The sequence below is a fragment of the Panthera tigris genome, chromosome D1, assembly GCF_018350195.1.
Source record: "Panthera tigris isolate Pti1 chromosome D1, P.tigris_Pti1_mat1.1, whole genome shotgun sequence".
NCBI classification, from domain to species: Eukaryota; Metazoa; Chordata; class Mammalia; order Carnivora; family Felidae; genus Panthera; species Panthera tigris.
Window position 1 is genome coordinate 100,842,886 of NC_056669.1, and position 72,089 is coordinate 100,914,974.

At 38.1% G+C, this 72,089-nt stretch overlaps 6 protein-coding genes across 7 annotated transcripts; 2 read left to right on the forward strand and 4 right to left on the reverse strand.

Annotated features, from left to right (window-relative positions):
* Positions 1–7,273: 7,273 nt before the first annotated feature.
* On the reverse strand, positions 7,274–8,242 carry LOC102961969 (olfactory receptor 5M10). Its single transcript, XM_007088832.2, has one exon. The coding sequence runs from the start codon at positions 8,240–8,242 to the stop codon at positions 7,274–7,276; it is 969 nt and encodes a 322-aa protein (XP_007088894.2).
* A 10,531-nt stretch (positions 8,243–18,773) lies between these two features.
* Positions 18,774–19,601, reverse strand: LOC102962259 (olfactory receptor 1020-like). The gene has a single exon (XM_015540527.2). The coding sequence runs from the start codon at positions 19,599–19,601 to the stop codon at positions 18,774–18,776; it is 828 nt and encodes a 275-aa protein (XP_015396013.2).
* A 5,053-nt stretch (positions 19,602–24,654) lies between these two features.
* Positions 24,655–25,608, reverse strand: LOC102969288 (olfactory receptor 5AP2). Its single transcript, XM_007088785.1, has one exon. The coding sequence runs from the start codon at positions 25,606–25,608 to the stop codon at positions 24,655–24,657; it is 954 nt and encodes a 317-aa protein (XP_007088847.1).
* Positions 25,609–32,134: 6,526 nt separating this feature from the next.
* LOC102969588 (olfactory receptor 1019) lies at positions 32,135–40,539 on the forward strand. Of its 2 annotated transcripts, XM_042959056.1 has the most exons (2): positions 32,135–32,162; positions 39,617–40,539. In XM_042959056.1, the coding sequence occupies exons 1-2, from the start codon at positions 32,135–32,137 to the stop codon at positions 40,537–40,539; spliced, it is 951 nt and encodes a 316-aa protein (XP_042814990.1). The 2 variants fall into 2 exon arrangements, with proteins under 2 accessions (XP_042814990.1, XP_007088848.2); XM_007088786.2 differs by lacking the exon at positions 32,135–32,162 and having other exon boundaries at positions 39,607–40,539.
* Positions 40,540–45,194: 4,655 nt separating this feature from the next.
* Positions 45,195–46,160, reverse strand: LOC102962554 (olfactory receptor 2G3-like). Its single transcript, XM_007088833.2, has one exon. It carries the CDS (start codon positions 46,158–46,160, stop codon positions 45,195–45,197), a length of 966 nt encoding a protein of 321 aa, XP_007088895.1.
* A 22,322-nt stretch (positions 46,161–68,482) lies between these two features.
* Positions 68,483–69,400, forward strand: LOC102962843 (olfactory receptor 9G1). The gene has a single exon (XM_015540521.2). The coding sequence runs from the start codon at positions 68,483–68,485 to the stop codon at positions 69,398–69,400; it is 918 nt and encodes a 305-aa protein (XP_015396007.2).
* Positions 69,401–72,089: the final 2,689 nt, after the last annotated feature.

Consider the following 72,089-nt stretch of genomic DNA (forward strand, 5'->3'; position numbering starts at 1 on the left):
CTGATTTAGAATTTTTATTGCTTACATAAGACACTTTTATCATTTTGTCCCTTCATTATTGACAGCAATTTGTTCTATAATTCTACATATTACCTTTCGGCTCTTGTCTACCCACAAACTACTGTAAAATAACAGCTACCCTAATAAGCATGGTTTTAGTATTTTACAACTAAATTGTAGCATAGGATTATTCCAGATTATTTGATACTCTTTGAAATTGGTCTTTACTGAAGTGCATAATGTAGCTTGATATTAGTGTGACACATTTAATATCTCTTCCTTTTAATATTTTGGCAATTTGTATTCTTCCTCTTACAGAAAGTTATTAGGGTAGAGTTTCAGTTTTATTCCGACTTTTTTTTCCTTTTCTTTTAGATGTCTCGATGTGTACAGTAACTCTCATCCCCAATAGCATTGGGAGTGTTCATTTCATTGTCTATGTGTATAAATATAGTAGGTATAAAAACATCAGAAAACACTGATTCATCAGTTACAATTTATTGGAAGAGAAATGTGTTTCACTTAATCTCAATGTCACAGTATGTTATGATGATAACGTTACAGCTCAAGAAGAAAAAAAAATCCTTTATTTCAAGAAATTGTCTTTTAAGAAGTAAACTTCAGAATTAAATACAAATTTTGTTTTGTTTCCACATTAAAACTCTGTAGACAGAGATTGATATTGACTTGCTTGCACCCCACTCCTAACAAATCAGCCTGGTTCTATTTACCCCTGAAGAATCTCAATATATTCAAAAGCACAATATTTTTAAGGAGAAAAATAATAAAATTTGAATTAAAAAGAACCTAGATGAACTTCCAATTCAATAAGTGATAGAACAGTCCGACTCGTACTTTTCCTACTTTTATTTCTAAATTCTGACATTAATAAATACAGGTCTTTTAATTTTATAAACTGAGATCTGAATCTTACTGGAAATACGTAGTTTTTTTTGTTTGCTTGTTTTCTTATAAAAAAGATAGTTGTTTATCAAGGAAAACTGGTACATAGATACAAGGAACAAGATTTACTTTTCCTTAATTCTATGATAACAAAGTCATCATAATGTATATATTAATGCACCCTTCTTTTCTCATAAAAAGCTATAAAAAATCATTTTCCCTGTCCTTAACTGGTAATTTCTTTATTTTGATGTCTGTAGAACATTATAATTTAAAATCAGTCACATGATATTCAAATTCTCCTTTATGATATAGCCAACACTCACTTATGGAGGCCCTGGTTACTTACAGCCAGTTTTCTCTCTGGCAACTGCTTATGCCTAACTGTTACAAAATGCAGGGCAGCTGTGACAACTGAGATTTTTTGACAACTGTGCAAAGCAGGTGGCATTTGAATTCAGCACAAGTTTTAGTTAACACAGTGCCACACAAAGTGAGGGCTGCCTGTATTTAATAGGCCATTCATTTCTTTTTCCTCAATTATAAAACAAACATTACAATCAAATTCTCCACCCAAGTGTTTTAGTTTGCTTTTTGCACATTCCTAAAATTGGAATAGCTGAGTAAATTTATACATTTTTAAGACTCCTGAAAACATAATGTTAAATTGATTTTCAGAAAAACTGTATTATCGTTTTCTTGACACCCATAATGTAGAACGTGCCAGTCTTTTTTGAAATCAAATATAAATCCACAAAAGTATCTTATTTCAATTATTTTGTTTGAAATTATCATCTTTTCTTTATTGATGATTGATTAGTGCCTTAGGTTTATCTATAGACACAGTTAGGACCATGATCCCTTAAACTACAAACTACATAAGATTAATCTGACAAATACTGAAAGCATAACCATTGGTATAATGATAAGGTGGGGGGTGGGGAGTCCTGATCGGTAGCATTAGCCAATTTTTTCATTGTTGTAAATACTCCCACTCCCCTGCCAATTTCAAGAGGATCCATTTAACAACTGGCTTTCAAATCTGAATATTTAAGAATTGGCTCTCTGGGGTCAGCTCCAACTCATCTGTAAAGAAAACCCGTCTAAACTAAACTGGTAAGTTCTCCAGTTCTGACATGTGATTTGAATGGGGGTGTGGGAGTTCCCACCAACGAAGGTGAACCCCGGTTCCAATATCTTAACATATTATTGTATTTTGGGTTTGAAGTTGGCAAATTGGCACTGGAGCATTTGTTTCATATTTTTAGTTACTAGTATTTTTACTCATTAATTTTTTAGCACTTTTGTATTTTTATCTATTTTCTGCATATAGCCTTCAACATTTATTTATATGATGGTGTTTTAGTACTTTGAATCGTGTGTTAATACCTTCACCACTTTATCTTATTTGGGGCAAATACTTCCCAAAATATAATATGCCTCTTGATTTTAGATAGTTCTACGGTCTTCCACTGTGAATTTCTCCACTGCAATTTACCTCAGAAATGTTTTCTTCTGATTATTTAAAAGCTTAATGTTTATTTTTTTAAGGTTATTTATTTTAAGAGAAGAGCAGGCGGGGGAGGGGCAGAGAGAAAGGGAGAGAGGATTCTAAGCAGGCTCCATGCTGTCAGCACAGAGCTCAAGGCAGAGCTTGAACTCACAAACTGTGAGATCATGACCTGACCTGAAGCCTGATGCTTCACTGACTGAGCCACCCAGGCTTCCCTAATACTTTAATTAAAATCAACGTAGGCTTTTTTTCTCCGCCGTGTTTGAAATGATGCACTGTTGAGAAGTATGTGTGGGCACATCAGTCTTTCAGGGGACAGTTACTGACAAAGGACAACCTAATTGTGAATAAGATTCTGTGTTTAGATATCTTTAGTGAAAAATAATGTTGTATTATGAACACTGGTATGGTACAAAAATAAACGTTTGTGTAAAAATGTTAACAAATACACAATATTAATATGTCAAAGTTAAATGTTTTGCTTTTCATTTATACTCTCTTTGCTTTTCTGGCAAAAACAAAACAAAACAAAACGAAACAACAATCTTAACCCACCAGTAACCTTTCATCCCAAAGTAGACCTCTCTACTGCTGAGATTCCATACATTTCCCCATCAGATGTGGGGACCAAACTATAACAATACTATGAAGGCTAAAATATTTTTCCATGTTTTCCAATAATTTACAAGGAATATGTGTTGCATATATCACTATATTTGAAATCATGTGTATGGGTGCACCTGCTATCCAGATTGAGCCATCATATGCATAATTTCTTGGTTACAAAATGTTAGATAGGTAGAAGCATTTGATTTGCACTATCCTACCATGAATTTGAAAGACATGCATATAATGAAGATGAAATTTGTCTACCAGAAATTAACACTTACTTAAATCTACATTAATTATATGAATTTAGTTCAAAATGTATGTACAAATTGATCAAAGGAATAGAATAGGCCAGAAATAGATTCACTTAGTGTGCAATAAAAGTGATGTCACAAATCAATGGAAAAACAAAGGCTGCTTAATAGCTAGTAGGAGGAAATGGTTTTAAAATGTGATGAAAAGAGGTACATATGATATTACAACATACAACAGAATTGTATCAAGAATAATTCAATATAGTCCTATAAAATATGGCAACGAAAAATATAATAGAGATATAACCTTATTTAAATTTAGGGTGGAGAACAGTACAAAGCAAATATATATATATATATATTTTCCAAATAATAATGTAAATATTCTTCACATGAGGAATCATCAGAAGTAAAAGGGGATCATCAAACTGATGTAGTCTCTTTATTTGTTAAATATATACTTTACATTGAAGAGGGTACTTGCTGGACTGAGCACTGGGTGTTATAGATAAGTGATGAATCACTGAATTCTACTCCTGAAACGAACACTGCACTATATATTAACTAACATGAATTTAAATTTAAAAAAAAAGAAAGGGAAAGAAAAAATAATAATAATAAATGCATGCATTTATGTACTAAATTTATACTTATAGGACATAATTTGATAAAATTTTAATCATTTGGATTTTTTCCAAAGTCCTAAAATGACATTATAGCAAGTTATAAGATTACCTGCCTATAAACATGCTGTGTGTAGATAACAACTCCAGAACTCAACCAATGCTATCATTTTGATGTATTTCTATATGGAGCTAGGTTTTATCGACTTAGCCCATCTCAGAAATCTGCATTTATTCCATCACTCAGAAAGATTATTCATGGATGTAATAATAGTTGTGTCTATAGTATTTATGTTTTAGAGAAATGAAGGTAAAAGTAAAGTAGTCAGAATGTTTGGAAATATATATATATATATATATATATATATATATATATATAATATTCTGTTAAAATAAAACAGACTTCCTTCCCAAGAATTGCTATGGAGACAACAAAGAAGTAAATACCCTCAGAGGATATTCCCTAATATTAATAACAACATAGTGAAATATTTACTCTCAAACATGACTACTCATAAGTATAAATGGTTGATGCTTTCTGGAGGGAAATCTACACATCAAAAAATTTAGCAAGAGCTTGAAAACTGTTCAAAACATGTAATTCAACAATCATACATCTAAGACCGATCCTAAAGAAACAATCAGAGACATATGTACATAGAGATATGAGTCAGTCTTAAAAACAATAGGATGCATAGATATGAAATAATGGTTTGGAAGATAATCCAAATGGAAGAAAACACACCAGAATGTTGAAAGCAGCTGTCTTAGGTAAGAGATCATAGGTAAATTTTGCTTTTATTCCTTAGATATTTCCATATTTTTCAATTTGCTTTTCTAGAATCAATGTGTTGTTTGTAATTAAGTTCAGGTATAATTTAATTATGGAGTATTAAGCTACATTAGAAACTGTATTTACTTGGGGTGCTTGTGGGGCTCCTTCAGTTAAGTGCCTGACTTGATTTCAGCCCATGTCATAATCTCATGGTTTGCAAGTTAAGCCCCACATTGTTGGGCTCAGCACCGACAGCAAGGACCCTGCTCCAGAGTCTCTCTCCATTTCTCTCTGCCCCTCCCCCACTCATCTCTTTCTCTCTCTCTCTCTCTCTTTCTCTCTCTTTCTCTCTCAAAATAAATAAATAAACTTAAAAAGAATTGGGGGGTGGGGGCACCTGGGTGGCTCAAAGCCTTTGACTTCAGCTCAGGTCATGACGTCATAGTTTATGAATTTGAGCCCAGTGTCAAGGCTCTGTGCTGACAGCTACAAGCGGGGAGCCTGCTTCAGTTTCTGTGTCTCCCTCTCTCTGCCCCTCCACTGCTTATGCTCTGTGTCTCTCTCCCTCCCACCAAAATAAATAAACATTTAAAAAATGCTTTTTAAATGGTATTCATCAAAAATATTTAGTCTGCAGGAAATGCAAACTTTACATTATCAAGTGAAAGTCAACATTCAAATTTGTATTTGGAATAGGATTCCAATTTTGTCTTATAAATTATCACAATATATATGCATCTAAAATTGCTGAGAAGAAACATGGAAAAACAGAAACCAGAAACAGAAATTATCCCTTGGTTTAGACATATCACTGATAAAAGTTATTTATTCACATCTGTCTTTATTTTATAGTTATTTATAATGAACATGTGTGCTTTTATAATCTGGAAAACATATTCATAAAATATAGTCTAAATAGATCTACCATATATCAAAACTGCCTGATTTCCATGAAACACTAAGACAATTCTATTTTGATTGCACACAAATTATCATGTTTACCTGAATGTGAGAGGAATTGCATGTTAGCTATTATTAGCTATTACACCCTCATGATAATAACCATGACTTCATGTAGTGCAGTAACCTCATCCCTTTATTATCCCCAACATTCCCCCCAGCACTACAGCTTGCTGAATGTAACCACAATGAGAATAGGAAAGAGAGAATATTTGGAATCAAGGGGTTTGCCTTTCTGCTATTTAGTGGCTGAATGACTGTAGAAAGCCATTTAATCTCTCTGTGCCTAAGACTCCAAATGGTATAAATGGAGAGCATAATTTTCTCACAGATTTGTTATCTGAAGATTAAAATAAATAGTGATATATAAATGCACAGTAAAGTACAGCTGTATGACACATATGATTATTTTTGTGCATGTTGATTTTGTTGTATCCTATTTCTTTTTTTTTTTAATTTTTTTTAATGTTTATTTATTTTTGAGACAGAGAGAGACAGAACATGAATGGGGGAGGGGCAGAGAGAGAGGGAGACACAGAATCAGAAGCAGGCTCCAGGCTCTGAGCCATCAGCCCAGAGCCTGACGCGGGGCTCGAACTCACGAACCGTGAGATCGTGACCTGAGCTGAAGTCGGACACTCAACCGACTGAGCCACCCAGGCGCCCCTGTTGTATCCTATTGCTAAAGAACTTCTGAAGAGGCCTTCACCCAAGGAGTTAAACAACGAAAAAAATAAATCGCAAATAGAAGTAAATAAATAGCATATAAAGAAAGACTAGAGAGGTCAACCATTTGGTTTAAGAGATTTGCCAAGACTGAGTTTACAGATTGGTTCCTGAAATTTACACATTGGGTCCTGGAAGTCATAGTGGTTCTCAGAACTAAAAAATAAAAGGAGGGGTGCCTGGGTGGCTCAATAGGTTGAGCGTCTAACTTTGGCTCAGGTCATGATCTCCAGGTTCTTGAGTTCACGCCCCATGTCGGGCTCTGTGCTGACAGCTGAGAGCCTGGAGCCTGCGTTGGATTCTTTGTCTCCCTTTCTCTCTGTCCCTCCCCCACTCATGCTTCTTTCTCTCTCTTAAAAATAAATAAACATTAAAAAAATGAGAAACAAAAAAAAGACTAGCTCAATTTGGGGGTACTTGGGTGGCTCAGTCAGTTAAGCATCTGACTTCGGCTCAGGTCATGATCTCATGGTTCGTGGGTTTGAGACCCACATCAGACTCCCTGCTGACAGCTCAGAGCCTGAAACCTGCTTTGGATTCTCTCTCTCCCTCTCTCTCTGCCCTTCCCCAATCTAGTTCTGTCCCTCTCTCTCTCTTTCTCTCTCTCAAAATAATAAATAAACATTAAAAAATATTTAAAAGGAAGCATACAATTATTCAGACAAAATAGAGAGTACTTTTGCAGTGATTCTCAAATATACTTTTTCAATTAGGATTCTAAATCTGGATATCAGCAACATTCTGATTCCTAGGAATTTCTTGCTTAAGAAAAAAGAGAGTTTGTTTTAAGTTAACCAAGTGTTCCACAGACTAAATGATGTTGGTCCTCAAAAAGAAATTGCATTGGGGACTCTATCACAGGAAGAACCCCTCTGTTACTCATTTCTAACCCCCATATTATCACAGACACTTATTTCAAATGAACAGATAACCAAATTTCAATTTTATGAAAGAGATTTCCCTGAATGATTTGCTGCATAGCATGAACCACATCCTTGTTCCGTAGACTATAAATCAATGGGTTCAACATTGGGCTCAAGAAAGTATAAAAGACTGCAATTATTTTGGACTCCTCCACAGACTTCTCAGATGGGGTCCTTAAGTACATGCAGAAGAGGGTTCCATAAAATAGGGTGACTGTTGTCAAGTGGGAACCACAAGTAGAAAAGGCCTTGTGCCTGCCTTCAGCAGAACGGATCCTCAAGATGGCTGCAATAATGAGAAGGTAGGAAAGGACAATGATGAAGAGAGAGCTTGACAGAGTCAAGCCAGCGACTACCAACATCGCCATTTTTTTGACATCAGTGTCAGAGCAGGCCAACATTAACAGAGGAGGATCTGCACAGTAGAAATGATTGATTTCAAGGGAGCCACAGAAGGACAAGTGAAAAGTCAGCAGTGTCTGGGAGAGTCCGTTAAGGAAACCACAAGTATAAGACACCATGACTAGAGAGATACAAACGTTCTTAGACATTCTGGTACTGTAATGTAGAGGGCTACAAATGGCTACATAGCGATCCAATGCCATCGAAGCAAGGATATAAAACTCAGTGATCACCAGGGCAATGAAGAGAAGACACTGTGTGAAGCATCCAGCATAGGAGATGGTCTTCTGGTCGGAGACGAAGTTGTGCAGCATATTTGGAGTGATATTGGAGGAATAGCCAATGTCCACGAAGGAGAGGTGGCTAAGGAAGAAGTACATGGGTGTTTGGAGGTGAGAATTGGTCCTGATCAGCATAATCATGCAGAGATTGCCTGCCAGCGTGATCAGGTAGATCACCAGAAACACCCCAAACAGGATCTTCTCCAGGACAGGGTCGTCTGTGAGTCCCAAGAGAATGAATTCTGTCACTGTAGTGTGGTTTGGGGGAGACATTTTCTTTTCCCTTGAAAACTGATAGTCTTAGAGAAAGTGAGGAGTTCCATCTGATCCAGATTCTGCATTTATTCCACCCATTTTATCATTTACTCATTGATATATTCATCTACTGGGAAATTTCTCTTCTCTTTTAACAAACACATCAGAACATCTACAGAAATATTTTTGTCCTGTATCTCTCGTGTGATCTCTTTCACTTTTTCTCTCTCTCTCTCACTTTTGCTCTTGCTCTCACTTGTATGTGTGAAATCACATTTATACTTGCCTTCTCGCAAGAGGGAATTCCATATTGGGTATTTTTTTCAAATTTTATAAAAAGAAAAATACAAGAATTAAAAGAAGATATTAAAAACAGTCATTTATATCATTCAAATGGAAAATATAAAGGAAGTTGGGTTTCTAGGGTCTCCCCCGATCTGATAACCTATATTTTAGATACAAAATAGAAGAAATATTTAGTACACCATTTTCACCTGAAACCCATTGTGGTCTGTCTTCATTTTTATTCAGAAAGCATTGAATTAGTAGGTTTATCTCTTGGTATATGGCAAGTCATGTCCTGAATGAAGAATCATTCCCTCTGTTTAATAAAGTTGCTCACTCATTTACATATACATGCACATGACTGAAAATATATTTTTTTTCTGCTCTAAATTCTGGGTTTACAACATTGAACAAATTCCCTATCCTCATGAGGCCCATGTTGTAGGAGAAGGAACAGATATTAAACATATAGACAAGCCTATAGAATGTGATTCCAGTTAGAAGCCAGGAGTATAAAGAAATATGAAGATGGGATGCTTTTAGATAAATACTCAGAGAAGTCTCTTCCGAGAAAGTAGAATTTAAACAGTAAATAAAAACCCTAAGTAAATGGAGAAGAATGTGGGATTTCTCTGCTTGTTTGTTTGTTTCCATTTTTTGAGCGACAAACACATATATGAACATATTTGTTTTGGAAAGCACAAATGATGTTTAAATGTGGCCTTCGCTTCCAGCTGGAGCCATTATATCTCAATGTTTTACAAAAATAAGGTATGACTGGAAAACAATGTGCCTCAAGACCTGTTCCCTAAAACTATTTTTATATATTCAATAAAATAATTGATTTTTTAGGGGTGCCTGGGTGGCTCAGTCGGTTGAGCATCCAACTTCGGCTCAGGTCATGATCTCACAGCTCGTGAGTTCGAGCCCCACATCAGGCTCTGTGCTGACAGCTCAGAGCCTGGAGCCTGCTTCAGATTCTATGCCTCCCTCTCTCTCTGCCCCAACTCACTCGCATTCTGTCTCTGTCTCTCTCAAAAATAAAAAAACATTAAAAAATTTTAAAACAAAAAAATAATAATTGAATTTTTAGACATACTACAAAATATTAGCATATGAATAGAAATATCAAGTACAATTGAGGAAATTAATTTTTTTGGTCCACACTGGCACTCATCTCCACACAAAAGAACAAACATATTTTTACTGAAGAAATGTAGAAAATGACCTACCTGTAAAAGCTGACTTTCTGTATTTTGTAAAAACAAGGTGGAAACATTTATAATGTATATCTCAGGTACATTCTCTAGAGTATTTCAGAAATAATTCTGAAGAACTAATTAAAATAGTTTTGTTCCTCAGGAGCACAGCCTTAATTTGGTGCTTTGAGATCCTACTTTCTCCTTTGAGGCCAAAATCTCTGCCTAACATCTATGTCCATCTTGGTACTGAGTACTGAGATCTTTAGCAGTGATAATGAAATCAGCCATCACCTTTAATACCATAGAAGAAGGAAAATATGAGTCTATGAGTTTTGTGTTCTTTGTATAGTAAAGATGAGAGGACTCTCATCAGAAGACGTCAGTGTCTATAGACACTGAGTTTAAGTCATCTAATGGGAGCAAAGGGAAGGAAGGCAGAGTCAGTGAGAGAGATGAGAAGCAGAAAGAATATACAAGGCAGAAGAGTAACATAACCAAGGACAGGAAGTAGAAGCATCATTCAGGGGTGAGGGCCCTTTAAAGGGAAGACACCATGGATTCATACAGGAACCAATCTGCCCCATTGAGTTAACTTCATCAACATGGTAAAAATCAAAGATGGGTCTGAGAGCCAGGATCATTCATAAAATTGATGATTCATAAAACTGGTGATTACACGAGGAGGGTTGAAAGTAGAATAAAGAATATTTGAACATCGGCACTGCATTTGTTAGAGAATAAAAGAATCTAGAGATGTTTTCACTAGCCTGTATCTTGCAGTGCCCTTAGTTCCAGATCAACACAATCCAAGGAATCAAAGTTAATACAATCCAAGAAATCAAAGTCAATACAATCCAGGGAATCAAAGTGTAGGTTGTCCAAAGACAGGAGAGGCAGCTCCGATCTTCAGATGTCCAAACCGTGGTGTGAATCTTAAAAATAGACATTGCCAGTTATTTTAGTAGCAAAAGGTGGGTTTATTCCGGAAACAAAGAGAATTGCAATCTGGGACAAGCAAAATGGCAAAATTTCAGCCAAGTCCAGCCCAGTCTCTGTCCCTTTCTGCTTGTGCTCGCTCTCTGTCTCAAAAATAAATAATAAACATTATTTTTTAAAAAAGGAGAAAAAATAAAAAGACATAGATACAAAAGTGCTACAATAGTCAGATGGTTGAGAACATCCTACTGACATTATAAATTTGTTACTTGTGTTTTTGTGATTATTCCATTGGTTATCTTTTGACAAGTTATAGCAGATCCAACATTATGCTGGAAGTTTTAAATTTAACGTAATCAAGTTATACAAATTGGAAAGGAAAAAATAAAATTGTGCTATTCACAGATCACATGACAGTTTGCATTGAATCTCCATTCAAAAGGTGCAAAGTAAATGTTAACTAGATTTATCGTGATGATTGCTTGGCAATATATATTAATATTGAATCTTATGTTGTACGTCTGAACTAAATATATATGTATTTTGTACATATAAAGTCATATAATTATGTTTTATATATATTCAAAAACAGTTAAGAGTATATTTGGGAAAGTCACATGATTATAAGATCAATATACATAATCATTTATATTATGATGCAAAATCCAATTTTCACCAAAGTAACATGAATTACGGATAGAGATTACATCAGATGGCATTCACACACACACACACAAAAACTATCTACCTCACATAAGGAGATCACAGAGACTCTGTGAGCAGGGTGAGCGGGTTCTTTTTAATTAGCGTTTAGGATGACTATTCAAAAAGGGGAACTTGTCATTGTTTTACAGGACAGTGGTGAGACGCCAGGCTTTGACAGGGTCAAAGAACGAATCTCAGGGGCCACAGAAAGTGAGCAAAGCTACAGAGTTTATTGAGAGAAAAGTATTAAATTCTCAAGAGTGAGCAAGGTCCCGACTGGGTTGCCGCAAGGATTTTTGTCCCCGACTTTTTATTGGGACCTTATCAGAAAGTTTGTGAGGCTCCACGCATGGCACCTAGCTCAGGTGGGTCTGGAATATCTTTATCCTGTTTGTTTGTTTGTTTGTTTCCCCCAAACCCCTGCTACCCCTTCAGCCTCCAGCTTGCAGGTGCACACTGCCTCCCTGTGGGTCCCTTGCCTCTCCCTGCCTAATACTAACTCTTTCCCCACTCGATTGCATGTGAAAGCAGCCATAAGCTTGCACAGGGGTATTTAGAAAACATGCTGAGACACATTGAATGCTGTGTTCGCGATGCTTGTGCTCCTCCTAGAGAAGAGATTTAACATTATGATGAAGCAGAGGCCAGGGTCTGACCAGGGTTAAGGGGCTACTCGCTGCTCTGAGAGCTGGTAAAACTGGATGGGCTTGTTATTTCAGCTAAGAAATGCAGCGTCCTGCTTGTTCATTGACTGGAACAGAAACTGCCAAGGAAACATACAGATGGGGGCACTTGGGTGGCTCGGTTCGTTAAGCGTCAGACATCAGCTCAGGTCATGATCTCACGGTTCCTGAGTTTGAGCCCCACATTAGGCTGTCTGCTGTCAGCACAGAGCCAGCTTTGGATTTTCTGTCCCCCTCTCTCTCTGCCCTTCGCCACTTGCACACACTCTCTCTCTCTAAAATATAAATAAACATTTTTTTTTTTAATCTTAAAAGAAACATAAAGATGGAAAGATGGACAGACACATTTGGACTTCAGCAAGGCTTGGTTTTAAACTTTTCCCTTCCTCATTCTTGAAGCTTTGCCCTCCCCTTCACTTGCTTTTTTGTACAATCTTTTGTTCCAGGAACTGGGTATGGATATTGACACCTCGCTGGCTTCAATGTGTACTTAGTAATAACACTCAAGTGGCCTGTGTTTTCCTATAAAACCCTTTAGCCTTTAGCCCCCGGTGGGCTTGCAGTCCTGGAGGCATTAGCCTGCTGCAGCCCCTGTGCCTGGCAAAATAAAAAATTATCTTCCTTCTTTATCTCCAAACTGTCTTCGTGCTACATACTTTGGCTCTGGAGCACAGAGGGCAGTTTTTGACAACAGAACCAAATCAATTCCCTGAGAAAACAAGCTTTAAATTTTCTGCTAGTTTTGGGGCGCCTGGGTGGCTCAGTCGGTTAAGCGTCGACTTCAGCTCAGGTCATGATCTCACGGTTGGTGGGTTCGAACCTGGCGTTGGGCTCTGGGCTGAGAGCTCGAGCCTGGAGACTGCTTCAGAGTGTGTCTCCTCTATTCCTTCCCCACTCGCACTCTGTCTCTCTCTCAAAAAATAAAGATTAAAAAATAAATTAAATTTTCTGCTAGTTTCAACCTCATTAACCCTATGGGGCATGGTTTCAGTCCTGCAGAAAAAAAACTCAAGAATGTACTCCAGGTAGGGCGCCTGGGTGGCTCAGTGGGTTAAGCATCTGAAATGGGCTCAGCTCATGATCTTACAACTCATGAGTTCTAGCCTCACGGGTGAACATGAGCTCCACTTCCACATCTGGTGAGTCCTGCTTCTCTTTCTCTCTCCGCCCCTTAGGGGATTCTCTCTCTCTACCCCTCATTCACTTGTGCGCTCTCTCTCTCTCTCTCTGTAAACAACAACAACAAAATGCACTTTATGTCGATCTGTACCTTTGAAACAGCACTGGGATTTTACCATGGATTTGCAGTGTCTCCTGTGGCCAGGCTATTTCCTGGCCTGGTAGAGAGTATTAGTTTCTACATTCCCTTTCTTCCCTTAAAATCCTTAACTACTGGGGTTTTTGCATTTCTTTGTTATTCTATCACCTCCTTGGATATTCTAACAGAAGTATGCTTGGGTAAGTAGAGCTTGTAGGGCACAGATCATGGACCTAAAATGACTTCTCTTGGGTCAGGAAAGTTTTGTTTTTCTGGGGACCCCGAACTCTCTGTTAACACAACCACAACTGAAAAACTTAAAAATAAATAAGTAAATATTACCTATAATAACATCAGAAGCATACACTACTTAGAACTGAATATAATAAAAACTACGCAAGAGATTTAATCTGAAAATCACAAAACACTGTAAAGGGAATATAGACTTAAATAATGGAAAGATACATATCACTTGTGGATTGGACAATTTGATGTTGTTAAGTTGTCAGTTCCTCCTGAACTGATCAATAGTTTGCTGTTGTTGTTGTTTTTTACATTTTTTAAATTTTTTTTTTTTAATTTTTTTTTAACGTTTATTTATTTTTGAGACAGAGAGAGACAGAGCATGAACGGGGAGGGTCAGAGAGAGGGAGGCACAGAATCTGAAATAGGCTCCAGGCTCCGAGCTGTCAGCACAGAGCCCGACATGGGGCTCGAACTCACGGACCGCGAGATCGTGACCTGAGTCGAAGTCGGCCGCTTAACCGACTGAGCCACCCAGGCGCCCCAACATTTTTTAAATTTATTTTTGAGACAGAGAGAGACAGAGCATGAACGGGGGAGGGTCAGAGAGAGAGGGAAACACAGAATCTGAAACAGGCTCCAGGCTCTGAGCCATCAGCACAGAGCCCGATGCGGGGCCAGAGCCCGATGCGGGGCTCAAACTCACGGACTGTGAGATCATGACCTGAGCTGAAGTCAGAGGCTCGAACGACAAAGCTCATGCGCCCCTTGATCAATAGTTTTAATGCAAGTCTAGTCAACCCTGCAGCAAGCTTATCTTTTTGAAAATTGATTCCAAAATATGTAGAGAGATAACTATAAAAAAATACTTAGATGAACCGAAGCTATTTTGAGAGTGAAGAAAAATTATCGAATGATCTAGCCTAACCAATCTTAAGACTTAATAAAAACTTACTGTACTGACAACAATGTGTAGATCTAAAGATAACAAACAGATTAATTGTACAGAACAAAGGATCCAGAAATGTATCTGGTGAGAGAGCGTAAGGCAGGCTGAGGGCAAAATACAAGCTACACCACTCCCACCAGGAATAGGTTTGCTGCTGACTGACAAAGGAAGGGACAAAAAACAACTGATTAAACCCATAAGAGTCTCCCCTGGTTTACAAGAAAAAGGCAATCCCATCAATGGTCTAAAGTCCAGGAACTCCCTTCTGTCTTAATGTTAATGCTCTGCTAGAGGGAAAAACAACCTTGGCTTGACAACAGCTAAGCCTTTGGTAATCTTTGAGTCTCTAGCATATGAAAGTCTCTTTGGAAATTCCTCTTGACTTTATCTCCCAGGACTCCATAAAACAGTCAACCCCCACTTTTGCTGTGCAGCTCTTCCTGCCCAAGGGTCCTGTCCCTTGCTTTGATAAAATCTTTTTGCACCAAAGATGTCAGTTAAGAATTCTTTCTTGGCCATTGGCTCCAGACCCCACGAACCCCACCATCACCCCAAAATTTCATCATATCCACTCATATATAGTCGGTGGGTTTTTGAACAAAGGTATGAAGGTGTTTCAATGGAAAATGCCACTGGAAAAATTAATCTGTAGAAAAATTTAACTTCAATTCCTATATCACATTATACTCCAATAGTCCAATATTAATTTGTTACGGATCATAGAACGAAATGTAAACACCAAATCTACAAGTTTCCAGGAACAAAAATAAAAGAATGTCTTCATGATCTTAAAGGTTACCAAAGTTTTCTTAGGAAGGACAGAAAAATCACTAATTGTGAAACAAATATATAAATTTTATGTCATCCAATTTCAAAGTATGCACTCTTCAAAAATAATGTTAAGATAATGAAACGGTAAGCCACAAGCTAGAAACAAATATTCGTATGGAATATTTTTGACAAGGACTTGTATTTAGAACACAAAAATATCCTCCACAACTCACTGATCAAAATAAACAACAAAATGTAGCAGGCACACTTCACAAATGAAGACACGTGAATAGTCAAAAACCACAAGAAAATAATTTCAGTTACCTATCATCTTCAAATAAATGCAGATTATTGAGAGACTAAGAGAAAAATTACCAGGTGTACTCACAACTGCAAAGAAAAGACTCCAACCTCCCCCCCCCCCCCCGCCCCCCACTGCCGTTCCGGAACCAGCCAGGGCGTGCCCAGTTGTGGTCTGACCTAAAGGTGGGAACCAATCAAGTTCTGCTGAGTGTTCAAATTTAAATGTCAACCAATAACAGCTCTGTAACCACAAAAAAATCCCTAACTTGTTTGTGCCTGTCTATAAAAGAAGCTGTAAGATCCTCGCTCGGGGCCTCTTAGCGTCACCGGCAAGGAGTGCGCGGAGGACCGGGTTCGAACCTGCAATAAACGACCCTTGCCGGTTGGCTTTGACTCTGGACTCTGGTGGTTTGTTTTCGGGGGGTCTCTCGAATGGGGGCATATCAATTATAACTACAACTGGATAGTTGCCACCTCCATGGCAAGAACTAAAACGATTGAGTGTGACAAAAGGAAGCAACTAGAACTCTCATGATGTGCCACTTGATGGAATGCAAAATAATTTCACTACGTTAGAAAACTGGTTATTTCTCATAAAATTCACTTAGGAACTTATACCTTGTTACAAAACTGACCCAGCAATTCTACTCTGAAGTATTTATCCAAGAGAAAAGAAGACACATACCCTCAAAGAAACTCAAGTGTATACTGGCAGATGCATAGATAAACAAAGGGTTGTATGTCCATACAATGGAATGCTGCACAGAAATAAAAATGAACACACTACGCATACACTGTAAATGAATCTCAAAAATATAGAGAGAGGGATCAACTGCCTGAAAGATAGAGCAATGAACTACCCAACCCTGCTCCTCTGCAAAAGAAACAAGAACACTGGCAAAAGTTATCCAAATCAACGTTGACAGAACTCTGGGACTTAACCAAAGGCTTGCAGCAATCCCAGGAGTGTTTGTTCCAGAAAAACAGCAGGGGATCTTGATGAGAAGGATGAGCTCCCCAGTTGTACAGTAGCCTTGAAAACCGGAATTGCAACTTTCTGGCTGCACTCATTGGTCAGACTGCATTGAACCTTCACTTCAAATTTCTACATTTCCTGGGGAATAAATTTACCTTCAAAAATATGACTGAGCAATCAACTTGGCTTTCAAATCAAGCAGATCAAATTATCCATGTTTAATACCGGAGTATGATGTTATGAGATCCAGCTTATACTATAGATTATAAACATGAAGAGCAAAAAGCTTTAGTACTGAAAGCTAAGATTTTCCTCAAACCCATTCTCTACTAGAAATTTGTTTAACAATTACATCAACGAACCCAGGAGTTCCTGGGTGGCTGATGTGGTTAAGAATCCCACTCTTGGTTTCAGCTTAGGTCACGATCTCACGGTTCCGGGTTCAAGCCCAGCATTGGGCTCTGAGTTGGCAGTGCTCTGAGTTGGCTCTGAGTTATACTGGGTTTTATGTCTCTGAACAGGGAGTTGCTTGGGATTCCCTCTTTCTCCTTCTCTCTCTGCCCCTTTCCTGCTCTCTCTCTCTCTCTCTATCACTTTCGCTCTCTTTCTCAAAATAAATAAATAAACTTACAAAAGAAAAGATGGAGCCCATTAAACTATCTGATTTATCTCTTAGCTCTTCTCTTGTCTTTGTTTCTATGGTCACTGAAGCCTGGGAGGAACAAGGGGAGGAAAAAAATAGAGAAGGAGGAGAAAGAGAAAGAAGAAGAGGAAGATGGGAAGTAGTTAAATAGAGTTCTCAGTAGTGAATAGGAGCTGTCAAGGCAACTATTTATCAGCTTTCTCTCTGGAATAGGGGCCCAAAGAGTTTTTACCCAGCCGGATAGGACCATTTACTTTTCAAATTCCTATCATCACAAATTGCATATTCTTAGAGGATCAGGTACACTGAACCGAACAGGATAATAAAAGACGATGTTGTTTATGTTAGGCCATCTGACAAAAACAGAAGGAAAAAAACACATAAAACCCTCAAATCTAGGAACTATAGAAAAACAAAAGGAATAAGAGCGGCATCTTACAGGTTTTAGCCTAAAAGTCATGCTTCTGTACTGCCTTGTGGCCAGATTTTTTTTCTTGATCCTGTACCCCCTAAGGAAGGTCTGCCTGCTATTTTAATCCAAACATTTATTTGTAACTATCACAAACATACCAAGAAGCTTCTGGCTTCTAGTTTTGTTTTTCAGTATATTAGAGTAAGTAGCCAAAATGTAGTCACTTTAACATTGTTAGTTGGAGGGGGTGCTGATCATTTGAAATGTTTAATTTCAAACAAGATAACTTGTTTTAAAAAGAATAAAACATCATCCAACAGATCATCCAACCAGATATAAGAGAATAACTTTTCTTTTTTTTTTTAAAGTTTTATTTATTTATTGAGAGAGAGAGAGAGAGAGAGAGAGACAGCATGCATAAGCGGGGGTGGGGCAGGGAAAGAAGAAGAGAAAGGACCCCAATCAGCCTCCATGCTGTCAGGGCAGAGCCCAAAGTGGAGTTCAATCTCACAACCATGAGATCATGACGTGAGCCGAAACCAAGAGTCAGACACTTAACCAACCAAGCCACCCAGGTGCCCCATTAGTTTTCTTTTTTAGAGGACCTCTCAATCTACGTATGTGACATCATATTTTTATGATGTCATATTTTTATGATTTTTTTCCAGTTCACTGGGGATAAAACGCAGTCTCTAAGCCCTCTTCGAGTCCTCTGGACAAATTCTGGCTCAGCCTGCCCCTTATCACCTGTCCTCTGGAAGTTACATAAATCACCGTTCAATCATGGAGCTTCGAGTAGGAAAAAAAGAGTCATTCCTTCTGCTATTCAGTCTTTATCTCATTTACTTTTATACTGGGTTTTATGTCTCTGAACAGGGAGTTGTATTGTGATAGCTGATTAGTTTCAAGCATAAAGGCTCTGTGGAGTTAGTGGGATTCATATAGAGGTTTAACCATATTCCCCAGGATGTCGAGACATTCGGCCCAACTCTACTATCAAAAACAGCAACAACAAAACTCATGGCAGAATGAAATGGAACCAGGATGAATGGAGGTGGATTTAGTCATTTCTACGTTCCTTCAGAGTTCTAAAATCTCACACTTTGTTGATTCTAAGTACAGAAGAATAGGTTGTTTTAAAAATTTTACCTAAGGAAGCTTTGACGTCCTTAGTTCTCAGACTCTAGATGAGAGGATTTAACATGGGAATGATCACTGTATAAAACACAGATACCACTTTGTCATGGTCCCTTGAGTAGCAGGAGCTGGAGTGCAGATACGTGAACAGAATAGTGCCAAAGAAAATGGTGATCACCATCAAGCAGGAAGCACAGGTGGAGAAAGCCTTGTGCCTCCCTTTAGCAGAATGGATCCTCAAGGTGGCAATGGGGATGTACAGATAAGAACTGAGAATAATCAGGAGGCAGCTCAGTTCATTAAAACTGGCAAAAGCAAAAACGACAACTTCATTGACACGTGTATCAGAACAAGAGAGTTTCAGGAGGGGTGGAGTGTCACAGAAAAAGTGGTTGATGACATTCAAGTGGCAGAAAGACAGCTGAAAGGTGAAGCCTGTGTGAATGGCAGCCTTCAGAAAGCCTGCAAGATATGCGGCCGATACCAGAAGGACATTAAGACACAGGGACATGGTGACTGTGTAAAGAAGAGGCTTGCAGATGACCACGTAATGGTCATAGGTCATCACAGCCAACAGAAAGCCCTCAATTCCAGCAAAGGAACCAAAAAAGAAGAGCTGCGTGGCACATGCACTAAATGAAATGACTGGGTTCTCCACCCAGAAATTCATTAGCATATTAGGGGCAATGACAGAAGAATAACAGAAGTCAACAAGGGATAAATTGCTGAAGAAAAAGTACATTGGGGTATGGAGATGTGAGTCACTCTTGATTAATAGGATCATGCCAAGATTTGCAAACACAGTTATCACATGGATGACTAGAAATACCATAAAAAGAAGAAACTGTAGTTCTGGATGATCCCTGAATCCCATGAGAATAAATTCAGCCACCGTTGTATGGTTGCTCATATCTTTGTCTCAGAATGGATGATTCGTTTGCTAAGATAAGAAAGAAACCGAGAAAATAAATTGCTCAAAGAAAAAAAAAATACCAGGAAAATAAAATAGTTCATTCTCTGCTATAATTAAGATTAGTTCTTAAATGCCCAGAAGACCTGTGTATTTAACCTCTTTATTTGCTTATTGCAGTGAAGAAAACTTCCTTAAGTAAACTCAGTAACCTATTTTCTTTTTAAAAGTAAAGTGTGTGTGTGTGTGTGTGTGTGTGTGTGTGTGAAGTCTTTGATGATTGACCCTATTTATACATAGCCTACGCTAACTTCCAACTTTTCTTTCCTCCCCCCTTGCCCCTACTGCCTTCACTTCCTACGATCCAATTCCTTTGCATTGGCCTTGGCAATTAAACATACCATACAGTTGAATATCCTTGCTGTGTGCAAGACTGCATTTCCTGTTTTCTCTTAAGCCCATTCCGATTGGGCTTGCACCCTATCACTCCACAGAAACACTTCTTGCCGAAGGCGTCAGGGATGTTTACATTGTCAAACCCCACGGTCAATTCTCATTCCTCATCTTTTTGATCTATCAATAACATTTGAGGGAGTTGATTTCTTACTACTCCTCAGAAGACTTTTTTCTCTCATCTGCTAGGACAGCAGACTCTGAGTTTTCCTCCTACCAAATGGATTGTTTCTTCTCAGTGTCTGCTTATTCCTCCTCTCCTTTCTTAGTCTTAAGGTTGGAGGAGCTCATTCCTCAATCTTTCTCTCTTTCCAATTTACACTCTACCAAGCTGACTATTCAATTTTGCCAGCGTAATTACCTTCTATATACTTAAAACTCCTGAATTTGTATCTCCAGCCCTGACCTCTTTTCCAAACTCCAGACTTGTAGTTCAACTGCTTGCCTACATCTCCACATTAATATCAAAGAGCAGCTCAACATAACCCAAAGCTGAATTTCTCAGGCCCTTCCCTAAGTTGCTCCAAACATAGCATTCCTTATCTCAAATTAATGACAACTCTATACTTTCATTTGCTCAGATGCAATTAAATAAATATTGAAGAAATTGATCTCTTCTCTCTCTCACACACTATATAACCAGTCCATCAGATAATTATGTTGGGTCTACTTTCAAAATATTTGTATTAACTACCTCCTACCACCTCCATTCCTACCAAGACCTCAGCCAACATTATCTTTCACCTGGATTATTACAACAGTCTTTTAACAGGTCTATCTCTATATTCACACAAAATCCTACCCTATAAAATAACCAATTGAAAAATTTTGTAAAGCTCTACTTTATGCCTATATGTATATATACAAACATACTCACATTATATATGGCATTCTTGCTACAAAAATTAATTTTCTCTGTTTTACACATACACAAGTATGTATACACATGGATATACATGTATATATACATCCATATATGCATGTGTCTGTATATACTGAAAATTCTACAAAATTCTGATTTGTTATTAGTGATCCTAAATCCCTGTCTTCTTCTAAAAACAAAATCCAGGGGGCACCTGGGTGGCTCAGTCGGTTATGTGTCCAACTTCGGCTCAGGTCATGCTCTCATGGTTTGTGAGTTCGAGCCCCGCGTTGGGCTCTGTGCTGACAGCTCAGAGCCTGGAGCCTGCTTCGGATTCTGTGTCTCCCTCTCCCTCTGCCCCTCCCCTGCTCATGCTCTGTCTCTGTTTGTCTCAAAAATAAATAAAACATTTTTTAAAAATTTAAAAACATTAACAAAGAAATAAATCGAAATAAAAATAAAATCCAAATTAGTTTAGTTGAAACATTAAATTTAGTGTTTCAGACATATCATAATTGAGATGGTTAATTACTTGAATGTTTTTTGAGTTGTCTCAGAACGTTTTGATATCTAAACACTTTCAGATAAATTAAACCGTCTTACCTTTGGCCTTAAGAGATCTTCACTAGAAGTAATTGTTTTTACTTTTAGTTTTGTTTTCTTGCTTTGGGAGGAATACCAGTTTTCTGTCTCACAGTGTGAAATTTGTAGCTGGGATGAAAATGCAAGCAGTGGAAGAGATCCAGCTATGACAGAATTAAGACACGGTTAATTCAAAGAAGAGTAGAAAATGCTGCTGTTGAATCTGAAAGCAGACGGTCCACCTTATCAAGTCTGTCGTGATTCTCTTGAGAGTTAGTCTCTGCAAAACACTAAAAATCGAAAGCTTGAAAGGTGCCAATCCAAAATTAAGACACATATTTGCTCTTCACTGAAGTAATTAAACTACTTTCTCCCCAGTGAACAACTTATACCCTGGAGAGTAACTTAGGCACGTAGAGAAGTACAGAAGCTATTGCATGGTCCTGAGACTCCATGGAACATGACACTAAATTAAACGGTACGAAATGGACCAGATCCAGCCTCCACACTTCAGAATTCCACTTAAAATGGGATCGCTCTTCATTTCTACTAGAATATGGCTCTCTCGGTGCATTAATTAATTAATTAATTAAACAAATATCTACCAGTATCCTTGGTACTGAGAGAGTAGCCAATAAAACCTATCTTGTTCAATCCTTCATGCAGCTTGCAGTCTGGAGTCGGGGTGTGGACAGTTATCACAGGGTGATCAGAAAAAGTGAAGTCCAAAGACACTTGGTGAACTACCAGGCTTGTTTGATCAATCACTTCTTCTCAAACACCTTCCTCATTGCATGTCTTTTCCTCCTTTCATTTGTTCATACTGGTCCACACATACGTGTCTCCTGCTATTCCTTTGGCAAACCGAGGAGAATTTTGCCTCAGGGCCTTTATACTTACTGTAAGTGTACCTGAAATGCTTTTCCACAGACATTCAGATGATATTACCTTTATTCAAGCCTTGATCAAATGTTATTTCCACAGAGAACTCTTCTCTGACACCACCATTCCCTACTCTAATACCTGGTTTTCTATTCTTCAAAATACCACTCATACCCATGTCAAACACGTGCACATGTACACACACACACACACACACACACACCTATGCACACATACATGCACATTTGGCATAGAAAATAAAGTCTTCCTCACCGAAATATAAGTTTGGGAAGATTAGAACCTTTAATTTTTTACCTGCTATATCTCTAGTACGTGTTACATGCTAGTTTTTCCATTAATAACTTTTTGACTGTTTTATTGAAGTATACATGCGCCCAGACGCAACAAATTATATACATTAAATGTGGGCAGAGTTTTGTATGAATAATTTTAATGGATTATGGCTCAAGATATAAAGCGTGTGTATTTCCTTATTCTAATCACAAACTATGGACAAGTAGCAGGAAACACAATTTATACCTTAATGTGGAAAAGGATATTTTAAGCTCAAAGATACATAGGTGTGAAGCTAAGATATAGACCCTCCTAGTAGTACAAAAGTTGTAATCTCCTGAAATACCAAGTAAACATAAGACAGAAGAACAATGTTTAGAGACAGTAATGTGAAGCTCTTATGTGTCCTTGACAAGACTGGGTTCAATGGAGAGGCAGTACAGAAACACAACTGGAAAATGCAGTGGGATTCGAGAAAGTAGAGACGAGGGGTACAGGTAGTTATTTTGAAAACATTCATTGTAAAGAGAGCAGAGAAATAAGTTGGTGACTGGATAAGACTTTCAGCCAAAGAAATTATTAACAAGGGTGATACTAGAAGATGCTTATAAACAAATGAGAACATTCCAGTAGAGTGTTTTGAAGTAAAGTTTACGGAAAGCTCCAAATGTGTGCCAGAACTGGGTTTAGGGACAAGCAAGGGATACAATATCCATTTGACAAGTGGGAATAAGAGTATATGTAAAAAGATTAGAGACGGCAAGATGGGGATGATCTTGTCTAAATGTTTTTGTTTTGAAGAAAGAAGTATGACACAAGATCGGCAGTAGAGCATGGCATGCTGAGATGTGTTCTCTAATTGTACTAAGCAGCTTCAAGGGAGGACAGAACAAAGAAACAAGTTAGTTTAACTAAGTTGGGATTTAGTCAGATGTGCAGAATGGAGAGAAAGTAGAGCATGGAATTGAGGGTGATTGAGGATGAGTCGTTATTTGATGGACCATGGAATTTCAGCTGGGCACTGAGAGTAGCGATGAATATTGATCAAGGGCAACTCGTCTCAGGTTGGTGAATAAGAAGCAACAGAAGGACAGATATTATAGCATATGAGCCAGAATAAAAGGCAACAGGAAGGAGGATACCAAGCATGATACAGTTTTGAATATCTTTGAGAGAAACGTTGATTAACACTTGAAAGTGGAAGTTATAGGAGGATGGAACTATTCAGAGTGGACATGGTGAATTAACACATTCTTTGTGGTCTCTAACCAATTTGGGGGGTGGGGAGTGAACTGATCTTACTTGGAGCCTGAGAAGTACTGGTGTGCTCCCTCAAGGTCTCGAAGGGATAGTGAGATGGAGAGAAATAGGGAGTAGACATTTACCTGATTCCAAATCATCGGCCTCCTTTGACATGCCATCTCATGGAAGAAGGCAGTTCCCCCATTGTTCCTACATTGACAGTGCCCTGCCCCACTACCATGAACAAAAGATAGGCAATTTACTTTCAATACACATTTATTGAAAACTATACGAAACTCTGGGAGAAGTGAAGATTAAAAGTTAAAGTACGTTGAATCATTACCCTCAAAATATTCCAGTTAATTCACAAAATCAGGAAAATACTACTCTGTTATTGCAGTTGTACCCATATTATAGATATCAGATCAAGAAAAGCTAAATATTGACATTGGATCGTAAGCCCAAGTCAGCCAAATCTAAGTATTTTGATACTTTACCAAGCACCAACCTCCCCCCACTGTGTTTATTCATCATATAGGCCCATGAATGCACATTTAAAAAACCAGAAGATTTAGAAGTATACCCCCATTTTAAACAATCAACTTTAATATACACAAGCACACAGAGCTTAAGCAACCAGACAATAAAATTAATGTGAAAACGTATTTTCTTCTGCATAACAGGATGATATATAACATGGCTTTACAGTATGTGTTTCTGTAAGATCTTCTTTAGGGCCCCTTTCACATCCTTATTTTTCAAACTGTAGATGAGGGGGTTTAACATAGGAATCACTACTGTATAAAAGACAGAGACAATCTTGTCCTGTTCCATTGAATAGCTAGATGTAGGGCGCAAGTACATGAAGAGAATTGTCCCAAAAAATATGGTGACAGCCATGAGGTGGGAGGCACAGGTGGAGAAGGCTTTGTGCCTGCCCTCTAAAGAGGGAATCCTCAAGATGGCAATGAGGATACACAGGTAAGAAATGAGAACAACCATAACACAAGTGATGACATTAAAACTGGAGAAAACCATGATCACAATGCCATTGATGCGAGTGTCAGAGCAAGACAGCTTGAGCAGGGGTGGGGTGTCACAGTAGAAATGGTTGATCCTATTAGAGCCACAAAAGGACAATCTGAAAGTCATTCCTGTGTGTATGGCTGCATTCCCAAAGCCTGCTAGGAAAGACGTAGCTACTAGCAAGAAACAAATTCTCCCAGACATGAGAACTGAGTACAGCAGAGGGTTCCAAATGGCTGCATAGCGATCATATGCCATCATAGCCAACAGAAAGCATTCAGTCCCCAAAAAGGAGCCAAAGAAGTAGAACTGGGCAGCGCATCCATTAAAAGATATGGCTTTGTTCTCAGCCACAAGGTTCACCAGCATCTTAGGAGTGACAGAAGAAGAGTAAGAGGCATCAACAAAAGAGAGGCTGCTGAGAAAGAGGTACATTGGAGTGTGGAGACAAGGATCCATCTTAATTAACACCATCATCCCTAAATTACCCACCATGGTTGCCATATAGATTAACAGAAACAATCCAAAGAGGACACTCTGTAGATCTGAATTGTCTGAGAGTCCTAAGAGGATAAATTCTGTCACTTCTGTTTGATTTCGTCCTTGGACCTCTTTCATATATCTTCTCATTTCAGCTGCAAGAAGATGAAGCATGGCATTTGGTCAGATATAAACATGAAAGAGCCATAAACATCTTTTTATTGACATGTATATACAGAAATTCCAAAAATGTGTTGGGCTTGATGTCAAGTCAAAAGACATCAAAAGACTCTGCTAAGTTCTAGGTGTACTGCCTACTAACTAATGACCTTGAGATGAGTGACTTAATATATACGTTAACCTAGCTCACGTCTAGCATTAACTGTTTATTGGATAATTATACGAACTTAACCTTAAGATGTATCTCTCTTCATTATTTATGACAAATAAATTAATTGATATATTAACACATAGTCTCTGGACACAACTTCTGGAGAAAGATGGCAAAATGAACTCAGACCACTTCCTACTTCTCAGTATTAATGGAATGAATTAAAAACAGTGAAAGCTAGTAAAATTAGTTAAAAGTACCAAATAAAAAGAAAAGAGTTGAATCTCCTGGGGATGGGAGGAACTTTAAAAATTGATAGCTAAGGGAGAAAAAAGAGGAAATCCCCATGCAACTAGCATGTTTGCAAACCTACTGGAATTTTCCAGTATCAGTCTCTACAGAGGGGAAAAAAAAGTATTTTCTAAGTACTGAGAACTTTGAATAATTCCCTCCAATATTTAGAGAATCAGATTGCAAGAATTAATAGACATCCCAGATGAAAGTAATAGAGCAAGCCACAGCAGTGAGACCCTCTACCTCACATTCAGATTCCCAGGATCACACCAGAACCGGAAAGCAGGAGAAGCAGCAACACATGGAATGTTCCAGCTACAGTGTTGTATTGAGGGAATCATACACTGCCAGATAATTTAACTGGAAATAAAATTTGCTCCTGGAAAAGTGTAAAAAAAGCCAAATACAGGGCAAAAGAAATATAGAAGGTAAGAAGGAAGGAGAAAGGAAGGGAAGGAGGGAAGGAAGGAAGAAAAAAAGGAAGGGAGGAAGGAGGGGAGAAAAAAAGGAGGAAAGAGAAAGAAAGAAAGAAAGAAAGAAAGAAAGAAAGAAAGAAAGAAAGGGAGGGAGGGAAGGAGGGGAGAAAGAAAGGAGGAAAGAGAAGAAAGAAAGAAGAAAGAAAGAAAGAAAGAAAGAAAGAAAGAGAAGAAAGGAAGGAAGGAAGGAAGGAAGAAGGAAAGGAAGGAAGGAAAGAAGGAAGGGAGGAAGGAAGGGAGAAAGAAAGGAGGAAAGAGAAAGAAAGAAAGAAAGAAAGAAAGAAAGAAAGAAAGAAAGGGAGGGAGGGAAGGAGGGGAGAAAGAAAGGAGGAAAGAGAAGAAAGAAAGAAAGAAAGAAAGAAAGAAAAGAAAGGAAGGAAGGAAGGAAGGAAGAAGGAAAGGAAGGAAGGAAAGAAGGAAGGGAGGAAGGAAGGGAGAAAGAAAGGAGGAAAGAGAAAGAAAGAAAGAAAGAAAGAAAGAAAGAGAGGGAGGGAAGGAGGGGAGAAAGAAAGGAGGAAAGAGAAGAAAGAAAGAAGAAAGAAAGAAAGAAAGAAAGAAAGAAAGAAAGAAAGAGAAGAAAGGAAGGAAGGAAGGAAGGAAGAAGGAAAGGAAGGAAGGAAAGAAGGAAGGGAGGAAGGAAGGGAGAAAGAAAGGAGGAAAGAGAAAGAAAGAAAGAAAGAAAGAAAGAAAGAAAGAAAGGGAGGGAGGGAAGGAGGGGAGAAAGAAAGGAGGAAAGAGAAGAAAGAAAGAAGAAAGAAAGAAAGAAAGAAAGAAAGAAAGAAAGAAAGAAAGAAAAGAAAGGAAGGAAGGAAGGAAGGAAGAAGGAAAGGAAGGAAGGAAAGAAGGAAGGGAGGAAGGAAGGGAGAAAGAAAGGAGGAAAGAGAAAGAAAGAAAGAAAGAAAGAAAGAAAGAAAGAAAGAAAGAAAGGGAGGGAGGGAAGGAGGGGAGAAAGAAAGGAGGAAAGAGAAGAAAGAAAGAAAGAAAGAAAAAGAAAGAAAGAAAGAAAGAAAGAAAGAAAGAAAGAGGAAAGGAAGGAAGGAAGGAAGAAAGAAGGAAAGGAAGGAAGGAAAGAAGGAAGGGAGGAAGGAAGGGAGAAAGAAAGGAGGAAAGAGAAAGAAAGAAAGAAAAGAAAGAAAGAAAGAAAGAAAGAAAGAAAGAAAGAAAGAAAGAAAGAAAGAGAGGGAAGGAGACGGGAAGGAAGGAAGAAAGAAAGAAAGGGAGAAAGGGAAAAGAGAAGGAAAAAGAAAACCCAGCCTGGAGATTCCAAGTAAAAGTTTAGGAAACAAACAGCTCCAGTGGCATTCTTCCCCACTCCCAGTCCAATCCCCTACCCCTTCCATGACCTCAGAGTATTAATAGATAAAACTGTGCTGGGCTGGCTGTAAAATCATAGTTCAAAGTGTTAAATCATTTCTCACTCACAGCAGGAAGTTATTTGATACTGTCTAAAATTAAAACATGGGACGAAAGTAACCCAGTATCTCTGCTAACACTGGAGATAATGGATCTCTTGAGCACAGCTGGGGAGAAGAGAGCACAGGAGCTGGTCCCATTCTCACAGACAGTGCGATACTCAGAAGTGCCTATCCATGCTCTGTTCCAGCTAGTTTCCATTGGAATAGGAATAGGGGTTCAATGATAAACCTGGCATTGTCTGTCAGACAGTATTGTAATGGTTTCTAACTGTGATTGTACCCATTATCTTATCCTTGCATCACTACAAATCGGTGGAGATAAGCAGATATTACCCTAAGAGTGTTAATAAGATTATCTTTTATTGGATGAGGTAATGAACTCAGCTAACTGGTGGTGAATTTGGAGCTTAGAATGACCCTGGGTTGATGCCAAATTACTTGCAGTTTCTCAACACTGCGTTGCCCCCTCCCTATTTCATGGTACAGATGTCTAGCCCTGGTCCTCTTCCTTGAAATAATCTTACTATTTAAACTTCAAAGAATAGCATCTCCAGAAGGAATTAAAAAGGAGGAATGGGGGGCGCCTGGGTGGCTCAGTCGGTTGAGCGTCCGACTTTGGCTCAGGTCGTGATCTCGAGGTCCGTGAGTTCGGGCCCGCATCAGGCTCTGTGCTGACAGCTCAGAGCCTGGAGCCTGTTTCAGATTCTGTGTCTTCCTCTCTCTCTGACCCTCCCCCGTTCATGCTCTGTCTCTCTCTGTCTCAAAAATAAATAAACGTTAAAAAAAAATTTAGAAAAAAAGGAGGAATGGATCTTTTTCTCTTATCACAATCAAAAAATTTCCCTGAGAGGATTATTATATCAGAAACAGTGAAAAATAAATAAATAAAATGTTATAGACATTGTGTGTGCATGCACATGGCAGAGACACAAAGAAAGGTAATGACGAGCAAAGTACTAAAATACTAAAATGTGTTGAGCATTCCCTATGCTTTACAGGCACTGTGTTAAGTATTTTTCCTGAAATATTTTATTTAAATCCTATGAGGAAGGCAGTATTATAATCTTCAGTTTACATGAGAAATGGGAGGTGCAAAAGATCTGTGACTCTCCCAGAGTCACAGATTTAAACCAATGGAGTCTAATTTATACCCAGCTAATGTGACTCTCATTCTCCTAACATTTGAGATCATTGAGAATGACCTCCTCAATAACAGATGTGAGCACTAATACACAGAGTAATTGATATTGTAATTATCAGAGCTTCAGTAATATGCTAGAATATGTTTAGTTACATATAGAAAAAAAGTCTGTGTATCTCCTGAAGAGAAAATATAATTGCCAAAAATATAGTTGCTAAAAATTGTCTTTCTTAGAATTTACATTCATTAATTTGCTTTATTGATTAGCAAAATACCATTTGAACAGAGAATTTATTTAACATACCTTCTTAGCTTCTCAGTGCTCCTGGAGATTTGGGTATATGGTTAATTGGAGAAATGTACAAAGTTGTGGATTTTTCTTCAGGTCAGTAAGTTAAGCAGGCAGAACCCTTTGTATCTTTTCCTGACCTTTGTGGACTGCTTGACTTCTATTTGGTCCTTTTACTTGTTTCTAATGATTAAATTCTCCAAAAACAAAACAAAACAAAAACAAAAACAGAAACAAAAAAAGTAACACACATCAAACCTTCTCAGAGAAGACATTCATCAATGCTCCCAGGTTAAGCAGTAGGCACAGTTAGAATAGACTTTCGGCATCATTCATTACAGAGATAAGAAAAAAACCCCTTATAACCTTCCCTGTCAAAAGAGAGTTACTTTGCATTCTTTCCTACTTTCCCTTAGCAATAAGTACTGCAATTTGTTATATCAAGGTAAAATACATTTTAAAATATAAAATATATTGCTGCACTGAAGCTGTAATATTGTTTGCAATTATTTCCAATTGTAGAGTCTCTGGATAAGACTGGAGTAAGCATTCTGAATTATTTTCAATAGGATATATTTCTTGTTCTTCAGTCTCTGGGGACTGCATCCCTTGTGTCGTGTCATCTCATGTTAATCTACTTGTTTTTCCCTCTGAAGCTAAGGAAATCATATGTTCTCTTCACAGTTCTTTCCTTTGCCCTAGGGATACCTAAGCCTAGTGGAGAATGAATTTCCAGTTCTGCATTTCTAACCCCCACTAAACATTCTTCTTCTGTCTCCCCCTACAGCTGGTGGTCTGATACCCTTAGGAGCATTGAAAGAATCCACAAAATAGTAGGTTAGCTCTACCTCTGCCTTCTGGAAGGATTTTGTGTACTTACAAGAATTTATGCTACCTGGATCATGGTGAGGGGCTGATTGGAGGAAACACACAGAGGTAACTATGGAGCAGGAAATCTCAAAGAGCTTCAGAATAAGAACAGAACTCATTTCTAATCCTCACTTGACTGTCATTCAAGGAAGTACCAGATGATGCTCTATCTCTCTTCCACCATGATGGGGACCATCAGAAATTAGGCTGCAAAGTGATCTCCATGGAGCACTCAGATTATTCTAACACTGGATACCGGAATGTGAAGTTGGTGCCATAAAAGATAACCCATTGATAAGGTTGCAATGAACTTTTTATGAAGAACCATGGGACTCTAAAGCCTAGTAAGCAGGCAACAAACATTTATTGATCAACTAACAGAGACCATACTAACCTGTAAAGATGTGACCTCCCCTTTAAAGGAGCTTACATATGCAGGGCGCCTGGGTGGCGCAGTCGGTTAAGCGTCCGACTTCAGCCAGGTCACCATCTCGCGGTCCGTGAGTTCGAGCCCCGCGTCAGGCTCTGGGCTGACGGCTCGGAGCCTGGAGCCTGTTTCCGATTCTGTGTCTCCCTCTCTCTCTGCCCCTCCCCCGTTCATGCTCTGTCTCTCTCTGTCCCAAAAATAAATAAAAAACGTTGAAAAAAAATAAAATAAAGGAGCTTACATATTAATATGGATTATGAACCAGCTGGTCATCTCCTGGGTCGGAATCAGAAGACAGTAGAGCCAAGCAATAATAGCAACTAATATTAACTGAGTGTGTATTATTTGCCAAGGGTCCTGCTAAACACGTGCATTTTTTTTTTATTTCTATTAAGCACCTCCATCACAGATAAGTAAACTGGGGCCTTGAGAAGGGACTTGTCCAAATAGTTAATACACACCAGAACTGGGACTCAAACATGTTTTTTTATTACTCCAGAATGAGCATTGCTAACCATTTTGTGTCATCGCAGCCCAAAAGTAGCAAAGAGTTTGTGAAAAATATCCTTCTGTGATAAATGTAAATAACATATAAACTACAATAATGATGACTGACTTATTTGATGTCCTCTGGACAAGATCGACTAATCGGGAATAATGCATACAATACTTCTGATGGCTAATTTGACGAGCCAACTTGACGGAGCTAAGGGATGCCCAAAGCTGATAAAACATTATTTCTGGATGTGTCCGTGGGGGGGTCTTGGGAAGAGATTAGCATGGGAATCAGTAGAGCGAGTAAGGAAGATCACTCTCGCCATTGTGGGTGGGCATCATCTGATCCTTTGAGGGCCTGAACAGAACAAAAAGGCAGAGGAAGAGGGAGTTTGTTCTCTCTGCTTGAGCTGAGACATCCATCTTCTGCTGGAACATCAGCACTCCTGAATCTCAGGCTTTCAAGCTCAGACCAGAACCTTCAGCTTACCCCACACCCCCATACCATTTTCAAGCCTTGGGCCTCAGACTGAATTACGCCACTGGCTTTCCTAGTTCTTCAGCTTGCAGACAACAGATCGTGGGACTTCTCAGCCTTCATATCCACATGAGCCTATTCCTACACTAAATCTCCTTTTATCTAGATTTACATATCCATCTCCTATTGGGTCTGCTTCTCTGGGGAACTCTGACCAGCACAGTAGTCTTGGCGGTGTTGTTTGCCAAGAGAAAGAATGCATCAGTTATTAGGGGAAAAGTGGAAAGCTAGATGTCTAATGTAGTAAACTATATCACCCCTTAATTGAGAATTATTATTTAATATCAGATGCTTGGAATCAAGAAGGTCTCAATGGAGGTGGTGTTTTTCCTCTGGGGACATTATGGGAATTTATGGTTGTCACATGAAGGGGATAGAATCTAGTAGGTAAGGGGCAAAAATGCTAAAAGCCTGCAAAGTGCAAAACAGTCCCTAACAACAAAGAACTCTCCATGTCCCAGGGTATTCAAGTTTATTTCAGGTATAAGATACTCAATACATAAATAAATACATGGCGAAATAAATGCTAAATTATTTATTGTAAATTGCAAATTCTCTTCTTTTTATTTCTCCTCTTTAAATTATTTGTGTAGGTAAATTATTCATGAATGCCATTTCAGGAACATAGAGGGGGCAACATAAGCTACTTGCTATAAAAATATGTCATTGGGGTCTGAGAGAATATATATATCCATTGTTCCAGGGGATACCTACATACTACTCACAAGCCACCAAAAGTTTCATCTAAATAGATCTTATATCATCTGGAAAAACCAAGAAGAATTCTCTTGTTAAGCTTTGGAGGCTCATTTCATTTTAACTAAATCTTTATTAGGACAGTGTTAGATGTAGCCACATTCTACCACACCATACACAAAAACTACTACTTCTACTCCTACTATCATATTATCAATTAAAAAAAAACCAGAGAGAGATAAAATTTAGTAAATTAGTAAAAGGTAAAATTAACCTAATAAGCTCATATAAACAAACAAACCTCCAGTTAGAAAGTTTATATGTAAGATAAGATACTCATTTTTTGATTGCTGAACCAAAGATCTAAGCATAAACCAAGTACAAAATCTTCATAGCAGGGTAATGGAAAGGTGCAGAGGTAGACTTGAACAAGTTATGAAGACATACACGCTATTTGATAATAAGACTTAATGGAATAAATGTGGCAATTCTCCCTAAGTTAATTTATTAATGTAATGTAGTCTCAAAAATATCCTCAGATTTTTCCCTAAGTAAGTTGACTATAAAGTTTATGTAGAAAATTTTTTAAAAATTCTATTATAGTCATGACCACCCTGGAAAAAAAAAACAAAAGAAAACAAGTGGAGGTAGGACTAGATTTGCTGTTGTAAAATATATAAGGGAGTGTATAATTTAAAAAGGAATTATTGAAGAATGATTTGTATAGAATGGTGAGGAAACAAGGGAATAGAACAGAAAAACACAAATATAGACTCTATGAAATGAAAATTCAATTCAAAAAATTGGGAAAAGATAATTTTTAAAATAAATGTTGGGGCACCTGGGTGGCTCCGTCAGTTGAGTGACAGAGTTCTGATTCCAGCTTAGGTCATGATCTCACAACTGTGAGATCTAACCCCACATCAGCCTCCACGCTGATCATGGGGTCTGCTTGGGATTCTCTCTATGTCTCTCTCTCTCTCTCCCTCTGGCCCTCTTCCCTGCTTGTGCTCTTTCACTTTCAAAATAAATAAATAAACATTTCAAAAATAAAATAAAATAAAACAAAATGAAATGAAGCAAAAGAAAAGAAAAGAAAGGAAAAGAAAAGAAAAGAAAAGAAAAGAAAAGAAAAGAAAAGAAAAGAAAAGAAAAGTGTTATTGAGACAACTGGATATGCCCAAGGATATTGATTGCTGCATTTTTTTTCTTCTAATAGTAAAAGATCAGAACCAGTGCAAATGTCCTTCAACAGGATACTTTAAATAAGCAATGTTACATCCACATAATGGGTTATTATGCAGTTGGAGAAATGAGAGAATATTTATTTCAAATCAAGGTTTGACTTATCAATAAATCTTATAAAAAAATGAACATGTCAATATTATTAGGAATTCAATTTTAATCATAAAATGAGATTTAAGAATACAGGTACAAAGCTGGATAAAACAACAATAACAATAACAACAACAAAAACAACAAAAACAAACCACACACACACACACACACACACACACACACACACACATACACACACACACACACACACACACACACACACAAAAACAACATCCACTATCTCCTGACCATAAGAGCTCACTTCAGGTTTAAGGACATATATGGGCTGAAAGTCAAAAAATGGAAAAAGATATTACAAAGGGTTTTTTTAATTCTTTTAAAAATTTTATTCTTGAATCTCTTCTTTTAGGATGAAACTTTATCTCAAGTCAAATAGCATTTCCAAATAAAAAGCAGATTTTTTGAAAATGTCAGGTAGGCAGTGAGAATCTTCTAACTGTTCATTTTCTTTTTCTTTATATAAATGGGAAACTGAAACAATTTGTGTGTGAACTCTCATATGCATCTTATGTACTTGTATGCCACCCTTATGCCAGACTGGCTTCATGTCCAGTTTAAAGATGGCCCATCCATATCACATGGAAGCTATCATCCTCTGTGAAAAGACTTTTAGGCATCAACAAACAGACCTAAGTTAGCATCAAAATCATACCCAGTAGGCAGCTTTGGGCTGGAAAAATAGTGCATGAATTTCTGCTTGAATCAGTCACCACACTGGAGCGGCAGAAAAGAAGTCCCTTGTGTTTCCTTCTTTTTATCATTACGATGGAGAAGGAGTGAAATTCCTTAGGGGTGACGTTCATCAGACCTTCCAGTCTCCTGTGACTGCAGAAATCATGTCAGCTCTTTTCCTCTGAGGATAGTATGTGACTCTGAAACTTGATAAAACCTCCTGCACACAGGAGCAAAGGTGGCTGAGCTAGGAGTTCAGGGACCGCTGCCAGCGTGAGTCACCACCTTTGGATTCTTTTCAGAATATTTGCTCATCGTACCCATCAAATGAAGAGGAGACATTATCCCCAACTGGTAGAAAACAAATCAGGGCACAGGGCAGTATGGGGACAGATGGCGAAAGACATGACCATTAGGGATGTGGCATGACCCTGCCCGTGCTCCTCTGAGCATGGCTTTACTTGGCATTGGGGCCATGCCATTTTAAATGTTCAAAAGTAGACATAAACTATGGGTTTGGCTTTTAGATACTTCACAATAAGTACGCACTCAGAAAATACTAGAGTAGAAAAGTCATGTAGAGTTTGGATTCTTCACCCTATTCCTTTCACAGATAAGGAAGCTGCATCTAATGCAACAATTCATCAAGTTTGAACACCTAATTAGTGGAAAAAACAGGATAACAACCAGGATCCCAGACTCTTATTCTAGAATTCCTTTCATTTGAACATGCAAAAGGAGATGATACATAGAAATCTAAAATATATTTGACCTGTATTAGCTTGCATAAGACAATACTTTTGCTGGTCTTTTTTGTTAATAGAGTTTAACTATGGAATATTCTTATTTATTCAATATTCCACCATTTCTTCAAGGGTCAGATCAGTTGAAGTTTAGCTACATGAGACTATGTGAGACTATATATATACCAGTCTCACGTAGGCTATATACATATATATATATATATGTATATATATATATATATGTATGTATATATATAGACTGGTATATATATAGACTGGTATATATATATATATATATGTATGTATATATATAGACTGGTATATATATAGACTGGTGTATATATATATATATAGACTGGTATATATATAGTCTCACGTAGTCTCATGAGAGTATACATATATACATGTGTGTGTGTGTGTGTGGTGTGTGTGTATAATGGTTTTCTTTGATCTTTACTCTGATTTTGAATTTTATAGCTTCATCTGTCTCTGCTTGGTTTAGCACTTAATGGAAGTGCTGTGGAAAAATCACTCCTTCACTAGAAGTTAAAGCAGTCCATGGTACATCACCTGTATGGATAAGGATTGGAACTCTTTTTCTGGGGGTTGTGAGCACAAAACTATCTACTGAATTAAATCCTCTTACACAATTAACTTAATTAACACTGACATAATTGCCAAATGCATTAAGTGTGTAGCATATGACAGATACTGATCTTAGCACTAGATAGGTGATAGATAGGTAAGTAGGTAGATAGGTAGGTAGATGGATGATAGATGATAGATAGATAGATAGATAGATAGATGATATAGATAGATGATAGAGAGAGAGAGAGAGAGAGAGATGATAGATGATGGATAGATAATAGAATATACATACACTCTAACTGATGTGTTTTTCTTGCAGAAAGTTAGCATTAATAAGATATTAATATAGCATTAATCTCATCAAAAAATGAAAAAGTGAGACTCTAAAAAAGATAAGTAATGTGCTAGAAATTAAAAAAAAAAATGCAGGTAGCAAAGCCTGGACTTGTCTGTCCACTATAAGCAAGAACAGGCAGAGCACTTTATGATTGGTGAAACCCCTTCCCATACACTTCTCTTTTAACTGGAACCTTGACTCCGTAAGGGAGCAAAGAATGATTTTCTAATCCCATTCTTCAAGTGAGTGAAACGAATTGGTCTCCACATGCCCAGCTGAAGACCAGCCAGCCCTGCCCTACGTGCTGTGTTCTGAGCGGGCATCCCTCACCCCTGTAACTCCTGGTAACATCCTGCACTTTCAAGCTTGATTTGCATCTGTTTCCTCTATAAAATTATGAGGTTAGACTGAATGAGTCATCCCAGTATCAATAATAGGAATATTTTCCCTTTTGCCAAAGTAAAAGACAACACTGAGAAATGGGAGCACTCAGAGACCTCTTATATTCTTTTCCTGATGGGTTATTTTCACCTTCCAGTGTGAAGCAGAGAGGGAAAAAATGAACACGGCAGTGTGTATGAAATTGGCAGTCCTAGACTCAATTGCCAGTTCTGCACCTAACTCACTGTGTGACTGCAGGTCCCTTCTGCCTGTTTTTGTTTCCTCATTAACAGAACCTGCAAAGTGACATACACATCCACAGGTAACGAGAATGAGTATAATTGAGGTAAGGACAAGTACTTTTTTTTTTAACAGCTTTATTGAGCGATAGCTGGCATACAATGAATTGAATATATTTAAAGCCGAAATTTTAATGTTTTAGTATATGTATATAAGCCATGAAACATCATCATAATCAACATAGTCAACTAATCTGTCACCCCAAAACGTTTCCTTATGCCCCTTGGTAATCCTTCCCTCCTGTCTCTCCCCACGCACACCTGTACCCAGGCAACCATTGATCGGCTGTCATTATCAATTAGCTGGCAGTCTCCAGACTTTTAGAAGTGGAATCATATAAGGTATATTCTTTTATCAAGTATGTTCTCTCACCCTAGTTCTTTTGAGATCCATCCATCATGTTTAATGTATCAATAGTTTGTTTCTTTAATTGTTGAGTAGTATTCTGTTATGAACATACTAAAATGTGCTTATCCTTATTTCTTATTACTTATGGATGGGGCTTTGGGTTGCTCCCACGTGTTTTTTGGTTTTGTTTTGTTTTGTTTTGCAGGGGGAGGATGGCTGGATCATACAATAGATATGTGTATATTTAATTTTGTACTGCCATAGTGTTTTCCAAAGTGGTTGTACTATTTTTTGTTGTTGTTGTTCTATTTTACCTTCCTACTAACAGTAATGAAATTTCCAGTTCCTCTACTTTCTTGTTTACTCTTCATATGGTTCATCTTCTTAAATTATAACCATTCTAATAGAGGTGTAGAAATATCTTATTGTGATTTTAATTTGTATATCCTTAATACAAGTGATTTGAGCATGTTCCATGCATTTATTTGCCCACCATGTATCTTGCTTGGTGAAGTGTCTATTCAAGTGTTTGGCCCATTACTTTTGGGTTGTTTGTTTTCTCATTAGTGAATTTTAAGTTTCCTTTTATATTATGGTAACAAGTTCATTTTTAAGTTTATTTATTTATTTTGAGAGAAAGAGAGAGAGCACATGCATGAGTTGGGGGGGGTGCAGAGAGAGAGAGAGAGAGAAAGAGAGAGAGAGAATCTCAAGCAGGTTCCGGGCTGTCAACATAGAGTCCAACGTGGGGCTCCATCTCAGGAACCATAAGATGCTGACCTGAGCCAAAATCAAGATTTGGGTGCTTAACTGACTGAGCCACCCAGGTGCCTTCTTAGGAAAAAGAAATTCTTTGTGAAAATATATTTTTCAAATAATTTCTCCAAGATTTATCTTTTCATTTTGTTTCCTAATTGGCTTAATGTATGAAACAATGCACACATTCAACAACATATTAAGAATGAATCAAAAAGTAATTTATAAACTATACACTTTTAGGAAAATATATGGTATTGATTATTCATTATTAGACCCCTTCTTTATTGTGACTGATTATATTCTATGCAGAAACTGAAAGGTGGAGGCACTACTTCTGACCACCGTAGGATTTAAGATAACCTGTTCTGAATTTCCATGTTCCAAAGAAAGACATTATACTATTCTGCTCTTGCCTTTCTTAAGCAGTAAACCAACTAAAGGAGATACACTCTGACTTCTCTCTCACATTTAGTAGAGAATCCTACTCATTTCTAAATTACCTCATGTTTTGGCTTGATTTGGTTTGGATTGGTATGGTTTTGCTCACTTCCTTCTCAGAATTCTTCAATGGGCCAGATATAAATCCAACTACATACATACACAAAAAGTTCATACATGCAGCTTTCTGACCACAGAGTTGGATAATGTTTTCTCCATTCCCCCTTAGTGAAGGATCCTTGAATCTTAACTCTGAACTGAGCTATGCAACAACCCGTTCATTAGTCAATAGAATTGTCCAAAGACACAGCTGTGTTTTCATCCTGATTACTCCCATGCCAAATCTCTGGATGCTTCTAAATATTAGGGAGACTAAAGGGCTAATTCTGTGTCTGTGCATGGTATGCAAGACAGGAAAAATAAATGCAGGTGCAAAAATAAAGAGATGTAATTTCATTATATCACATTATATCACATGTTCACAATAAAGTGAAGTGAACCCCAGAGTCAGACAGACCCAGCTCTGCTACTTATTGGCTGCTGACTTTGCTGAAGTTCCTTAATATACAGCCTTATTCTTTTCAGGTATAAGATAGAGATGACAGAGGTACTTACTTCACAGAGCTGTTGTGAGAATGAAATTTTGTAATGTGTGGAAACACTCAACGTTCTGGCATATAGTTAACACTCAGTAACCCCTGGCTTTTTAAAAAATATTATCCACTGCTTTTTTTTAATATTGCTAACCTTCTGCTCCAAGTATTTTACTCTCTCTCTCTTTCTGTGTGTGTGTGTGTGTGTGTGTGTGTGTGTCTGTGTGTGTGTGTCTGTGTGTCTGTGTGTGTGATATGTTATACTTTGAGATCCCTCAGTTGTTCAGTTTCTTTTTGTGCCTATTTGTAATGAGTGTTAATGTTTATTCATTATCTGTGTCCATATTTGCTTTGTTTTAGGAAGAAGGAAGGGACATTCAAGACTTTTCTTCTTTACTAATTAAGAACGCAGATAACTGAACAGATTAGGTCAAACATTTGGTAGCATGTGATAAATGACCTCAGAACACCAAGGTCTTTGGAGAAGCAGAATTTTCCATCTTCTTTTTTCACTGGGTACCTGGAGAGAGCACATATCCATCAAGTTCATTAAAGTCATTTGGGTTACCCTATGGGTCATAGAACCTGATTACTGGGAAGATTTCTAAAAATCACTTCAAACAGTAAAGCAAATCCAGGCACACATAAAACATAAAAGATGGATAAAGAAAACCACTCAATGGTGACCGAGTTTATCTTTATGGGCATCACTCAAGACCCTCAGCTGCAGACCATCTTTTTTGTGGTCTTCCTCTTGATCTACCTGGTCAATGTCGTGGGGAACATTGGTATGATTATCTTGATCATAACGGACACTCAGCTTCACACCCCCATGTACTTTTTCCTGTGTAACCTCTCTTTTGTTGACCTGGGATACTCTTCAGCCATTGCCCCCAGGATGCTGGCTGACTTCTTAACAAAGCACAAAGTTATCTCCTTCTCCAGCTGTGCCACCCAGTTTGCTTTCTTCGTAGGTTTTGTGGATGCCGAGTGCTATGTCCTGGCCGCCATGGCCTACGACCGTTTCGTGGCCATCTGTCGACCCCTCCACTATAGCACTCTCATGTCCAAGAGAGTTTGTGTGGCTCTCATGCTGGGCTCTTACCTGGCTGGCTTGGTGAGTTTAGTAGCCCACACTTCCCTCACCTTCAGTTTGAGTTACTGTGGTTCCAATATTATCAACCACTTCTTCTGTGAAATCCCACCTCTCTTAGCCCTCTCTTGCTCAGACACTTACATCAGCGAGATCTTGCTCTTTAGTCTGTGTGGCTTCATTGAATTCAGCACCGTCCTCATCATCTTCATCTCTTATGCCTTCATCCTCGTAGCAATCATCAGAATGCACTCAGCTGAAGGGCGCCATAAGGCTTTCTCCACCTGTGGGTCTCACCTCACTGGCGTCACCCTTTTTTATGGCACGGTCATGTTTATGTACCTGAGGCCAACATCCAGCTACTCCCTGGACCAAGACAAGTGGGCCTCTGTGTTCTACACTATTATCATCCCCATGCTGAATCCCTTGATCTACAGTTTACGGAACAAGGACGTGAAAGCTGCTTTCAAAAAACTAACTGGAAGAAAACCTCAGTAGTGACAAAACATGGAAAGTTGTTATTACCACAGGTAAATGGCAGTAGTAAAAGGGTGGCGACGGTAGACAGAAAATGCAAATGCCATTCCAACAGACTCCACTCAAGCTATCATCCACTCACTGCATCAGTCTTAAATTCTGTAGGGTTATCTGTAACCTTTAACGCTCTGATATGAAGGAAATATAAATTAATATTTTTTAAAAGCGTTCTGAGCAAGATGTCTTTGTTTTTTTATTTAAAATTGTCTCACATGTTGCTTGGAAAGGGAGACGAAACTTGAAAGGGGAAATAAAGAGCCAATTGCACCAAAGTGTATTTTTTTCAAGGTCATGAGGAATGACAGGTCCAAATGTTGCAAGCTTTTCTACTCTGAAGACAAGTCAGAGAAAATGTAGTTAAATATATAGGGAATGGGACTGGTATAAGGGATGACTTAACTCAGCCCGGGATCCATCCCTTCATATATTCAGCAAAAACTTGTAAGTGCTAGATGTATGCCAGACTCTGGAGGACACAAATATAAGACAGGCTTCTGCCAATGAGGAGTGCATCATACATCCAGTTACTATATTATCTCTCTGAAACTGCCGCCACCAATAACCAAATCAAGAGCTATGCAAAGCCCGAGAATAAGAGCTGTAGACCTAGGCTCTGCTGCTAACAGGGTATGTGAGTTTTGACAAGACCCCTCTCTTCAGTGTCTTCAGTTTGAAGACAATTTCCCCCCTTGTATACTTTCACTAAAACCAGTCCAATGCTTCCAAGGCCACTAACCCACCTAGAAAACACTGTTTTATGTCACAAATCAATCATCACTTCTGTAGGTTTTTCCTGGACTCACTTTTTCCTCATCTGCAAAATGGTGCCAATTATGTATCGGGTTGCAGTGAGAATTAAGAAGGATAGTGTTATGGGTGATGGGCATTAAGGAGGGCACTTGTTGGGATGAGCACTGGCTGTTATATGTAAGAGCTGAATCACTAAATTCTTCCCAGAAGTCATTATTACACTATATGTTAACCGACTTAGATTTAAATTTAAAAATATTTCAAAAAACAAACGAACGAACAAAAGGATAGCGTTCCTGTGGCCAGTTGTCCCTCTGGCACAAGGCAGTTTTGTTTTTATCTTGGAGTAAGTATCAGTACGGTTACTTCTCACTCTTAAAAATGCCCTTGTTCAGATATTAAAATATAAGAAAAATCTAAGTAGGGTATTTAAGCACTTTGGGGCTTAATAAATGATAGCTTTCCTCCGTGTTAGTGTGGTACTGTGTACGTAGTCCTTTAATATAAAGGCTTCCTAGGGAGCCTGTGAAACTTTAAGGTAGTCTCATTTTTTGTCCTCAAACGCTGGAATGTAATAAGTAAGTAACACATGCTCATTGAACAAATGAATGACCACGCCCTCCCGGACTAGAGAACTGCCAAAACTGAGCCCCAACTCTGGGTCTCAGGAAACCTACTGAAACTATCTATAAGATCTTGAAATTCACAGGACAACTTTACTGACCCCATATTTTAAGATGATGAAACTAGAGTTATAAACGTTTAAATGGCGTGCCGATGTGCTCCTAGCGTGGAAGTCGTGGCTGAGATTGGAATTTTTTGTTTTTTTTGTTTTTTTATTCTTAGTGCAGGGTTTTATAAAATAGAGAAGTGTACAGCCCTGTAGAAAGTGACAGGCATAATTGGAACCGGAGAACCGGTATAAAGATCTGGTTTTTGGTTACATGCAGTCTGATGAGTTGGTGAGATTGATTAGTTGGGATTTAGACAAGATCGTGTTATGAGGCATTTGTTGAAAGACTCACATTCGCCTACGACCCCAGTGAGCTGAATCTTCACGAGGTCAGATGGGCCGGAGGAGTCGCTGTATCACGAATAAGCAAGGGAAAGAGGCCAAATAGGAAATGGTGTCAAAGAAATAGTTTAGCTTTCGGATGACACTGAGAGAATGGTATTAAGGAGGAATAATCAGTTTCACTGTGACTTTCTTCCCTTCCAGTGTTTCCCTTCCAGCCCTTTACCAACCAGAACACTAAATTAATGTTTTTCACTTTAAGAGAAAAGATACATATTAAGAAAGCTGGTAACATGACGTAGGACAACAGGGTTTATTATATCCTCTGCTTTACCATGATGACCTTAAGTCTTTCAACATTACATTATTATCCTTAAAACAAATCAACCAAATCCAAAAAATGCAAATATAATGTCATCGCAGTAGAGATTCTGATAGGTTTATTATACATAAATTTGATGATAAATTTAGAATACATCTATTCCAGAGAGAAAGAGGTAGCTAGCTATAAGATGTGATTGATCGATACTTAAAGATGATCCAATCCCACAACAATCTCATTTGGTAAATGAAGGAAATGAGGCTCACAGCCATGGAATAGCTTGTTCCTATTAACCTAGCTAAATTAAAACTGTGCGATTGTAATTTCATTATTCTCGTTCCAAGTGTAGTCCCTTATAATACACAATAATACCTTAAGCACTGATTAATCAAGTACTGAGAGACTGTATCTCATGATAACAGTACATTCTCTGATTATTTTGTTTACTCTAGGCTTTAATTTTATTTACATATGAACAAAGTGCTAGTTAGTATTTTTCTTAGCTATGCAGTCATCATGTTACCATCATGCCAAACAAATGTAGGGACGAAGTAATTCAATGGGACATTTGATGTTGTGAAGGACCAATAATTGGGTTCATCATTATTTGTGTTACTCTTTTTTTTTAATTTTTTAAATGTTTATTTATTTTTGAGAGAGAGCCAGCACAAGCAGGGGAGGGGCAGAGAGAGATGAGACAGAATCAGAAGCAGGATCCAGACTCTGAGCTGTCAGCACAGAGCCCCACATGGGGCTCGAACTCTTGAGCCTTGAGATCATGACCTGAGCCCAAGTCAGGAGCCATCCAGGCGCGCCTATTTGTGTTAATCTTAAAATAAATTGTTGTTTGTTCTAGCAATGAGGTAACCTATTGTACATAGAATTATCAGTTAAATGTCTTTAAGGGTTACATTTTCCTTTTCTGTCAAAAGAAGCAAACATAGGAAAGGAAGAAAGTTGGCTTGAAAAGGTCTGGATGGGAACTAAGATAGGCGTGGGCTGTGTGAACTGTTTACCACCCTTTGTCGGCCCAACTCCAAGCTACTGATCAAAACGAACTAATCAGAACACATTGATTAGATCTAAACAATTGGTCTAAATAAAACAATTTTAGGAAAACTACACAAAAATACTCACTTCCATTTGTTTACATGTTTCAGCTATGTGTTCCTTTGTGAGAATGGTTTTGCAAATGTTTTCTGCGTTTTTAACTTTGCCACTCATTTATGGAGCCGAAGAGTAAAATGGATGGGTAATTTTTGTGAAGCAAAAAATAAGCTTTCCATTTGATGTACCTTTGGGCATTTCGCGTTCCTTTATCAAAACGAATTTAATATTGTTTCTAACTCATAAATAGCCAACCAAGTATGTTGTTATATTTCTTATTTGGTAATATTTGAGAGAATTTCAAATTTTACTTTTGTTCAGAAGAAAGTTGATTAGAAGTAGATGTTTCTAATCCTTATTCATGTCTCAAGCAAACATATAAAGTTATATATATTAAGGCACATATAACACAAAAAAAGTACCCTGCTTGTAATGAATTTGACTAGTTGGTTACTGATTTTGCCTTTTACTTTTTGAATCAATGTTAAACCAGTCCATCAAGAATGCTTCATTTACTGATTTTATATGACCTTCATATTTAGGTAAACGAAATGGTTGCATTTTAGTTGTTGAATATCTGAGAGTGGAATTGCACTTTTATTTTCTTCTAAATTGTAAAACAAATAAGTGAGGAAATTTTTGAAATAGAGTAGCTAATTTAACGGCATGTTAATCAAAGGCCATATATACGGGTATTAAGCATAATAATGCTAAATTATATTCTATTCTCTGAATTCAAAGAATAATTATTTTAAAAAACAATTCTTTTTAGAGCTTCAAAATACAGGAAACATTTATTTCCACAAATGTGTGTGTGTGTGTGTGTGTGTGTGTGTGTCACATTTTACTAAGAATAAATCATTACTCCTTACTAGTCATCTCAGCCCTGCATGGTCTGGCTGCCTCATGAACTTTAAATGAAGCAATATTTTGATATATTTGTTACAAAGCAAGCTTGTACGTATGTAAAGGGGTCAAAATTGGTCTAAACCAAAAAGTAGATGCATAGTCTTATTTCCTTGTTCACTACCAAATTAACACAGATGTGAAATGTTATGTCCAAAATCCCTTATCTGAATTTCTCCACCTGAGTTAAAAATTCAGGATGTTTCTCTATATGAAGATGCTTTAGGTCCTCGAGCAGTAATAAGATGTTTCATCTTACTGTTATGATGTCAAGCAATTAATTTCAGATAGTCTATGATTTGAGAGAACTAAAATTTCATAGTGAGTAAGCAAATAGTCACCCAATGAAAGAAGTTATTTTGGCACATTAAAGCTGCAATTTGCCCTTGGAGAATATGTGTTCCTGCTGAGTTTGCAGCTGGCTTTATGTGTTCTTTATTAATGGCAGGACAAACATTGATGGTTCAAGGTCTTATTTATTGTCTTACTTCATATCCAGAAGTCAGCCATCTTAGATTAACAGTTAACTTTATGTCCCATTAAGACCCCTCCTGTCTTCTGTTTTGCAATAGCTCTCCTTAAAGCTCCTTTCACATCTTGGTTCCTTAGGCTATAGATCAAGGGGTTGACCATAGGTGTGATCACAGTGTAGAACACTGCAATGATCTTGCCCCCAGCCCTGGAGGACTTCGACTGGGGTCTCATGTACATGAAGATGGCAGTTCCATAGAACAAGGCCACCACTGTCAGATGGGAGGCACAGGTGGACAGTGCCTTGTGCCTTCCAGAGGCTGACCGTATCCTGAGGACTGATAGAAGGATTCGGGCATAGGAAACAACAATCAGGAGAAAAGGAATGAAGACGATGATAATACTGAAGATGAAAACAACCAGCTCAGTAAATGAGGTGTCAGTGCAAGCCAACCTCAGGACAGAAGGGACCTCACAGAAAAAGTGATTCAGGACATTGGGCCCACAGTAGGGCAAACTCAAGGTGAGGACATTGATAACCATGGAGCTCAGGAAGCTACTGGACCAAGAAATGGCTGCCAATTGGACACAGATACTTTGGTTCATAATGACAGTATAATGAAGAGGGTGACAAATGGCTACATATCTGTCATAAGCCATGACCCCAAGGAGAACACATTCAATCATTCCAAAGGAGAGGGAGAAGTACATCTGAGTAGCACAGCTAGAGAATGGGATGGTCTTTTTCCCCACCATGTTGGACAGCATTTGTGGGACATTGGTGGATATATAGCAGATATCTAGAAAGGATAAATTAGTGAGGAAGAAGTACATGGGGGTTTGGAGACGAGGTTCTATCTGAATAACAGTGATAATTATAATATTCCCCACTACTGTTAACAAATAGAAAAACAAGAACATAATAAAAAGAATGAACTGCATCTTTGGCTGAGATGAGAGGCCCAGGAACACAAATTCAGTCACAGTGAAGTTTGTTTTTATCATATCCATTATTCAAACCACCCCCTTTTTACAGAAGCATCCGCTTGAAGACAAACATCAAATGTCCTATATCTCAGTGTTGGAAATTTAAGACATAAATAGGAAAGCAAAGAAAAGTCTTGATCTGGAATCATGCCTTGAGTATCTGAGTTGTACTACAAATGGAAAGCTTTTCTTCTACTTTTGGAGGCCATAGTCTCTTGATGAGGTTAAGATTTCCAAACTCAACGACTCTTTTTAAGTTAAGCAGATATACTTGAATCTTCTCCAAGAATATGCTCTTTGGTTGGTTTATAATCTGTTCAAAACCTACTCATTCTTCAAAGCCTTCCTCATGCCCTACGTTTTTAAAAAGGTCTAATTATGTCCTTGCTGCACACCCAACAACAGAGCAGCATGACGTAGAACTTAAGTAAAAATCAAGGAAGGGAATAGCTTCCTGTGCTAACCTAAAAGTAATGGCAGGAACAGATTGGCAGATACATTCTTCTGTATCACTCTGAGACAACCTTCTCCTGCTTAGACACCCGGACACCCGAAGAACGAAGACTGCACACACCAACAAAACCAGTCATGGATCACACAAATGGCCAATTCTACCAGCCTCACCACCTCCATATTGTGGGGTCTTGGATAGTTTCATTAGATAAAAAAAATGGGAGAAGTGATTTTTTGCAGATTAAATTAAATGATGTGTATAAAGAATTTAAGACGATATCTACATGCGAGAGCCAATCCTCAAATAACATCCAGTATTAATTGTTCTGCTAATGTACAGTGATGCTACATTTATCTAGAATTCACTTCTGTAATAAAAACTGTTTCAGAGAAGTCAAATGAATGAAAAAGATCCAGACAAGTTAAAGTTACCAGGTCTACTCATTGAGAGCTCCTCATCTCCCACCCTGTGCCTACTTACTCTAAATTTATTTATGCACTAAGTTAGCGTGTTTGGCTAACTGACTTGCAGCCATGAGCAGATCAAAAGCAGTGACTTAAGGCAGATACATAGGGTAAGGAAGTGTCCCAGAGACAGGCGCAGTTACAGCAGCCAGAAGAACTGCCAATCATTCATTCACTCATTTGTTCATTCATTTTTGTCTTTCTTTCTTTTTTTTTCATTCTTTTTTTTTTCAAAAATGCCTTTATAATAATCTAGTATGTACCAGATGCTGGACATACACTGGTAAACCCAATAGACATTGTCGACAGTCTCAGAGCTCAGAGTTGAGTGGCAAGTTGTGATGAAGAAAACAGCCCCATCCCCGAGAGCATGGGGAATCTTACCAGGAAGACCTTTAAGAACCAAGTAGTTGTGGGTCATGAAAAAGACCACTTTATGCAATACATCCTTTCTCAAATAGTATCGAGTCACATGTAATGTCTTTTAAAGGGCTTTCTTATATTTTGATTTGAATCAGGGCTTTTCAAATCAAATAATTCAGTGAACTGATACACTAAATTATCTAAAATCTGAAGTCTAGGGATACAGGAGGGGCGGACCTGGAAAGAGGAGGGAGAAGTCAGGTCACAGTCCTGTGTTCACCTGAAGCAGCAGGAAATGGAGTGAGCAGGAGTTTCAGAGCTTCCTCCCAGGCCCTTCAAACAGCACTAAGAAAGTTCTGTTGCAAGGAAGAAACGTTTTGGTGATTCTAGAAGTGACTATGACAGTAAATGACATCCACAGTGAGTTTCTCTGTTGACAAAGTGACACACACTCAGGAGATCGCACCGTTAGTAGTGAGGTGGATGGGGTGTGCCACTGGAGAGCAGGATGACGCGTGTGGGTCCGCCACGTGCCTGTGCACAATTCATGACACCAACCTGTGCCCAACTGTCCTCATCCGTGGGACTGGGGCAGAGCAGGCTCCTCAAAATTGACGGACGAGATAAATGAGATAATGCAAGTAAAACACCTAAAACAGAGTTAGACATATATAGTAAGAACTCAATATATGTTAACTATTATCATTATGATTCGTGTGATTCTCACTAAAGAATCTTGTCAAGTGCACAGATCATGAATTATTGGCATTCTTCACCTACTCCCCTAAATGGCAGAGAGACTAAGTCTTTAAGATGCTAAACAACTTGTCCTAAATCACTGAATTACTGAATATATATACAACGCACATGTGTCTAATATAGCTGTGTCTACAGTGAGAAAACCACGGCAAATGTAACAGTCCTGGTTCCCTAGGCATGTATGCATATGTAGAATTGTTCACATAAAGGAACGTAAGTATACTGGCTCCACATTTAGTTCCTTTATGTGCACAAACAGCATTTTTAGTTACTTGATGGCTACAGCTGCTGAAAGAGAGTTAGAATCCATTCAATTGTCACTTTCCAGGATACAAATCTGTTTCTATTCCTATCAGAACACAGAGTTGCAAGTCCATTACAAGGAAAAGAGGAATAAAGACACTTTTGCAGAGGAACGTACCTCCTATAATAGGAAGCAAGCTCACCCAATTAGATATAGGTTGAAAAGCCCTGGATAGTTGGTAATTACCTGTAGATTCTATACAGCCATCTCAAGCAAGCAACCAACCCCCTAGCTGACTGCGCACGTCAGTCTTACCTCTCAAGGCAAAAAGCTACAGTTGCTAAATGCCTCCTTCCAACTTTTCTGCCTGGAAAACTCAGTTCTATTCAGCCCTTTACTAGGCATGTATGACATTCTCTTGGAAACTCTCCCTAATCTAATTCATCTGAACAAAGTTAACGAGAGCACCCTCTGCTGAACCATTTTCATCCTTTGAACATACTTGATTGTTGTCCTTATGTGAGTGAATACAAAGTTGTGAGTGTATCTCTCCAATTGACTTTGGGTTTCTAGGGATCCTGTTAGGTTTATTTATGTTTTGCCATTCCCTGGCACATAATAAGCACTCTCAAATGTTGATAAAACTCAAATAAACTCTTCTTAGTTCTTATTTTTCTTAAGTCTGGAGCTCAGATGAAGAATAAATCTGAGCCGTAATTTTAGTGGAAGAATAGAGTCCGGCAAAATCATTTACTACCAAATCACTTATTTTTCTAAACAATACTGCCTAAGGCTCAAAAAGCCACCTAATTCAGTTTGGAGAAAAGGGAGAGGGAGAGGGAGAGAGAGAGAGAGAGAGAGGGAGAGAAATAGTTAATGTGACTTGTTACCAAGAAGGTACAACATGTGTTAACTTATACTTAACTCAAGCTCAGGTTATTTTGTCTTCATATAGACACAGGATATCAGGCACGTTATGTATTTCACAGAAAAATGGCTGTTCTTCTGCAAGTCACAGGAAGAAATCTACAATATATTTTACATCATGCTAGAGAAATCTACTGTTCCTTCATAAATTCAGGATTTTTAAAAGCTACATCTTTAATCTTTGCCATATAAATCATGTGTGCAATGGAAAACATTTTTTGCTGCAAATTGTTTATTAAGTTTGAAGGATAGATTTTGATGTGTAGCAATGATATTATCAGTCTTTCATAATCCATACCTCCTTTTCCAGGGATAATGTTGCAAGGCACCGTAGTGTTGGGGTAAAAATCAACTCTGGAAAAAGACCATCTGAATATGAATTCTGACTCTACCGGCTCTCTGGTGGGTCATTCAGGTAAGTTTCAAAACTTTTCTAAGCCTTTTTTTTTCTCCTAGCTCAAGTGGGAACTATATTAGTATCTAATTCATAGGATTATCTTAATGATTACATTAGAAAGTCCATCTAGCAATTTTAGCATAGTATCTGACACATAGAACCTAAGAAATCATAGCTCACAATATAAACTCCAGGCTTGTAACCAATTTGCTATAAATAGCAAAATCTGCTTCAGATTCTGTGTCTCCCTCTCTCTCTCTGCCCCTCCCCCACTCCCACTGTGTGTGTCTCTCTCTCAAAAATAAATAAACATTAAAAATTTTTAACCAAAAGAGTAAAGATAGCATCAAAATCCTGTTTCCCACCTAGTTAGGGAAAAACTTTAGGAAAAGCTAACCAGGAAGACCTTAAATATTTTTGCCAGTGAATCCATTGGTGAGTTTTGAAAATTATACTAGAAAAAGAATTAATCATACTTTTGCAAAAGCATTACTAAGATTGTTTACGAACTGCACTGTAGATGATAATTTACCACTTAGTGTAAATTAGCTACACAAAGTATTTTTTTAAGTTTATTTATTCATTTATTTTGAGAGAGAGAAAGAACACAAGCAAGAGAGGGGCAGAAAGAGAGGGAGAGAGAGAATCCCAAACGTGTTCCATGCTGTCAGCACAGAGCCGACATGGGTCTCAATCTCACGAACCCAGAGATAATGACCGGAACCGAAACCAAGAGTCGGACACTTAACTGACTGAACAACTCAGGCATCCATTTCAAGAAGTCTTTTAAACAAATAATGGGGGTTTGGGTTTGATGCAACATGGAGGAGAAGGAGGCAAATATGAAAATGTGAAAACAAGGGGTCCAAGGAGGCCATGCTCTGAGAGGGAGCCAACCCCACACTCCAGCAAGAATACCATGTTGGTAAACATCAATAACACAAGCTAACAAATTGTGATATTCAGAACAGGCACCCCCGCCACCCCCACCTGCAAAACAAAACAAAACAAACAAACAAAAACTTCTTTATGGAAAAGGAAAAAATCACCCAAGAAGAAAATGATATTAATTCTGTGCATTATAATTCTCTATTTGCGTGACAAATATTTTTGTAGGTACTTTGCTGGTATTAAATCGTATCTTTACAATAACTCCAAATGTACTTAGATCCATTCTGAAGAGGAGACAATTGAAGATGAGAGAAACTATGCCATTTTCTCAGTCAGAGCATTTAGCTGAGCCATCATTTGTACTTTAGTCTGCCTAACTCCAAAATCTTCTAGTTAAATAACTGATAGTTTCATTTCACTCTTCCTTTTTTCTTTTACATCTAATAGACAATTGTAATCATAGGCACAATAGATAAAACCTACCCAAAGGCCATAACCAATGCAAAGCAATAACCTGCTTCATACCTCTCCGTACCACATACTCATGTACACAAAAACCGATGAGAGATGGTGCTATAATCCCATTCAGCCCTTTTGGAAAGATGAATGCATACAGAGTGCAGCCCCTAAGTCGTCTGAGTATCCTTGCTTCGGGACCTTTGGCTGAATTTGAGATTCTTGAGGGATAATGTCCCAGATCAGTAATTAAAACTTAATTATGTGTTCCGAGGTATTCCTGGTTGATGCATTTGTTGGTTGCTCCTCCTCCCCTCCCTGCTCTGCAGATGAACCTGTATCAAGGTTAAAGTGACCCTTCCAAGTGATCAGGGTGTCCTCATCCTTCAGTACTGCCTAATACCAGTCATCATAAATATGAGTGAGTGCATTCACTGCAAGAAGAGCAAAACGCAAAATCCAGGGTTCGGAGACCAAACACAGAGTCATTTCCTGGAACCTACTGGAATTTCGGGATGCCAATGATGCTAGTGTACTCTCAACTATCCACATAGCAAATGTGAACCCTACGCTCCCCTTTCCATGATCATAGCAAACTCTGGAACCATGTACTATTGCATAGAGATGAAATACAAACTGTTTCTAGGGAAACAGTAGGGCCAGCGTGGGGACTTCCTACATGTGACCTCAAACACATCACTTCACTTTTGTGAGCCTCAGCTTATGCGTCTTTAAAACGGACACAAAAAGTCTAGACCACTATATTGCTCCCTTGTTATGGAACCAAAGGGAGGAAGTGAAAAAAAAAAGGGGGGGAAGAAAATAGGGAAGGAAGAGAGAAAGGGAGGGAAGTAAAAAGTTAACATTAGTTAAGTCCTTCCAATGTACAAAGAGCCAGCTGAGTCAAATCATGCCTTCACATAATGATATCACTTAATCTGGTAATTCTCAAATCCTGAATGGCTGTTGTAGTTTCTTTGGCTTTATTTATCAATTTATTCATCAATGCCCAGACCTACGCTGAATCAATTAAATCATAATCCTTGCAGATAGGACTCTGATATAGGTACTTTTAAAAGCTCTCCAGGTGAGCCCTTAACACCTGATTTTCTGACACTTTTAGTGGGAAAAAAAGATACATTTGTGGATTTACACAAAACAGCCCAAAATATTGAACCTCTTAGGGAGTTTCATACTGTTGCTTCCACTTTTTTCCCTACTGTATTCCAACTTTTAAGAACTACTGTTGAAAACAATCTAAAAAGTACTGCATCCAAGACTTTTTGGAATCGTATTTTTGAGCCTCACAACTCTGAGAAACAGAGAGGACTCCACTAGACTGAAATCCAGAAGGAGCAATTACTTTCATAGGTTTGTGTAGTTTACAAGTGATATGAAAAGCGCTGAAGGTTTTCTCACATTAATATGTACATTGTCTGGGTCCATGGTCAGCACAAAGACCTATTATAAATTCCGGAGGTCTTTTTTCATATTTTTTTTATATTTATTTATTTTTGAGAAACAGAGTGAGACAAAGCATGAACAGAGGAGGGGCAGAGAGAGAAGGAGGCACAGAATCTGAAGCGGTCTCCAGGATCTGAGCAAGCGGTCAGCACAGAGCCTGTTGCAGGGCTCGAACCCACAAACTGTGAGATCATGACCTAAGCCAAAGTCATACGCTCAACTGACCAAGCCACCCAGGCGCCGCTAAATTCCGGAGGTTTTTTGAAGCAATATGGTATCCTATTGATGATAAGATGACATGATCTTATATAGAGAAAACCCAAAAGACTCCATCAGAAACATGTTGGAACTATTACAAAAGAAATCAAAATGCAAACATTAGTTGCATTTATATACCTTAACAACAAACTATCTGAAAGGAAAATTAAGGCAAAAATCCCACTTACCCTAGCATCAAAACAAATAAAATATTTAGGAATAAATTTAACCAAGGAGGTAAAAGATCTGTACACTAAAAACTAAAAGACATTGATGAAAGAAATTGAAAAAAAACATAAGTAAATGAAAAAGAAAGCCACTGTTTATGGGTCAGAAAGAAAAAGATTGTTAAAATTTCCATACTACTTTAAAATGTCCATACTGCCCCAAAACAATCTACAGATTCAATCTATCAAAACCTCTATGGCATTTTCCCCAGATATATATAAAAAAAAATTTAATGCATATGGAACCACAAAAGGCCATGAACAGCCAAAACAGTCTTGAATAAGAACAAAGCTGGTGGCATCATATTTTCTGATTACAAAATTCTGTAATTAAAGAGTATGGTGCTTGACTAAAAACAGACATGTACACCAATGGAATTGAATACAGAGCCCAGAAAAGGCTGATCATTGAAGGTCAACCTATCTTCAACAAAGGTGCAAAGGAACCCACAATGGGGAAAGATGGTCTCTTCAGTAAACATAGAGAAAACTGGATATACACATGCAAAAGAGTGGAACTGTACTCTTAATTACCCACTGTATACAAAACTCAATTCGAAATGGATTAAAAACTTACATGTAAGACTTAAAACTGTAAAGCTATGAGGAGAAAACATAGGGAAACAGGCTTCCAACATTCTCAGTGCAGATTTCCTTTTCTGCAATCAGTGCCCTGCAGTTCACATCTGTGATGGAGCACGAGAACTTTCACACTGTCCTTTCCAAGAGCTCCATCCATATACTCTCTCAGACCTCCTTGTCACTAACTTTCCAGTCTTATTCCCAGTCCCTGCTCAATTAGTCCATCCACTAGTTACTGTTAATAAAACAGTATAGAGATACACCTCAGACTGCCACTCTTTCTATGCTCAGAGAAGACAATCCATTGTACCGCTTGATATTTTGCATGACTGTCACACACTTAAGATCTAAATTTGTATCCTTACTACTACTGCCCACTTAAGGATCAGTAATTCTTAGAGGACAGTCTATGTTTTAGAGTGAGAAAATAAATAACTTGTGCCTGAAATACTCTGTTGTGTCTAGAAAACATAGATGCTTCTAAAACAATAAGGGCAGGAACAAAAGGAACCGACGTAAAGGGTCCCGTATGGTTGAAGTTGTGGCATTCTGAGTATCAAAGGAAAATCATGATAATAACCAGAATAGTATATTTTTATTGCAATATATTGAACGAATGAAATCCAAGGAGTCCAGGATACTCATAAAAAGAGAAGTATATAGAGAGGGTGTAAGAATGTAGTGATATCGGGGCACCTGGGTGTCTCAGTCGGTTAAGTGTCCAACTTCAGCTCAGGTCATGATCTCGTGGTTTGTGAGTTTGAGCCCCACGGTAAGTTCTGTGCTGACAGCTCAGAGCCTGGAGCTTGCTTTCAGTTCTGTGTCTCCCTCTCTCTGCCCCTCCCCGACTTTCTCTCTCTCTCCCTCTCTCTCTCTTTCTCAAAAACGAGTGAATGTTAAAAAAATTAAAAATAAAAAAGAAGGTAGCAATAAAACAAAAGAAAGGGAAATATTCATTTTGTTTGGGTTTTAAAAAATAGCAATATGATTAAATATAGAGAGAGAAATACATAGAAATATATAGAAATTCAAATAAATATTAATATGTCCATGTTTTATTGGTATAAGCAGCAAATGATAACTATAAAGTTCTATGTTTTCCAAATAGTGCCAGTAAAACTGGGAGTTGTACAAAGATCAGAAAGAAATAGTCAGCACTGAGGAATACTACTACTAATAATAATCAGTAGCAGCTATAACACCAGAGAATAACCAATTGAAAAAGGGTAGTTCTGATATTCTGAATTAGATAATAATTCTTAAATGAAAAGCTAACTATGCAGATTCAATCTTTAATTTAACAGATGAAGATTGAATACACTTACTAACTAGAATAAAGTTATTATAAGATTAAATTTTTCTTGAATTATTCTCATGTAAAAATAATTTTAGAAGGAGTATCATTTTTCAAAAAAAAAAGACAAAAAAACACTTCTGTTTGAAAAGTCATATTGACATTAAAAGTTTAATAATAAAAGAGGAGAATTAATCATTTGACATGTTTCTCCTGTTTTATTTACTTTAGGAAAACTGTTCTATTTTCCAAATAAGAAATGACTGCCGGCCTGAGAAGATATTTTTATTCTTTTTTGTTTTGTAAATTTACCTTGAGGAGATTTCCAAATAAGTTTATTACAACATGAAAAGATTACAATAAGCATATAAGTAATCTTAGGAAGTTAGCACACTAAATATAAACATTATGAAGAAATTAACTAAACCTATGGTATTGATGTTAACCACATATTTTGTCATCACTGCATTGGGAATGTCTTATCTTCAGTAAGTAATCAGTGGGAAAAAATCAATTCTATTGAGTATTTAATTATACCATAAATTGCTAGGGTTCTTGAGGAAACACAATGAATTCCTGAATCCTTCATGGGTCCACTTGTGATAAGTTTGCCTTGATTAATCCTTACGTTTCAGTCTCCTTGGTTTATCACTTTTAGAGCCCAATCTCCTACATGCTTCCTGAATTTGTGCCAATACAGATAGGGAGGATCTTATAAATTTCTTAGTGTAAATTTCCTCTAAGAGAAAGTCTTTGATTTCTTCATCTGGGCTAATGATATTTAATTTCATTGCAGAGTCAATGTGGTATGGTGAATTTGGGTGTTGAGAATTACATAAGTCCATGAGGAAACTTTTTTAAATTTTTTTATTAATTAATTAATTCATTTATTTATTTTTGAGGGAAAATGAGAGTGAACATGCAAGTGGGGGAGGGGCAGAGAGAGAGACAGAGAGAGAGAGGGGGAGAGACTCTGTAAGCACAGAGCCTGGCATGGGGCTCAAACCATGAGATCATGACTTCAGCCAAAGTCCAATGCTTAACCAATTGAGCCACTCAGCTGCCCCCATGAGGCAACTTCTTAAGCATAGTCACTGGAAAACTTGTCCAGAGAAAAGCTATTTCCCTCAAGTGGGCAAATTTAGGGACTGTCTCTTCAAGCAAGGATTTTTGTTTTTGGATCTGTCCTTACCTACCCAATATCACTATCCCATTGCTTAATGGTCGTAATTCTTCCCTCCATCAATTATTTTAGCTTACCATAAAATCTCTGGCTGTGCTTAGTATTTAGAGTTGACCCTTGAACCACACAGGGGTTAGTGGCACTGACCCACACATATTCAAAAATCAGTATATAAATTCTGACTCCCCAAAAACTTACCGACTAATGGCCTACCATTGACCGGAAGCCTTAGTGATAACATAAACACATATTTTGTATGTTCTATGTATTTGATACTGTATTTTTACAATAAAGTTAGAGAAAAAAATGTTATGAGGAAAATCACAAGGAAGGGAAAATATATTCACAACACTTCCTGTATTCATTGAAAAAAATCTGCATGTTAAGTGGATCCACACAGTTCAAACATGTGTTGTTCAAAGGTCAATGTCATTGGTATTGCTTCTCTGCAGTCCTCACAATCAGTCCCTGGCTTGGACCTCAACCATATCTTTCCTAAAGGATTAATGGAAATGGGAAGCTCCCTCAAACCCACAGTGGAAGCTTTCCAAATGCACTTTCATGTTTACCATCAGGTAATCACAGTTTGGGGTTCAAAAGACCCTATGATTTTTCCAATCAATGCTATTGTGGTTGTGATCAATCCTAACGCCAGTTGATTTTTCAGTGCTTTGCTCTTTTACTGCACTTCAAGCTGTGACATTGCTGGTAATGATTAACACAAGAAATTACAGGTGCTGGTGAGGATGTGAAGAAAGGGGAACACTCTTGCACTGTTGGTGGGAGTGCAAACTGGCACAGCCACTCTGGATAATGATATGAAGGTTCTCAAAAAAACTAAAAATAGAACTAACTACCTTATAATTCAGCAATTGCACTACTAGGTATTTATCCAAAGGATACACAAATACTGATTCAAAGGGACGCATGCACCCTGATTGTGGGGAATAAGCTTAGAAATCCCTGGGCTTATACCAATGGGTTAACAAGGCATTAAGAAGTACAAAGTCATAGGATGATCACACCCAAGTTTGGGTAAACTCAAACCCAGAGTTTGACCCCAGAATAGGGAGGTGCAGAGCCCCCAGAATAGAGAGGGAGGGGTAAAGGCCCCAGAATAGAGAGGGGCACAAAGGCACCCAATACAAAGGTATATGAGGTAAGCAAGATTAGGCGTTCAGGGCAGAAGCGCCCCACCCCCCCACCCCAATTTAGCACCATAGCAGAAAGTTGCTTTCACAGGAGGGAAGGACCAAGTTAGGTAAACAGGTAAATTGAGTTATAGACCGCTGTGTTGAAGGTAAAGCAGCCCAGAGTGGAGATGGTTAACAACAGAAAAGGTGTTTTGTTAACCCTGAAGTTACTTCCCCTATCTGTCTTATCCCCTAGGCTAGCTAAGGTAACAGACATGGTGCCTCCTGTATGCCATTAAGAACCATCTGCCCATCTTCCCAGCGCCAGGATTTTGTTTTATATTGACCCAAACCCCAAACACCATATATATTCAAAACCCCAACTTAATGTTCCCAGCTTCTTTGTCTCTTTGTGCATGTCCATCATGTTTGTAAGCCTTCTGATCTTAATAAATATGGGGCAAGACCCTTGTTCGGGGCTCTTATCTTTTCCGGGACATTAGCCATCTCTCACTTTTCATCTTGCATCCCACTCTTTTGCTACACAAAAGAGAGCTTGAGACTTAGAGCCTACAACACCTGATGTTTATAGCAGCATTATCAACAATAGCCAAACTATGGAGAGAGCCCAAATGTCCATCGACTGATGAATGGATAAACAAGATGTGGTGTCTGTATATATACATATATATACACACATATACAATGGAATATTACTCAGCTCTAAGAAAGAATGAAATAAGCCAGTCAGAGAAAGACAAATAGCACATTATTTCACTCATTACGTGGAATTTAAGAAACAAAACAGATGAGCATATGGGACGAGGAAAGGTAAAGAGGGAAACAAACCACAAAAGACTCTTAATGATAGATAACAAACTGAGGGTTGTTGGAGGGAGGTGGGTGGGAGATGGGCTAGATGGGTGATGGGTGCTAAAGAGGGTGCTTGTTGTGATGAGCACTGGGTGTTGAATGTAAGTGATGAACCACTGAGTTCTACTCCTGAAACCAACATTGTTTATGGTAAATAACTAAAATTTAAATTAAAAATAATGTAAAAAATTATCATGATGCCACTACATACCATGGCTTACCAGTGTCTCATTTCCCTGTTAAATGATGTATCTGGACATTCTTTAAATATGTAATCAAACTAATCTCAGTGACCAGTTTAAGGGTATCATTTTAGGCTACTCCTCATATTAATTACCATATCAGTCAGAGTCGTATCAGGAATCAGATGGCCCAAATTGAAGAGGACTTAATAGAGGGACTATTTATAAAGATGTGAATGGAGTATGGAAAAGCCACAAAGGACAGACTAGTCCTTTGACACAGAATTTTACTACATGTGGGCCTGAAAGGAGAAAGGGAAAGAGCCGTTATCAGAACACAGAGAGAGAGGGAAAGATTTTTTTTTGTGAGGAAGATGGGATAAAAACTGTGGCATTGATCTAGGGATTAATGTGGCCTCGATTGGCTGTGCAGGGACAGAGTCTGGGAATACACGTTCTAAACCATCTCTTTTCTCCTGTTAGCTCTTCCCCCAGTGGCCAAATTGACTGATACAGTTCATACAGGTTGGTCTCCTGGAGCAGAAGATAGAGTGGCAAAGGATGGCAGTCCATGTAGAAGGGAAAATGGAAAATATACTTAGTATACTGCCTACGGAAATATTGTTACCCGAAACTGGGTCAGCCTCTTGGTGGATGTGAAGCCAAAAAACACAGCAAAGCCAAAGAGTAGCAAAAGGAAGGGTTTTACTTGTAACAAGTAAAGGAGAACACCAGGTGTCTTTCCCAAAGCAGTGCCTCCTGGACTTATAAAAATGGAGACGATCTAAGCTAAGGGTGCCTACACATTCACCAAGGGGCTTGTGCAATGGGGAATCCAACGTGGAATTGGGGCAGGTGGCAATCATAAGACTGCCAAAGTCACAAGAGCCAGCAAAGGTCTGCATCATCGATATACTGGCTCCAGTTGCTTGGGTATCTCAGGTATCTGAGGGCTCACAGGGGTTCAGATCTGGAAAAGATAATTCAAGAGTCTATATCAGGGCAGTCTTCACTTTTGAGTCAGCCCTGGGAGTTTTACTACTGATTTGTTGTCCCTGGCATGATTAGATTATTTCCCGGCCTGATAATGACTGTTTAGCAGAACACAATGACTTATAGATTCTTTCACAAGATGGCCAGAGGCCTAAAATGACTTTTCTTATGTCCAGAAAGCTATGTGTCTTTCATCTTCTTGGGACCTAACTTCTGCTGCTTACAAAATCGGTACCTGTGTGTTTATCAGTAGTCGATCTATATATCTATATATCTATATAAATATATATATATTTATATATTTATATATATTTTATAAATAATATAAATATTATATTTTATAATATAAAATTTATAAAAATATTTTATAAAGATAATATAAAATATTATTTTATATAATATAATATAATGTTAATTAATTGATAATTAATTATCAATAATTAATTATTAACAATTAATTTTAACAATATTAATATAATAATATTATATATAATATATATTTATATAATATATATTATATATAATATATTTATATTATATTATTTTATATAATATTATAAAATATTATAAATATTTATATTTATAATATGAATATATTTATAAAAATATTTTATAAATAATAATAAATAAATAATAAATAATAATATAAAAGATAAATATAATATAAATATAAAATATAATACATAAATATAAAAATATAAAATAAATAATAAATAAATAAATAATATAAATATAAATATATATTATATTTATATATATGGATCATATCTGTTTTACATATATGGATGGATTCAGCAAAACTCAATATAGAATGTGAAGAAAAACTATGGTCAAATAAATCTATCACTGGGGAATTACAGTCTCTAAACAAAACATTTTTGAGTCTTTATTAAATAAGGTTGATTTGACTTTGCCCATGCATAGTTTTAATTGCTTTGTTTGCCATTCCCCCAAGCTTTAAAACCATGAGGAATTCCATGGATATAAACCCCCCCGAGATTGTGAAACAACAAAAATTCAGCTGAGTAATTTGAAAGATCAAAGATCAGCTTTTTTAAATGATTCATGAATTAGCATATCACTTTGCAAATAGAAAGGAGCTCTGTCAAGCTGTAGGAAAAGAAGTGTTTAAAAGTAGGAAGGAGGTAGAAAAGGGAAACTATTAGCAAAGAATATATTGTTTTAGGCAAGGTCACCTTCCTATGGGGAATGGAAAGAAGGAGTCTATCCGGAGGAGTATCTCACTAATGCTGACCAGGTAATTCACGCTGACTAGTTGAAGGTTACCTTCTGATGCAGGGGGAGCAGAGTTGAAACTGTAGTTAGGTTCGGTATCGAATCTTGGTTGCTGACATGGGGCCTTAACATAAGTGACTCCATTTGGGGCCTATGGTTTTCTTTTAACAGGATCTACCAACTATTGTAGAAAATTCGAGAACTAGCTGACTGACTTGAATATTAGAATGTTGGAATAGGGTCTTGCTATGCATTTTGATAAGTTGTGCGGTTCAGTGATTACTGCTGTCATAGAAATTTATTTTTTTCCCACAACAGTTCAATAACTGTTTACATCCTGTTATATATGGTAGGAAGTCCAAAGCCTCATTTTCATGCCCTATCTTCATTTTATAGCAATTTCTGAAACAGCTAGAGGAAAAAAATAAATAAATAAGACAGCTTTTTCTCTTATTTGTGGTGATAAAGGGAAATTTGCAATAAAGGAAGAAATGGAAAAATAAAACTATATAATTGACACAAAAGTGGAAAAAAAAATAACTTTGAGACTGTTTCCCAAAGAAGTAAGTTTTTGTGAGGCCCTCAAGAGCCCTAGAGGCAGAATAAGAGAACCCCCTAGACTCAGGTTCAAAGCAAATCATGAGAAGTGTAATTTCTTCTAAAATTTATGTTTTTCCCAAGGGATGGAAAGACAGAAGATCCATTTAAAAAGAATGTTAGATAACAGCTTATGCTGACTGGCAGCTTGCCGTAGCCTCTGCATAAGACTGGCCAGCAGAGAAGTCCTTTCTTAAAGTAAAACTTGAACCTGTGACCTACAGTCCATGTTTAGTCTCCAGGGAAACACAATGGAAATATGTGCACTCTTTTGTTGTACATATGTGTGTTGTAGGTTTGAGTACTTTCAAGACCCACAGAGTTCAGGTTCCCAAAGATACCAATGACCCAACACATCCATAATTATTGTTAAAGCAATGGTGTGTAAGACAGAGAAATAAAGAAGTCAGCAACAGGGAGGACAGCCAGAGTCACCAAGAGAGGCTCGTGCCCGAGGAGAGTAGGCTTGACTAGCAGAGGAAAACAGCAAAGGTAATGAGGGGCTATATTGCCACCAATTGTATTCTCTTTACTCTTTTGCATAATATTGACAATTCTGCTACTTCATAATCATATGACATCAATAACCAATGTAATATTTAATGCTCAACCCCTAATAGCCATTATCGGATGTCAAATACCTTCTAATTTCCTTAAAAATACATTGTGTTTCAGAAATAGCTGCATAATCTTATAGAAATGCATTATTTCAGATAAAAAGTGTGTTACACTACACATGAGGAAATTGATTCTCAGGAGGATTAACTAAGGGTTCAAAGGTGACCAGGTTATAAAGGATTGGAATTAGAACTCAGCTCAAGTCTGTGTGACCCTGTATTTCACGTTCAAGAGCCCATATTGCTTCCCCAAATATGCTCTCCTGCAAAATGCCTCTGCACAAATATATATTAGTTCATTTCATCTTCACAGCTCTGTAAAGGAGGACTGCTGGCCTAATAACAGTTCTAGTAAGTTCTAATAATGGCATTCTAATAAGAGCTGACTTGCTAAAATTTGTCTAAGAGAAACTACAGCCAAGCCCTATAGCAGTTGATAGTTAAGTTCTCTGAATTGGAAGGCCACTGACATCATAAGCATCTTTCATGTGCCCGGCCTTCCAATACCAGCTTAAAAATATTATATTCTTCAGTCTTTACAACAGCCCTATCTAAAAGTCTTGTTTTACAAGGTTTGGCATAATCCAGTAACTTGTGTAAGGTCTTCCAACAACTGTAAGCAGTAAGATCAAACTTGAATCCCTGTCATCAGCCCAAAGGCCCAGTGCTGTCTCTGCTTGGACTACCGTCCAAATCGTGGCCACCTTTCATTTCAAAGACATGCCTCCTTGTAGCTCTTCAACATGAAAGAATTTGCTGCTTAAATGGAAACAACCCTCCCTCTCACGAATACACTCTATTTTGAAGTGCCATTAATGTGTGTATTTCGGTGGTCAGACTGTGTAGTCTTTGACTATTTGTCCTTGATTTTTCTTTGCATGCCTGTGACTAGCACAGAATGCTCAGAGATTTCTGTGATTACAGGTCATGTGGAATGACAAAGAAGTCCTCGAAGGCTTAAATGCCATCATTAAGGCAAACCAGAATGTGGATTTAATTGACATGCTTCTGAGAATTGGAGGAGTCTGTCTACTCATCCATTCAGCTAATATTATTCATGCCTTCTCTGTGGTAGATGTTGTTTTAAGCAGTGGCATCCAGCAGTGAAAAAAAACAAGCAACAGAACAAGCCCTTCTTGTATTCACATCCTAGTGGAAAGAGACAGACAGGAAATAACATAGTCGATTATATGGTAACCCGGATGGTAATCGCTCTGAAGAATAAAGCAGGGTAAGGGATAGAAAGTGCTGGGGCGGGGCGGGGGGGGGGGGGGGGAGGGGAGGGGGGAGCGGTGTGCACAGGGCACAATTTTGAAGAAGGTGATCAAGAAAGACCTTTCTAAGAAGATGATATATTTTGCACAACTAAAGGAGGCAAAGAATGTTCTAAGCAGAATGAACAGCAAGTGTAAATATCTCACGATTGAACATCCTTTGAACTGCAAATGAAGAAATGAAGAGTATGCATATATGTGAGTGTGCAGAGTTTGTGGGGAGAAACATAGACATCCCTAGCCAAAATGTGTCCCTTGGGGTACCGATGTCCCACTGCACTATGAAACTGTCTCCATTCCACCCACGCCCCATCTCACTAGGTTACCAATCATCTTTATCGGAGGACTGGGTGGGTTAGGGCATGAAGTTTGGGAAGTCAAGAGTTATTTGCCCCTTCTCTTCATGATATGACTAACAGAAAAAAATGCCTAAAAGGAGGACGGATTTTGTCACGGTGGGGGAATGTTTAGCAGGAATTTACTGTAGTAGAAAGAACACAGAACATGGAGTCAGAGGCACTGACTGTTGACTCAGCCATGCCCACTGATTTGCTTTATAATCTCCAGTCATCACTTTCATTTTTTAAAATTTTTTAAATGTTTATTTATTTTTCAGAGAGAGTGTGTGTGTGCAAGTGAGTGGAAGGGGGAAGAGAGAGAGGGAGAGAGAGAGAGAGAGAGAGAGAGAGAGAGAGAGAGAGAGAGAGAGAATCTGAAGCAGGCTCCAGGCTCTGAGCTGTCAGCACAGAGCCCGACACGGGGCTTGAACTCACAAACCAGGAGATCACGACCTGAGCCAAAATCAGACACTTAACCGACTGAGCCACCCAGGTGCCCCTCATCACTTTCATTTTTAGGAGGACCACCCTCTCTTCATTTTTCTGATCTTGAATTTTGGGTGGAGTGGAGTATCTCTGCATTCGTTATTTGTACTTGCTGGGCACATTTTGATTCAGGCAGTGCTAGTTGCCTCCTGAACACCACTAAGTTTTTGCCATAGCCTCTAACATTTTAAGCATTTTAACATTGGTCCAGGTTAAGCCATTGTCTTCAAGAATGTTCTGAGTGTGGCATTAGCCTTGTGCAATCTCATCTAACATCATTCCAACAAAAAGACACTCTATACTCTGGACAGATTTGACAAACTTTGGACAACTTTCCACTCTCCATTCCACATCCTGCCTCTATACCTTGATGATTGTAGTTTCTTAGAACCTATGGCGATTCTTTGTTTTCAAAGACTGGGTTTCTCCCAATAAACTACACCTTTCTTGAAATCAGGTCCATCCCTTAGTTCTCTCTCTTGTCCATAGTGCCTGACAGAGCATCTAGAACATAGTAAATGCTGTATAGCTATGTAGATTTGGGGACGGATGATATGCAGTGAGAGAACTTGAATCTTGCCTCTCTAAGCCTCAAATTTTGTAACCTTGAACAAAGTATGTACAATCATTCCTCTGTCTCAAATAGCTCATCTGTAAAATGGGAATAGTAATCACTCCTACTTCACAAGATCATCATGAAGGTTAAACTGACATGACTTTTAAAACAGTGGAGAGGCACCTGGGAAGCTCTGTTGGTAAAGCATCAGACTCTTGGTTTTAGCTCAGGTCATGATCTCATCCTTCATGAGTGTGAGCTGCCCATAGGGCTCTGCACTGACAGTGCAATGCCTGCTTAGAATTCTCTCTCTCCCTCTCTCTCTTCCCCTCCCTGACTTTCTCTCTCTCTCTCTTTATCTCTCTCTCTCTCTCTCTCTCTCAAAATAAATAGATAAGCTAAAACAAATTTAAAAAATACAATAAAACACTCAGTGGAGTGCCTGGGCCATCCTAAATATTCAGCAAATATTGTTAGGATGATAATGGAAAAACTTGACATGTTGCCTTTAGGGACAATACAAGATGACACCTTTCTTGTCATTTAAAAATTGAGTAACAAGTTGATGGAAAATGAGACTGGAGATATTTGTTGCAAAATCCATCTGTATAAACACTCAGGATAATAAAGTCCTCTTCTAAAGCTTTATGGTCATAGCTGAATAGATACTCAAAGATTATGTTTCTCCAAAGTACGCATTGGTATAGGGGAAAGCCTATGAATTTTATAATCATGCTGCCTTGAGTTAAATCCTGACTGCACTGACTTCCAAGTTTGCCTTGGGGAAGTTGGTTAAGTATTCTGGATCTATTTTCTTGTCTGTAATAGGAACTGTAATACCTACCTCATAAAGTTGTTTGGCAATCAAATAAAGTTCCCGTGAAGGTGTTTTACAAAGAGTAGTTTCTCAAAATATCACAATAATTATGATTACTTTTTAAACCATTCCCTTTTTTTTTTTTCACTAAATAAAAATTTACTACATGAAGGGGCGCCTGGGTGGCTCAGTTAAGCGTCCAACTTCAGCCCAGGTCACGAACTCACAGTTCCCGAGTTCGAGCTCCACAACAGGCTCTGTGCTGACAGCTCAAAGGCTGAAGCACGCTTCAGATTCTGTGTCTCCCAGTCTCTCTGCCCCTCCCCTTCTTGTGCTCTGTCTCTCTCTCTCTCAAAAATAAATGAACCTTAAAAAATTAAAAAAAAAAAAAGAATCTACTACAAAAGTTAATACACTTTTTGGTTAATTGCCTTTTAGTCACTTTCAAAGCCTACACCCCTGAGGTGTTTGAGGAATCAAATACACTGGGGATCCTGAGCAAATATAAGATACTTGGATCCACAACATGGTCCTTTGTTGGCTGTGACTGAGTTTCAGGCCTGTGAGTTTAAGTGTCTTCATTCTGGGCAAGGTAAGTAGATTGTTTCTATGCTCATAATCAGGATTGCCTGTAAATATGAGATAAAGGACTCTGCCAGGTGATTTGGGTATTACTTAGAAGCATTTACCTGACCCAACATGTTCAAGGTCCTTAACCTGTGACAGCATCTGATCTGTCAGCATTGTCCTATTGGTTTGGAGTTAAGGTGTTATAACCAAAAAAAGAGAGACCCATGGATCCCACAAGCAACTGTTAACTAATATCAAATATGAAAGGAGATGGCTTAGCAGTCTCTGGAGTAAGACAACACCACTTACTAATTGTATACTTACTAGCTATTTATTTACACCGAACTTGGTCGTCTGTAAATTACTGCTATTAATCTGTCAATATACCTCTGATGGATGTTATGAGAATGTGTAAAGTAATGTACTTGCAGCACTAACAACAGTGCTTGACTCCAAATAAAATATTGAATATTGTTCACCATTAGGTTTAGAAACAATCAGATTTTGAAATAATGATGACAACCAGAGAACGATCAAACTAGAAGACACTAAGCTGAGGGGCACCCGGGTGGCTCAGTCACTTAGGCATCTGACCCCAGCCTAGGTCGTGATCTCACAGTTCTTGAGTTTCATCCCCGCATCAGTCTCTGTGCTAACAGTGCTGAGCCTGCATGGGATTTTTCTCTCTCCCTCTCTCTCTCTGTCTCTCAAAATAAATAAATAAACTTGAAAGAAAGAAAGAAAGAAAGAAAGAAAGAAAGAAAGAAAGAAAGAAAGAAAGAAAGAGAAAGAAAGAAAGAAAGAAAGAAAGAAAGAAAAAGAAAGAAAGAAAGAAAATAAGTTGAAAGTTGAAGATTGAGTCCGGGAGTTTTCAAGCATTTCCCACATGAAACTCTCTTCTAGGTCTCATGGATCTGTATTTTCAAAGATTTTGCCCAGCTGTACAACTGTTCTCCATTTGCATTAAGTGTCACGTTTAAAACAGCCCATAAAATTTCATAATAACCTACACGTGAATATGAGATAAACATTGAATTGGTATATTTTTTTTCCATCAAAAACAGGCAAGAAAGGGTATATTGTTGAGAAACAAAATTCAGTTGAGTAAAGTTGAAGGTCTAATTGGCTTTATCAAGTGATTCACGAATCAAGTAGCAGCCCAGCCAGCAAGTACATGGAGGCTCCCAGGAGCTGCCCAGAAAGGAACATTTTTTGTAGGAAGGAGGGTGGGGCAAGGAAGTTATTAGCAAAAGAAAGAAAGGATTGTGTTAGGCCAGAACACCTTTTTTGGGGAAAAGGGAAAAACAGGGCTTTTATCATGCAGATGATTTCACTAGTGCTGATCTGGGGAATTTCAGAATGACTATTAAAAGAAAAGATCACATTCCTGGGCACTTGAATGGCTCAGTTGGGTAAGCCTCTGATTTCTGCTCAGGTCATGATCTCATGGTTCATGAGTTTGAGCCCTATGTCAGGCTCTGTGGGGACAGTTTGGAGCCTGCTTCACATTCTAAGTATCCCTCTCTCTGTCTCTGCCCTGACCCCCCTCTATTGCTCTGTCTCTCCCTCTGTCTCTGTCTCTCTCTCTCTCTCTCTCTCTCAAGAATGTATATATTTTTTAAATTTAAAGGTCACATCCCTAGGGTATGTTGAAATGGTAATTAAATCTTGATTTGCTTCCCAGGGGGCCAACGACCCTTTCTTTGGCTCCTTGTTTCTTTTTTTAAAACATTATAGAGAAAAGACGTATATAACATTAGATAATGAGCAGTGCTAGGGAGAATAATAAAGCACAAAAGGGATACAAGAAATGCCAGGGGAGTAGCTTGGAATATGGTGATCAGGAACATCTGAACGGTGGTAATTTCAGTGGTGATTAACACTTGAAAACTGTTTGCTATAAAGACAGACTGAGGAAGAGCATCCTAGCCATGCGGAGAAGCAGTTCCAAAGCCTCAGAGTATCCCTGTTTATTCTAAGAATTAAAAGGAGGTGGCAAGGTTGGAGCCGACAGTAGGAGTCAGAAGCAGAGAGGCAATAAGCCAGTCCACCTTTGTAAGGATTTTGGCTTTACTCTGAATAAGCTGAGAAATCACCAGAGTGTTTGAAGCAGAAGAGTAATATGGTCTAACTGGTCTGCCTGCCTCTTTCAGAGAGCCAAGTGGGGTAAGGATGGAAGGAGGGAGGAAGCAGGGCAACCATTAGAAGCTCTGTGGTAACACCCACGAGAGATCAGAGTGGTTTTAGCCTAGCAACCACTGGAGCTTGGAAACACTCTTCAGGTTCTAGATACATTGTGAAGGTAGAATCAAGATGTTACTGATTAGTTGGTTACAGTGCAAAAGGAAAAGAAGAGTCGAGAGTAGTAATTGATTTTCCCTAAAAAGGGATAACGCCATTTACATTACGTCTCCACAGCAGTGGAGAAGTCTGAGAGCAAAACAGGCTGAGGAAGGACTGCTGGAATTCAGTATTTTTTTGAAATTTCCAGTATAACTCCTGTAAAAGATGTCAAGTAGGGATTTGGATCTGTGAGTCTGGAGTCCAGGGAAGAGAAATGGTCAGGAGATAAAAAAAAAAAAAAAAAAAAAAAAAAAAGAAAATTAAAAATTAAACTCTAGTATATATAATTTATTTATTCGGTATATTTTCCATTTATTCAGCACAATAATGCAAGCTGAAATCTATTTTTCTCTCCTCTTAGGTGAGCCATGGAGAGAAGCAATCACACAGCGACGGAGTTCATCCTGGTGGGTTTCACCACAGACCCAACGATGCAGCTGGTCCTGTTTGCGGTATTCCTTGGTGTGTACTCTCTGACTGTGGTAGGAAATACCACTCTCATAGTGTTGATCTGTAATGACTCCCGGCTGCACACACCCATGTATTTTTTCATTGGGAATCTATCTTTTCTGGATCTCTGGTATTCCACTGTCTACACCCCAAAGATCCTCATGACCTGCATCTCTGAAGACAAAAGCATCTCCTTTGCTGGCTGTGTATGTCAGTTCTTCTTCTCTGCTGGGCTGGCATACAGTGAGTGTTACCTGTTGGCTGCCATGGCTTATGACCGCTACATGGCCATCTCAAAGCCATTGCTTTATTCTCAGGCTATGTCTGTAAAGCTACGTGCATTTTTGGTAGTATCTTCATACCTTGGTGGCTTTATTAACTCTTCTATTATCACCAAAAGAACTTTTGCCTTGAACTTCTGTAGTGGCAATGTCATTGATGACTTTTTTTGTGATTTGCTTCCCCTGGTGAAGTTGGCTTGTGGCAAAAAAGATGGCTACCAGACTGTGCTCTACTTCCTTCTGGTCTCCAATGTCATCACCCCCACAGTGCTCATCCTCGCTTCCTACCTGTTCATCGTTGCCACCATCTTGAGGATCCGTTCCACCCAGGGCCGCCTCAAAGCTTTCTCCACCTGTTCCTCCCACCTGATCTCTGTCACCTTGTACTATGGCTCCATTCTCTACATCTATTCTCGTCCCCAGTCTAGCTATTCTTTGGACAGGGACAAAATAGTTTCTACGTTTTACACTGTAGTATTCCCCGTGTTGAACCCCATGATCTATAGCCTGAGAAATAAGGATGTGAAAGAGGCTCTGGATAAACTCATTAAATAAATCAAGACTCTCTCGGAGGAGATGCAAAGACAATTGTTGATCAGGTATTATATTTCAAGAAGAGCTGCCATTGTGTTCCATCATGATGAAGAATTCTCACAATGCAAGTTAAAGAATTTGCACCTTGATACATGACAATTCAAGAGACCTAAGAGAAAATTAGGGGAATTTAGGAGACAGAATTTAAACATAAAATATAAGAACTTGTATTGAATTTCATGTTACTCTAGATTAAAAACAAATAAAAATCTTAAAAACAAAAACTCTCCTCTACTTTCATAATGTGAGAAAACAGCTTGTTCTGTTAGCATGAGACTATTTATGGCTGATTGATATATATAGAATAGTATCTAAATATTTATTTTCTAAAAACAGGAACAAATGTGCTAAGTTAATTTTTAGTATCTTTCTATGACAATGAATTAGTTAAAATTATCACTTTCTATTCCCTTAACAGAATTTCTTAAGCATTTATATATGTACTTTTTGCCCCCAAGCATTAGTGCAACGATCTAGACTCACCCATGAAATAACTTGGCACAACAAAATTCAGCAAGCAAGCCCTCTCCAATCTGTTTCTTACATGTGTCCCTCAATTAAGGAAAAACCAGTCAAGTTTCCATAGATAAGATTTTTGTAAATTTCTGTATACCTACCAGAGTTCCTCTTTTATTTTACAAGGGTGAAGTTGCAAGGACTTCTACACCCAAATTGTGACATCCTGAGCATCAAGACACAATTATTATGAAAAAGAATAATAACTACAGTAAGATGAACCGATTTGAGAAATAAAAGTCTATGACTACCCACTACTTAAAGACTTGTACGGGTGATACACAGAGGTAGTGATAAAGCAAAAGGGTAAATATGATGAGTTGCATCTAATTTTGATTTTTTAAAAGTGAGGTGGTGTAAATATAACTCATGTCGCTGAAACACGAATATATTCTTGTTTCTACTGGGATAAGCAGTGGTAAAGATAAAAATGCAAGAAAGTGAAATTCTGGCAAGTAGTCCCCCAAAATGTAAGAGCTCCATGCAGAGTAGAAAAGATTGATCCAACATGTTTGACTTTGACAGTGTTCTAAAATGGAAAGCTATGTATGCCAACTCAGACTCTCATTGTCTAAAAGATCTCTATTTCTCACGAAAAATAGTAAAATTCCTATAAACCATATTATTTTGGAGTAATCTTAACAGATCTGATCAGTGTATTACAGTGACAGAAAGTCAGTTGTTTCATGTTGATCAAGGGAAGCTAGAAAATACATCATTCCAGAGAACATTAGTTAAAAAAAGTAAAACTGAAGTAATCAGCCTTCTTAAAACATCCTAATGTTGGGGCACCTGGGTGGCTCAGTCAGTTCAAATTCTGACTCGTGATTTTGGCTCAGGTCATGATCTTAGGATCATGATCTCAGGAATTGGGCCCGGTGTCGGGCTCCGTGCTGAGCGTGGAGTCTGCTTAAGTTTCCTCCTCTCCCTCTTTCTCTGTCCCTGCCCCACTTAGGTTCACATGCATGTGTGTGTTCTCTCTCTCTCTCTCTCTCTCTCTCAAAACAAAACAAAGACATCCTAATGTCACAAATCCCAATTTTTAACTACGATAAAAATGCTCAAACTCCTTATCAAGAACTCCTATTTTAATCCTTTTAGGAGAAGCAATCAAGTCCTCTTCTCCAAATAATTACCAATGTAATTGGTATACCCAGATACCGTTAATTTTCATTGGCCTAATTGTAGAGTCATAATGTGTACAGAAAAGTATCTCAACTCCAGAATCAAGCCTAAATGACACCAGTAAGGCCCTAGTAAGAAGGTAAAGCATAGCTAGGAATAATCTTAGAGAGACATACAAATACACATGTAATTATACACATAATACACATGTAATTAAATATGAGGCACTGGTGTTTCAGGAAACGTTTTCGAATATTTTTAAGTTTGGCAGGAAGGTTTTTAATCACAGAGGGAATGATTCATCTGCAGTTCATGACTGTGAAACATTCAAAATCTCCCATAGTAACTTATAATTACACTATGTATTCCTAAGGGAGTCTCATTACTCAAATCACAAGTGAAGTTTGAAGTTTAAAAGAAAGTGCTTTCTAAGATGTATTATTTAGATAAACACATTTTAATAAATCCAATATTTTGTAAGAGTCAACTTTCTACCTCACTTCTTGCATTACTCTGGTTCATTCACTCTCAACACCTCAGCTGGATGAGAGCGGATAAGCTGTCTGTATTTTCTTCCTATTAGGTCTGAGCCTTTGGTCATCTTCTTTTTATTTGGTTGCAGTACTTTTCCTTTGAAAGATAAGGCCCAGGGGATACTATGAAATATAACACTAAATCCTCTGGGGCATTTCGGTGTTCCTTTGGGGTATTCCACCCTTGTGGACGCTGATTCCAAATATACTGCGTATAAGGTTATGAGTAGGGAAATTAAATTCTTGTGTGCTATTTTATGCCACAGTAAAAGAAGTAGTGGTAGTCAGGGCCCTCCGAGAAGCAAACACTGAGATAGAATTAAGAGTCCCAGGATTTTATTAGGGGAAATAGGTGTGCTTGTGTAAGGGAAAATGGCAAGGAGACAGAAGCGAGAAGTACCAGTAAATAACAAGGCAAATCTGAACACAAGTGAAGAAGAGAGGCAAGGAAAGAGAGGAAAAGGCATCCTAGACCT

Excerpts from the sequence above, each read along its gene's own strand:
- LOC102962259 (XM_015540527.2), bottom strand. The coding sequence starts at position 19,601 with ATGGGATTCAGGGATCATCCAGAACTACAGTTTCTTCTTTTTATGGTA.
- LOC102962843 (XM_015540521.2), top strand. The coding sequence starts at position 68,483 with ATGGAGAGAAGCAATCACACAGCGACGGAGTTCATCCTGGTGGGTTTC.
- LOC102969288 (XM_007088785.1), bottom strand. The coding sequence starts at position 25,608 with ATGAGAAGATATATGAAAGAGGTCCAAGGACGAAATCAAACAGAAGTG.
- LOC102961969 (XM_007088832.2), bottom strand. The coding sequence starts at position 8,242 with ATGTCTCCCCCAAACCACACTACAGTGACAGAATTCATTCTCTTGGGA.
- LOC102962554 (XM_007088833.2), bottom strand. The coding sequence starts at position 46,160 with ATGGATATGATAAAAACAAACTTCACTGTGACTGAATTTGTGTTCCTG.
- LOC102969588 (XM_042959056.1), top strand. The coding sequence starts at position 32,135 with ATGCTAAAAGCCTGCAAAGTGCAAAACA. Across the intron at positions 32,163-39,616 it reads AGCCTGCAAAGTGCAAAACA|AAAACCACTCAATGGTGACC; the intron begins GTCCCTAACAAC and ends AGATGGATAAAG.